This window comes from Oreochromis niloticus, linkage group LG22 (assembly GCF_001858045.2).
Source record: "Oreochromis niloticus isolate F11D_XX linkage group LG22, O_niloticus_UMD_NMBU, whole genome shotgun sequence".
NCBI classification, from domain to species: domain Eukaryota; kingdom Metazoa; phylum Chordata; class Actinopteri; order Cichliformes; family Cichlidae; genus Oreochromis; species Oreochromis niloticus.
This window is the reverse complement of record NC_031985.2, coordinates 10,844,274-10,916,362: the sequence shown is the minus strand read 5'-3', so window position 1 is coordinate 10,916,362 and position 72,089 is coordinate 10,844,274. Positions and strand designations below refer to the sequence as shown.

General features: G+C 41.8%; 1 protein-coding gene and 2 long non-coding RNA genes across 3 annotated transcripts; 2 read left to right on the top strand and 1 right to left on the bottom strand.

Annotated features, from left to right (window-relative positions):
• The first annotated feature begins 27,771 nt into the window (after nucleotides 1–27,771).
• On the top strand, nucleotides 27,772–28,888 carry LOC112843495 (uncharacterized). Its single transcript, XR_003215869.1, has 3 exons — nucleotides 27,772–27,981; nucleotides 28,065–28,195; nucleotides 28,681–28,888. It is a non-coding gene; the product is annotated as an uncharacterized LOC112843495 (long non-coding RNA).
• An 8,444-nt stretch (nucleotides 28,889–37,332) lies between these two features.
• Nucleotides 37,333–39,341, top strand: LOC112843493 (uncharacterized). Its single transcript, XM_025902245.1, has 2 exons — nucleotides 37,333–38,357; nucleotides 38,447–39,341. Exons 1-2 carry the CDS (start codon nucleotides 37,629–37,631, stop codon nucleotides 38,993–38,995), a joined length of 1,278 nt encoding a protein of 425 aa, XP_025758030.1. The 5' UTR covers nucleotides 37,333–37,628; the 3' UTR covers nucleotides 38,996–39,341.
• A 14,462-nt stretch (nucleotides 39,342–53,803) lies between these two features.
• On the bottom strand, nucleotides 53,804–60,593 carry LOC109196507 (uncharacterized). The gene is made up of 5 exons (XR_002057953.2): nucleotides 60,436–60,593; nucleotides 59,935–60,045; nucleotides 54,770–58,048; nucleotides 54,606–54,694; nucleotides 53,804–54,529 (listed from the first exon to the last, which is right to left on the bottom strand). It is a non-coding gene; the product is annotated as an uncharacterized LOC109196507 (long non-coding RNA).
• Between the last annotated feature and the right edge of the window lie 11,496 nt (nucleotides 60,594–72,089).

Sequence of the window (72,089 nt, the reverse complement as noted above, 5' to 3'; positions counted from 1 at the left end):
AGTGATTTGAAGTTGTTTTCCAGCCATAAGACCTGGGCACCTTAAACCATGAACTTCTCTGTATACTAAAGTATTCAAGAGTCAAATGTAACGCAGACAGAACAATGATCCCAGGCACAGCAGCAAATCTGCAAAACAAGGAAAAGGAAAATAATCAACATGTTGCAATGGCCCAGTCAAACTCCACACTTCAGCTTGTGGTACTGTGGTGAGAGATTAGTGAGCAGAGTGAGATTGATCGTCAGACTACTGCTTCTACTACTGCTAATATACGAATACGACTAATAATAATGAGAAGTTATTGCTTCTAAAGGTGATAATCTTTGCTGCGAATCTTCTAATCTGTTAATCTGGAACAGTATAGTTTGACATATTCAAGTCATCAGCACTTTTTTACTTCCAGATGTTTGTTTTTTTGTTATTTTCTGAATGAGTGTGAATTAAGGTGACCATATTTTGATTTCCAAAAAAGAGGACACTTAGCTCAGTCATGAAGAACTTGCTTAAAGAAACATATTTAACATATTTAAACGATGCCTTCTCTGTGCGGTTAATGAATTTAGAAATAAAATATGTCATATAGACTGTTACGGATTCAAATATTGAGGAAGAGTACAAAACAATGATAGTCCAGAAGGGTTGGGTCAAAACAATGATTTTATTTGAACACACGCGCGGGGAGATAATTACTGCACATCAGCATGGATCTCCACCCAAAATACACTTCAGATTGCTTTTATAATATCAGGGTATTATAACGCCCACTCTTGCATTTACAAGCTCATAATTTGCATCTCAAGAACATTATTTGCCTCTTTTACAGACAATGATCAATTATAAGAGATAAATGCAGACACAGAAGTTCCCCTTTCTGGCATCTTCTTCCAAATAAGGCGATGGTCTCAGGCCTTTGGGGTCCCCATGGACTGGTCCTCCCCTTCTGTCACCTGTTGTCAAGTAAACTCTAGTGCCGCATGTTGCTGAATACATTCAGGCCTCTGCTCAGGCCTGTTTCTAGGTTATATGTGATACATATGTGTTTTGTAAGCATGTGTGCGATCTTTCTCCAGCTCCCAGCCACTTATCCAATGGATCATCCGGACCTCACGCCGAACGAAGCTTTTGATCTTTAATTACCTGGGCGAGCTTCAACTCGTTTATAAGCAAAGAAATGCAATGTGTGTATAAAGATATAAAATATAACAATGATTATAACTGCACCTGTAATAAAGGTTAATATGGTGTCAGTATGTTTGAATGTCTCAATGCCGTCTTAAAGCTATATGTGATATGATTAGTGCAATATTAAAGCTGCAGATTAAATTGTAACAGTAAAACAATTTCTTTTCTTCCACAAGGCTTTTACAAGTCAAGAAGTGCAAAAAAAAAATAACTTAATTCAATTCAATTCAATTCAATTTCAATTTTATTTATATAGCGCCAAATCACAACAAAAGTCGCCTCAAGGCGCTTTATATTGTACAGTAGATAGCACAATAATAAATACAGAGAAAAACCCAACAATCATATGACCCCCTATGAGCAAGCACTTTGGCGACAGTGGGAAGGAAAAACTCCCTTTTAACAGGAAGAAACCTCCGGCAGAACCAGGCTCAGGGAGGGGCGGGGCCATCTGCTGCGACCGGTTGGGGTGAAGAAGGAAAACAGGATAAAGACATGCTGTGGAAGAGAGACAGAGATTAATAACAGATATGATTCGATGCAGAGAGGTCTATTAACACATAGTGAGTGAGAAAGGTGACTGGAAAGGAAAAACTCAATGCATCATGGGAATCCCCGGCAGCCTACGTCTATTGCAGCATAACTAAGGGAGGATTCAGGGTCACCTGGTCCAGCCCTAACTATATGCTTTAGCAAAAAGGAAAGTTTTAAGCCTAATCTTAAAAGTAGAGATAGTGTCTGTCTCCCGAATCCAAACTGGAAGCTGGTTCCACAGAAGAGGGGCCTGAAAACTGAAGGCTCTGGAATTAAATAATGGTACAGAAATAATGCCTCATCTGCATAAGAAAAATTACCAGTACTGGGTCGGTATGAGGGCTGGACTGGGACAAAAAAATCGGCCTTTGAATGAAAACAAACGCTGCTGTGACAGTGATGTACACTGTCTTGTTGGTATATGTATGATTTCTATACATTTTACATCAGATGAAAACTTTGGTTGTAAGATTCAGGAAATTATTTATTAAAAACGAGACATTTTAAATGAGAATAAGAAAGAAAAGTATTTCTTTGAGCCCCCCTTTCAAAGCTTTCCTAGATCCGCCCCTGCACAGTTACCAGCTGTCAGCCACTTAGAAAAGGATCCTGGTGTTATTTGTCTCTCAGAAACAGTTCATAACTTCCCTTCAACTCATTCACCTAAAAGGTAAACCTGTTTCTCCATCACCTGTTCATCTGTATCTGAATATGATTTTCCAGAGTCTAAAGCCAATGAGAAGATTTTTGTTACCAGAACCTCTTGTTTCAGTTCACCTGTAGTCTTGATTTTTTTCACATATGAGCAGGCTTTGGTAGCATGCAGGTAAAGAATATGTGCATATAACCAGAGAACAAAGTAACTTTTTTAATCCTAAAATCATTGGCTATTGCCCTGAATGCGTATTGCTACCACTTCTAAAGTTTTTATAATAAGACTGTATAGGTAAATGAAGCTTTTAAATATTTGATTTTTTTAATTGAATATAATTTGTATATATGCTAATATTAAAATTTAATAAAGTTAATGTTAAAAATAATACGCTAGCCAGGCATTCTTCTTCCACTGACGGCTGCAGGTGTGTTGCGTGAGATTCATGAATAAGAATGTTTGAGTCACTGTTTAATTATGATTTTTAACTTAGCTTACAAATAAAATAACATAATAAATGACAATAAAATAATATTAATTACGGCAAAAATCATGTGCTAAAAACACATTCATGAGTGGTCGTGCTATTCATCCAGTTAATGAATTTGGTCACAGCTTTTATTAACCTTAATAAATATAATTTTGACTTAGAGCAACAGTAGAGTGCTAGAACCAAGGATTTGATGCTGATTGTCATAGCAAAGCAGGTGATAGTATAGCTCACTGGCCTTTGTTAACAGCTGATTTTCTGTTACTAATTATTTTTCTTTTAATTAAAATGCTGGACAAATTTGTCCTGAAGCCTAAATTTTAAAATGAAAGGATTTCATATGATGCAGATGAATTAAAAAGTCATAAGTTAAGTTTTTCTTCACAATTTTATAATAAACATTTTGATTGCTAATTAATTTACAGTAGATCAGACACTTATTTAATTAAAGCTACATGAATAAAATTACAAACTCACAGAGATAAGTTACCATGAGAGCCGATACCAGGAGAACACAGACAACCAGCACGGCCACTCTGAGCTTTAACACATTGTTTGATTTTGCGTGTTGAGAATCAAGAGCTTGACCTGATTTAGAGGAGACAGAAAGTGAACACACAAGTACATAAACATTTAATAAATAGTTCTAACTCGAGTGCATCTGAGGACAGATGTAAAGATATGTGTTTGTCTTGTTTAAAATGAAAGAAAAAATTAAAACAGGTAAGAATCACAGCTGGATTAGACCAACGAGAAACATGACAAACTGCACATTACATAACAATAAGGCTGACTTCTTCAAATTACCTTTTTAATATATTTATATTTTAAAATTCTAAGTAAAAGGTTAAGATATTTCAATTAAAAGAGTACTGTTTCATTTCAGTGCACGTTACGTTCTATGACAGTGTTGTTCACAAAAATGTGTAAAAAGTTTTTCTCCTCCCTGTTGATTTACCACCACATTACTGTTCTTACCTTCTATGTATTTCTGTGGACGGCTCATCATGCTGAGGCTTCAGCTGACTTCAGAGTTAGTCCAACTGTGTCTTATTATTTTAATCAATTCCTTCAATATTTACTGAAAATTCTGCATCAAGATTCACCTCTGCGACCCTCACCTCAGGCTTTTCAAAGAAAAATGAAGCACAACACCTTTCACAGCTCTGTTAAAAAAAAAACCTTCCTGATGACTTTAAAGGATGGGGAGGAGGGTCTATCTACAGCGCAGCTCATCTATTTCAAGACAAAATCAAAGAGATACTAGAGCAGAAAAAATATTACCGCCAGAGAAGCTTCTCAAACAGCAGTTAAAAAAAACAAACCTGTTCAACACAAATGTTTGAAAACTCATTTCAAACATTTGCTTAGCTACATGCATGACAAATTCTATTATTAACACATCAATAATTTCCATCTTTTATGGAAAATGGGAAATGTTTCTATAAAAACAGAAAAAAAGACAAAACAAAGCTGTTGGTCAGTCCTAACTAACTCTCTACAATCACTCTTTGTTCTCATCATTTTTGTTACCTGTGATCTCATCATTAATCATCATGCTAATTAATTTCATTTCAGCTGAAAATATATAAAGTGGAACAGGAGAGTAGTTACTGTATGTTTAACAATAAGAGTACATTTTATGGCTGTTTTTGAAAACATGTTTCTGTCTTGCTTAGCATTTGCTAAATATCTAATTTATTCCTAACACACTGTATCTTTGTGCAGCTACAAGAATGTCAAATGTTTTTGTCAATTACAGTTTCTCTCACTGTTTTCTCACAGCAGTGTCTCACAACGCCGAATGGGAGAAGCAGAGCCACAGGAAACAAGACATTTTGTAGTGACTACACATTAAAATATCACCTATAATTGATAACAGTTGGTTCCTTCTTTTCTTCTAACTTTTTTCTTTCGTGGTTTAAGTGTTATCATACATACTGATGTGTCAAGTTTTATGCACAGATATTGTTTTATTCCTGCTTTGATTTAGCACCACACTGATATATCATACCTTATATGTAGCTCTGGGGATGGTTCATCATCTTTTTGTGGTATTTATAGCAGTTTCATAAAACTTCATGAAAGACAGATGAGCATTAAGACTCACTTTAAATGTTTCCCAGCTTGTCTCTTTAGGATTTTCAGAAAAACATTTGTAAATTATTTTGTTCACTGTTTTCTAGTGAAAGAATTTCCCGTTAGACTTTATAAAGTGGGGATTAGACATTATCTGCACCCCGTGCTTTAAACTTTAAAACTATGAAACTTTTTACACTAGCAGTCAAACGTTTGAACACATTTTCTCATTTAATGGTGTTTCTTTATTTTTATGATTATTTACATTGTAGATTCTCACTGAAAGCATCAAACTATGAATGAACACATGGAATTATGTAGTAAACAAAGTGCGAAGTAACTCAAAATGTTTTATATTTTAGATTCTTCAATATAGCCACCCTTTGATTACTGCTTTGCACACTCTTGGTGGAGTCACTGGAAAACAGTCTTGAAGGAGTTCCCAGAGATGCTGAGCACCTGTTGGCCCTTTTCCCTTCACTCTGCGGTCCATCTCATCCCAAATCATCTCAGTTGGGTTTAGGTCAGGCGACTGTGGAGGCCAGGCCATCTGGTCCAGTACTCCATCACCCTCCTTTTTGGTCAAATAGCCCTTACACAGCCTGGACATGTGTTTGGGGTCGTTGTCCTGTTGAAAAACTAAATGATGGTCCAACTAAACGCAAACCAGGTGGGATTGCATGTTGCTGCAGGATGGTGTGGTACCAGCGTACCCAGTGTCACCAGCAATGTACCCCCACACCATCACACCATGCATGTAAAGACCATCCGCTCATCTTTTCTGCGCTGCACAAAGACTCGGCGGGTGGAACCAAAGATCTCAAATTCTTACTCAGACCAAAGCACAGATTCCACTGGTCTAATGTCCATTCCTTGTGTTTCTTGACCCATACAAATCTCTTCTACTTGTTGCTTTTTCTTAGTCGTAGTTTCTTAGCAGCTGTTTGACCATAAAGGCCTGATTCACACAGTCTGCTCTAAACAGTTGATGTGGAGATGTGTCTGCTACTGGAACTCTGTGTGGCATTTATCAGGGCTCTAATCTGAGGTGCTGTTAACTTGGGATTGGTGACTCAGATGAATTTGTCCTCAGCAGCAGAGATGACTCTTGGTCTTCCTTTCCTGGGTCGGCCCTCATGTGAGATGGTTTCATTGTAGCGCTTGATGGTTTTTGTGACTGCACTTGGGGACACATTCAAAGTTTTAGCAATTTTCCGGACTAACTGACCTTCAGTTCATAAAGTAATGATGGACTGTTGTTTCTCTTTACATAGCTTATTGGTTCTTGCCATAATTTAAATTCTAACAGTTGTCAAATAGGGCTGTCAGCTGTGTACCAAGCTGACTTCTGCACAACACAACTGATGGTCCCGACTCCTATAAGAAGACATTACACAAATGAACCCTGACAAGGCACACCTGTGAAGTGAAAACCATTTCAAGTGACTACATCATGAAGCTCACTGAGAGAAGGCCAAGGGTTTGCAGCGCTGTCAACAAAGCAAAGGGTGTCTACATTCAGGATTCTGAAATATGAACCATATTTAGAGTTCTGTAGCAAAGAGAAAAGTTGATAATTCTGTATATCTTGCTTCATATATTTGATGTCTTTAGTATGCATTGAAAAGGGATATTTTACTGTTATTTTATCATTACATCAGAATCATATAATAAGTATTGCATTAAAAGCATTTATTGAAGCTATTGACATTACATTAACGTTTGTATTACAGTGATTGTTATAACCTCATGTTAATCTTCTATTTACAGGTGTTGGTAAAATCATATAATCTTTCATTGCAGGTGTAACCATGATCATCTTTATACATATTGCCGCTTGGTGCTTATTATGGAGTTGTGCTCATGTCAGTAAGGGTTAAAAGCTACAGTCAGCAGGATGTCTGGCTGATCTATTGAGGGAAGTGACGTAGAGCGTAGAAGGCCGCACATGCTTACAAGACACTTACATCATGTTATTTTATAATCTTTTATTTAGATATATCTTTTGTTAACCTTTAAGTAGTGTGTATTGGCAATAATTACTCATTAGTTCATTTATGTATCATCATTAATTGTTACTTCATTAGAGAATTTCTTTAGGCTGTCGGCCTTAGGTTACAACTTGTATTACAGGTATTGTCAGGATTCCATATTAACATTTTCTATTACAGGTGCAGTGATAATTCTTTTCATATACATGCATTGTATTTTTGTGCTTGCTAAAGCGGGGGCTCGGTCAACTGGTGGAGGGTCGGAAACTTTGTTCAGTCCTTGCGCCGAACAATCTATTGTGTTAAGGATATTGAGCTATAGAAAGAACAGGCTTACAAAACACAGATATCATGTTATTCATCATTATCCTTTATTCATTTATATTCTTTTATTAAGCTTTGAGTAGTGGCATTTGATTAGAACATTTATTCAACAGACTACATGTATGGTTTCAGTTAGGTTATTGCACACATGCAGAGTTGGCCTCTGTCCTTATAGACAGAGTGAATGCTGAGGTTGAGGCACACACGCACACACACAAGCAGTAGTTAAACTCATGTGTAGGGGAGAGTTCAAATATTTAAATAGTTTGCAAGGCCTTGTAGCTGTTTGATTATGCTTGCAGGAGAGACTGTTTGTTCCAGGGCATAAGCAGAGTTAGAAGATTACTGGGAAGGATCTGGCCTCGGGAAGAAGATGTTCTTTCAATGTGATAAAAGTTGTCAACATTGATTGTATTGTACCTACTTTACGCATGAGGGGGCGTTCCAATACCCTGATTTCCATAAAAACTATTGTTGTGTGGTTTTCGGTGAGAGATATGGTGCTGTCTGCGTACAGTGTCCCATCTCCCACACGTGTGCATTAAAATTATCGTTTGACTTGACCCGGCCGGACCAGTGTTGTTATTTTGGTTTTCCTCCATGTATCCATCCCCAATATTTTGAACTCGTGACAGTATCTACAATATAGAAAGTAGTAAAAAACAAAGGAAAAAACATTAAATGAGAAGGCGTGTCCAAACTTTTGACTGCTGGTGTAGTTTCAGTATCATCAAGGTCACTTAAGTTCTGCTGGTCCAGCAGTAGTTGGTCTGATTTAATGCAGGAATCATTTCAGATCTTGATTTGCTTAAATAACTTGCTCATCTGTGCGGTTTATCTATTTATAGGGTTTTTATTATTGTGCATTTGTGTCTTAAAAACATTTGATAGATTTATATTTTTTATCATTTTCAACATACTACAGAATTAATTTCAAGAGACTCAAAGCAGGTAAAAAAGTACCACGTTGTTTATTACAGTTTCTCAAACTGCACATCTACAGCTCAAAGCAATATCCATTCATTTTCTGCAGTTGTTTTTTCTTGTTATTTTATTACATTTTTTTAATTAAACAGTTTTTGGATGGAAGCTTGATAGTTTGAGGTGTTAGCTGTCAGGGTGAGCTGTGTGGTAAGACCCAAAACACAGGACTCAGAGACAGAATAATTAGGGCAGCTTCATTGGCTGTGGAAAAAAAACCCAAACAAAAAAATAACAACAAAAAAACAAAAAACAATTTTTATTTATTTATTTTATTTAATTTTTTAAGTGGCAGGTAATTTCAAATGGAATATTTCTATCAGCCCAACACACAAAATGTTTGTCACGCAGTGTGTTGCTAGCTAAAGGTTGAGTTGCTGTATTTCACAATGAGAAAATAAAGAGCCAACTTCACTCAGATATCAAGAAAGATAAGAAAGACAGGACAGGAGAGGAAGAAGAGAGGTTGGATTTAAAGGTAAGGATTGCTCAGTGGGGTTTGATAAAGTGCAGATTTAAAACTTGTAAGTCCTCATGTGTTGAAATTAGATATTGGGTCTCTACATGTGACATTATGTTTTTTCAGATTATGAAACATGCTGCAAATCAGACTGAGGTAGACTAACTGTTATTTAAAGGTCTCATGAAAATCCTCTGCAGGTTAGTGCAGGATACACAGGTTAGTTTGCTGTACTATGACGGATTTAAAGTAACGAACAGTGTGCGAGTTGTACAGTGGCTATGGTTTCATTTTCAGAGTTAATCTCTACTACGATTGATTCAATTCAATTCAATTCAATTTTATTTATATAGCGCCAAATCACAACAAAAGTCGCCTCAAGGCGCTTCATAGGTACAGAGAAAAACCCAACAATCATATGACCCCCTATGAGCAAGCACTTTGGCGACAGTGGGAAGGAAAAACTCCCTTTTAACAGGAAGAAACCTCCGGCAGAACCAGGCTCAGGGAGGGGCGGCCATCTTCTCTTACCGGTTGGGGTAAGAGAAGGAAAACAGGATAAAGACTAGGGATGGGTACCGGTATCCGGTGCCATTATGGCACCGGTTCTGACATAAACGGTAGTAACCAGACCGAAAAGCAGCGCACATTTCGGTGGTGCTTTTTTTCCTGAGATGTCATACACTTTGGATTCTACCCAATCATTTTACCTTTGCAAGCGTAGTAGGCGGGCCCAGGTACGTACGTTCTTTTAGAGCAGACCTACAGATTAAAAATGCCAAAGGCGAAGTGGTCAAAAGTCTGGCTGTACTTCATAGCAAAATATGCAAACTCAGCAGCCTGCAACAAATGCTTTAAGGTGATACTGTGACACTGTGCAAAGGAGGTAACTCCTCGAATCTGATGAAACACCTGGCGACGTATAGCATTTTGTTAAAAGCCGAGAAATGCACTGTATTTGATAGCTTGCTGCGAGACCTCACACCGTGCACATCTACTGCGGGTGTGGTGCCTGTTATCGGACCCAGAGTTAGCAACATCCCCCAAGAACCCGAAGAGTAGAGTCCTGGCCCCTAGCCCGGCCAGTGTAGCAGAAATGATGACGGATGATGATGGCAGCAGCAGCCGTTCTTCTCTGCGTGAGTAGCTTAATGTTGTTCGTGTGTAATTTACGTTGAGTAGGCTAACACGTTATTAAATTAATGCATGTAAGGTGAACTAGCAAACACCGTCGTAGTTACATGCGGCTGTCTTCTTGTTTGATGGCAGATACTCCCTTCACCCTGGCCAAAAAGGCTAAAATGACCAAAGAAAAAGTGGGAAACAGCTAAACATGAGAGGTTTTTGGACAAAGTTGGTGTTTTTTCCATTGATTAAGCACTGCTTCCAGCCAAGAGTGATGCCATATATGCCCTGTAGCTGCAGAAAAGGCTAACATTGTTATCTTTTTTCAAAAAAACAGCTAAACATGAGAGGTTTTTGGACAAAGTGTGTGTTCTCCATTCTTTAAGCACCGGTTCGAGCACCGTTTAAGCACCGGCACCGTTTCAAAAGTACCGGTTTGGTACTGGTATCGGATAAAACCTAAACGATACCCATCCCTAATAAAGACATGCTGTGGAAGAGAGACAGAGATTAATAACAGATATGATTCAATGCAGAGAGGTCTATTAACACATACTGAGTGAGAAAGGTGACTGGAAAGGAAAAACTCAATGCATCATGGGAATCCCCGGCAGCCTACGTCTATTGCAGCATAACTAAGGGAGGATTCAGGGTCACCTGGTCCAGCCCTAACTATATGCTTTAGCAAAAAGGAAAGTTTTAAGCCTAATCTTGAAAGTAGAGATAGTGTCTGTCTCCTGAATAAATGGTAAAATGGTAAATGGCCTGTATTTTTATAGCGCTTTACTAGTCCCTAAGGACCCCAAAGCGCTTTACACATCCAGTCATCCACCCATTCATGCACACATTCACACACTGGTGATGGCAAGCTACATTGTAGCCACAGCCACCCTGGGGCACACTGACAGAGGCGTGGAACCAGCTTCCAAACTGGAAGCTGGTTCCACAGAAGAGGGGCCTGAAAACTGAAGGCTCTCCCTCCCATTCTACTTTTAAATACTCTAGGAACAACAGGTAAGCCTGCAGTGTGAGAGCGAAGTGCTCTAATAGGGTGATATGGTACTACAAGGTCCTTAAGATAAGATGGGGCCTGATTATTTAAGATCTTGTAAGTGAGGAGCAGGATTTTGAATTCAGTTCTGGATTTAAAAGGAAGCCAATGAAGGGAAGCCAAAACAGGAGAAATCTGCTCTCTCTTTCTAGTCCCTGTCAGGACTCTTGCTGCAGCATTTTGGATCAGCTGAAGGCTTTTCAGCGAGTTTTTAGGACATCCTGATAATAATGAATTACAGTAGTCCAGCCTGGAAGTAATAAATGCATGAACTAGTTTTTCAGCGTCACTCTGAGACAGGATATTTCTAACTTTAGAGATGTTGCGCAAATGGAAGAAAGCAGTCTTACATATTTGTTTAATATGTGCATTGAAGGACATGTCCTGGTCAAAAATGACTCCAAGGTTCCTCACAGTGTTACTGGAGGCCAAGGTAATGCCATCCAGAGTAAGAATCTGGTTAGATACCATATTTCTAAGATTTTCAGGGCCGAGTACAATAACCTCAGTTTTATCTGAATTAAGAAGCAGAAAGTTAGCGGCCATCCAGGTCTTTATGTCTTTAAGATATTCCTGCAGTTTAACTAATTGGTGTGTGTTACCTGGCTTCATGGATAGATAGAGTTGCGTGTCATCTGCGTAGCAGTGAAAATTTATGCTATGTCTTCTAATGATGCTGCCTAGGGGAAGCATGTATAAAGTAAACAGAATTGGTCCTAGCACTGAACCCTGGGGAACACCATAATTGACCTTAGTGTGTGAAGAGGACTCTCCATTTACATGTACAGCTTGGAGTCTATTAGATAGATATGATACAAACCACTGCAGTGCAGTACCTGTAATACCTACAGCATGTTCTAATCGCTCTAATAGGATATTATGGTCAACAGTATCGAACGCTGCACTGAGGTCTAGCAGGACAAGCACAGAGATGAGTCCACTGTCAGAGGCCATAAGAAGATCATTTGTAACCTTCACTAAAGCTGTTTCTGTGCTGTGATGAGCTCTGAAACCTGACTGAAACTCTTCAAATAAGCCATTCCTCTGCAGATGATCAGTTAGCTGTTTGACAACTACTCTTTCAAGGATTTTTGATATGAAAGGAAGGTTGGAGATTGGCCTATAATTAGCTAAGACTGCTGGGTCTAGAGATGGCTTTTTGGTTGGCTGAAGAGTTGGGAGTTCGCCTTGTAATCGGAAGGTTGCCGGTTCGAGCCCCGGCTTGGACAGTCTCGGTCGTTGTGTCCTTGGGCAAGACACTTCACCCGTTGCCTACTGGTGGTGGTCAGAGGGCCCGGTGGCGCCAGTGTCCGGCAGCCTCGCCTCTGTCAGTGCGCCCCAGGGTGGCTGTGGCTACAATGTAGCTTACCATCACCAGTGTGTGAATGTCTGTGTGGATGACTGGATGTGTAAAGCGCTTTGGGGCCCTTAGGGACTAGTAAAGCGCTATACAAATACAGGCAATTTACCATAATATTACATCTGTGGGATGATTATTGGTAATTTTTTCTCTAATGATAAGAATTTTATTTGTGAAGAAGTTCATGAAGTCATTACTAGTTAACGTTAAAGGGATTGTTGGCTCAGTAGAGCTCTGACTTTTTGTCAGCCTGGCTACAGTGCTGAAGAGAAACCTGGGGTTGTTCTTATTTTCTTCAATCAGTGATGAATAGTAAGATGTTCTGGCTTTGCGGAGGGCTTTCTTATAAAGCAGCAAACTATTTCTCCAGGCTAAATGATGATCCTCTAAATTTGTGACACACCATTTCCTCTCCAGTTTACGAGTTATCTGCTTTAGGCTAAGTGTTTGAGAATTATACCACGGAGTCAGGTACTTCTGATTTGAGGCCTTAGTTTTCACAGGAGCTACAGTATCCAGAGTCGTACGTAGTGAGGAGGTAAAATTTTTAACAAGATAATCGACCTCTGTTGGAGTAGCGTTCAGATAGCTGCTCTGCTCTATGTTGGTACAGGCCATTGAAAATGATAACAGTGGGTGGATTATATTCTTAAACTTAGTTACAGCACTTTCAGAAAGACATCTACTGTGATAAAGTCTACTCTCCACTGCTGTGTAATCAATTATTGTAAATGTAAATGTTATCAGGAAATGATCAGACAGCAGAGGGTTTTCAGGAAACACTGTTAAATGTTCAGTTTCTATGCCATATGTTAAAACAAGATCTAGAGTGTGATTAAAGTGGTGGGTGGGTTCTTTTACATTTTGAGAGAAGCCAATTGAGTCTAATAACAGATTAAATGCCATGTTGAGGCTGTCATTTTTAGCATCTACATGGATGTTAAAATCATCCACAATAATTATTTTATCTGAGCTGAGCACTAAATCAGATAAAAAGTCTGAGAAATCAGAGAGAAACTCTGTGTAAGGCCCAGGTGGACGATAGATGATAACAAGTAAGACTGGTTTCTGAGTTTTACAGCTGGGGTGAACAAGGCTAAGCATCAGGCTTTCAAATGAATTAAAAGTCTGTCTTGGTCTTTCGTTAATTAATAGGCTGGTGTGAAAAATTGCTGCCACACCGCCCCCTCGGCCTGTGCTTCGAGATTTCTGGTAGTTAGAATGACTCGGGGGTGTTGATTCATTTAAACTAACATACTCATCCGGCTGCAACCAGGTTTCTGTAAGGCACAGTAAATCGATTTGTTGATCAATTATTAAGTCATGTACTAACAGAGACTTGGAGGAGAGAGACCTAATATTTAATAATCCACATTTCACTGTTTTACTCTTTGGTTCAGATGTGGATACTGTATTGTTCTTTCTTTGTGATTTTTTATGTTTAAGTTGTTTATTGCTGGGTTTTGGTTTTGTTTTTTGTCTGTTTGGGAGCTGACACAGTCTCAATGGAGATGGGTTTTTGGGAGGGTAGCAGGAGGAGAGAAGCTGCAGAGAGGCGTGTAAGACTGCAACTCTGCTTCCTGGTCCCAACTCTGGATAGTCATATTTTGGGGGGTTTAATAAATTTGTCCATATTTCTAGAAATGAGAGCTGCTCCATCCAAAGTGGGATGGATGCCGTCTCTCCTAACAAGACCAGGTTTCCTCCAGAAGGTTTGCCAATTACCTATGAAGCCCACATCGTTTCTGGGACACCACTCAGACAGCCAGCAATTTAAGGAGAACATGCGGCTAAACATGTCACTCCTGGTCTGATTGGGGAGGGGACCAGAGAAAACTACAAAGTCCGACATTGTTTTGGCAAAGTTACACACCGATTCAATATTGATTTTAGTGACCTCTGATTGGCGTAACCGGGTGTCATTACTGCCGACGTGAATTATGATTTTACTGAATTTACGTTTACCCTTAGCCAGCAGTTTTAAATTTCCCTCAATGTCGCCTGCTCTGGCCCCTGGAAGACATTTGACTATGGTTGCCGGTGTCTCTAGCTTCACATGTCTGAGAACAGAATCACCAATTACCAGTGTTTGACCCTCGGTGGGTGTGTCGCCGAGTGGGGAAAAACGGTTAGACACATGAACAGGTTGGTGGTGTACCTGGGGCTTCTGTTTAGGACTATGCTTCCTCCTCACCGTCACCCAGCCGCCCTCTTTCCCCAGCTGCTTGGGGTCTGCCGGGGAACAGCTAGCGGGGCCTATGCTATCTTCGGCTGCACCAGCTACAGGGGCCTGGCTAGCTACGGGTGAATGAAGGGTGCGAAGCCGAGTCTCCAATTCAGTAATCCTGGCCTCCAGAGCTGCAAATATGTTACATTTGTTACAGGTATCATTACTGCTAAAGGAGGTCACATTCATGATGTAACCTAACATGAATTTTAGCTGTTGATGCTGAGATTTATTGACTGAATTTCATCTTCCTACCAACTTTATACAGCCTAGAAAATAAGACAGCATAAACAGTGTACTGTCAGTGTAGAGAATGGAAATCAGCCAGGACAACTCATGACACATCTGGTTACAATTTGGCGAATTCTGTTGTGTACATACACAAAGAGCAGCTGATCACAGCCTGTACAACAAGGAAACCTACTGGAGCTCTCAATAGAAATTGTTATTTGTGATTCTTTTACCCACACCGAGCCATTACAACTAATTTTAGGGCTCCCCCACTTGCTGAGACTGTACACATTTTCCTGTTTAGAGGCAAAAACACCATCTACAATGTAGGCAATAGAAAATAAATATAGTGTTTATTTTCCTTCTTTTTCTTTAGATTTAATCTGAGTATAATTAGAATAAATGAAGGTTAGACTAAAGTTTGCATTCATATCTACTGATATTATTTTATCATTATGTTAATATAGCACAAAGTTCAGTTAGTTTGGACAAAAATAGAAACGTCCTCCAAAGAGCTAATTTTTACTTTGAGTACATTTTAGAGCTTGTAATTTTCCTTGAGTAAAGAAATTGAATCATTACTTCAACTTTTACTGGAGTATTTAACAGCAGTATTTGTACTTTTACTTAAGTACAGAATGTCTATACTTTTGCCAACTTTGCTTTTGTTACACAAAAACAACCAAAACTTTATTTCTGGTTGCTGTATGTAGTCTTGTAGATTGTCTTCACATTGAAATGAAAAAACTTCACAAAGTTTTTTCATTTGTCACAGTTCAAACAGTCAGCCATAGGTTGTGACCTAGGACAAGCTGATGGCATAAGATGTAAGTACAACTCCTCCGGTTTCATATGCAAAAAAAATTATTGCGCTAGCTTATGTGGTTCCGGTTCTATGGGGATTTTAAAAAAGTTACGCAAAACGGAGCGTGCCCGCTCTGACCGACTTTAAAGGGTTAATGACAGACCATATCTCAAACAGCCCAATGAACCGAGGGGCTAGTTTCTTTGGTTCAGTTCGTAGAGGTACGTACTTGTGTACGTGATTCGCAACCTGGGGCGAATCGCGGAGCTGGCGATGCAGCTCCAGGCTTGGTTGACACCGCTGCTGCCAACCACACCGGTGGAACCTGGCGGTGGGGAAGCGGTTGAGAAGCTGTGTGGAGCACCTCGGCAGCTGGAGGTGGTGGACGAGGCGCACGGGGGTCCGCGTCTGCCGGAGGAGGGGGAACAGCCGGGTGAAAGGCTGCTCCTGCTGGGAGTTGTGGAGGAGCCTCTCCAACCGGAGGAGGCGGACGAGGCGCGCAAGGGTCTACGCCGGCCGGAGGAAGAGGGGCAGCTGTGCGAAGGGCTGCTCCAGTCGGGAGCGGTGGAGGAGCCGCTCCAGCTAGTGGTGGACGAGGTGCGAGAGGGTCCGTGCCCGCTGGAGGTGGAGGAGCCACTCCAGGCGGAAATGGAGGAGGTGCACGAGGATCTGCTCCAGCTGGGAGCCGTGGAGGAGCCGCTCCAGCTGGGAGCAGTGAAAGAACTGTGTGGGGAGATGGAGGTCCCCGTGCCAGGGGAGCCTGCTCAATCTAGGTCCGAGATTGAGGCGCGAGATGCTCCGGAGTGACGGATGCCGGCCCAGCCGCCCGTAAGCAGGGGGTCATGACCGTGCCTGCAGGGTCGTGCTGGCTCACCAGGTGGCCGTGGGCGGCCTCTGGAAGGGACACGGCCCTGTTGCCGAGGTTGGAAGCCGGTTGGGGGAATAGGTTCGGCCAGATGGCTCCCTGGCCTCAATCGGGCGATGGGGGTGTGTGGTGAGGCGTGATCAGCGGTGCCATGCGGACATACCTGCACGGTATCCGCAATCACGTCCGCCGTGTTAAAAACACGGGGAAGCAGAGGTTGTTGGGTATTGTGGTGTGTTGCATGTGCGGCTGGCAGCTTGTGAGCTACAGTCGCGGTAAATAAAATGGCTTAAAACAACACTCGCTGGACCCGCCGTGTCTCTATCACACCACATTGGGCTTCTCCTTTTCTGAAGCCTCATGATGTGGTGGGAACTGGTGTGAAAGAGCGTCTGGCTTTGTATTCCAAGATCCGGGTCTGTAGGTGATAGTTAAGTTGAATTTGGTGAAATAGGGCCCACCTGACTTGATGGGCATTCGGGCGCTTGGCAGCTTGTGGGCAAGTCAGGTTCTTATGATCCATCCAGATGAGCATGGGGTGCTCATTTCCCTCCAACCAATGCCTCCACTCTTCTAGAGCCAACTTGACATGATCGCCCATGTCATAGTTTTGCTCTGACGAAGAGAGATGTTGAGAGATAAAAGCACATGGATGCAATTTACCTTTGGTGCATTCTGAGAGGACAGCCTCCACGCCAGAATCAGAGGCGTCCACTTCCACCACAAATGGTTTGCTGAGGTCTTGCTGGACCAGGATGGTGGAGGAGAAAAGCTGCTTGAGTTGATCAAAAGTGTGTTGCGTGGACGGTGACCACTGAAAAACAACTTTAGGTAAGGTGAGTTGATTTAGGGGCCCAATGACCTTGCTGAAGTCCCTAATAAACCATTTATAAAAATTGGCAAACCTGAGAAACCTTTGTAAGTCTTTCCGAGTCTGGGGCTCAGGCCACTCCACCACGGCCCTAAACTTGGCCGGGTCTGCCCGGAGCTGCCCCTTCTCCACAATGAAGCCCAGGAAAGAAACTGTTTGCATGTGGAAATCACACTTCTCACCTTTGACAAATACGCAGTTTTCCAGAAAGCGCTGTAAGACGAGACGGATGTGGTTCACATGGTCAGAGTGAGTCTTGGAAAAGATGAGAATGCCATCCAGATAGAGAAAAACGAAATGGTTAAAGTCCCTCAGAACATCATTCACCAGAGCTTTGAAAACAGCAGGTGCATTGGTCAAACCAAATGGCATGACAAGATACTCGAAGTGACCTAGGTGAGTGTTGAAGGCAGTCTTCCATTCGTCACTTTTTAGGATTCTGACCAAGTGGTGGAGGTCCAGTTTAGTGAAACTGGGGGCTCTAACATCCCGATGTTGTTATTGTTTAGACAGTTGTAGGGCCATGGGAAGTTAACAAAAATACTGTTCTTGTATATTTTTAATGTGTCTTATTTAATATTTATTAGGTAAATTTTCACAGTATTTGAACCTTGTGTTCAGTGGTGAGCCATCAATCTACAACTATCTGCCCTTTCTGCGGATTCTGTCAGTTCTTCTCAAAGGAGTCAAAATGTTATATCTCACAGGAACATTATCTGAAAAAGATTTTTCAAACATTGTTGAACATTTCATTAAAATCCCAAAAGGTTGATTCTGTTCATCTGGATGTAGTTTTCATTGCAAGAATTTGATTAAAATGTTTTCTTGGAAAATAAAATGCCAGTGTTATGGGTATGTTTGCTAGGAGAGTGCTAGGTGACATTCAGGGAATGTTCTGTGACTGTTTGCTGAATGTTCAATCCAACCCCTACCTGCAAAAAAAAAAAGTATTCGCATAGCTTGTTTGTCTATTAATCTCTGTTAGTAGTACACCCATATGTGCTCCAGCCTAACACAACAAAAAGGAGGACAGCACCACCTTGTGGCACTATTCTGCAACTGTAATTCACAAGGAGGCACTACGTCTTCTGTGATGTTATGTCAAAAACTGCATGTTCAACTGTTTAATACCACTTTTTAGGGCAGGATGAGATGGTGGGTCACTGTGGTGTTCAGTCTGGGCTCAGTCCAACACGAGAGAGAGAGGAGAAAGCACATTTTTTTAATATCACGGATCTCAAACTCCATTTCTTGAGGGCCGGTGTCCTGCACCTTTTCTTTGTGTCCCTGCTGACACTCCCAGCAGGACACGCACCACTGGCAGACATCTGTTCAAATGCCCGGGCAATAAAATCAAAGCATTATTTGCTCCTGTCACAGTACTAGGTCTGTGACCCAGTATTTGTGTTTCATTCTTTGTGATTATATTATTTGATGATTGTTGATTCATGGTTTAGGTTCTCTTGTTTTCTGTGTGTGTTATATTCTTGGTACCTTGGATTTAGGTTTCTGTTACTTTGCCTTCCCCATGTCCCATCTCTAGTTACTCTTGTCTCCATGTTCCTTCTGCCTCCCCAGTCACTCATGTCTTTTGTCACTCCTGTCACTGTGCCACTGTGTTCTCTTTGTTCAGTGTCAAATCTGCGTCTCTGTCTTATACTTCCTGTTTTACTTTGATGGTCCCTTGTCTCATGTCAGTGTTGCTAGTTTTGCTTCCCCTTGGTGTTGTCATGTTTGATTACTCCCAGCTGTCATCTCCTCCTGTGTCTCATTCCCTTGTTATCCATCAGTGTATTTAAGCCATGTGTTTTCCTTGCTCTTTGTCGTGTTGTACCCTCATTGTGCTGTGTGTTTTTCCTCCGTGTTTCTTAGTTTCTGGTTCTTGAGTCCAGTTTTGTTCCTAGTTTCATTTTCAGATTTGGTTTGTTTTTGTGAAGTGTATTTTGTAAAAGGTTTGTTCAGCATTAAAGCTGCTGTTTTTAGTTTTCATTCTGTGTCTGTGACTCCTGCAATTGGGTCCTATCCTGCCTGCCACACAGCACACCATGACAGCTCCAGTCTTTATTTTTGTGAAATATTTGGACTGAACCCTTCAGACCACTCTCTTTCTTTGTCCCTTCAGTCTATTACAGTTTGTAAAGCTTTTTAAAAAACAGGCTATTTTTCAGTATTTTTAATCATCTTATTGTAATCAGTAAATTAAAGCCCCTTTTTAAACATTTATTGTTGTAACAGACCTGGAGCTTTGAGCATTTCTCTCAGTGGCCTATTGTTGACAGCAATGTGCTGTCCAACTTGTACCAAACTATCGTAGTTTTGTTTAAATCAGGTGATTTTTAGAGACCATGTGATGAGTTTTATGTTTCAGCTCTTCATCTCTAGGTTTCTTTTGTTGCTTGTTGATGGATACCAAAATTATCTGGTTGAGGTGCAACTTGCTAAGGAACATTTAGCCGAATATTAGTGGAGATGTGTGTGTATATTTGAGTCTGAATGCATACTTTGATGTAGATTAGAGAAAATCCACCCAGTTCTTCATTTTAAAGTCATTAAAGATGGATGCTGTACAATCGTTCCATGTTGGAAAAAGAACAGTTTGAAGAAATAATTAAAAGCCCCCAAATTAACATGATATTCATGCCAGTGATGAGTGTATGTAAACTTGACCACAAATTCTAAAAAGAAGTCTTGGCATGGTGAGCTGTTGTCTATCTTCAGTCTTTTCAAAAATAACTAATTGTGAGAACTTCCTGTTTCAAAGTTTTGGAAAAATGCTGAAGGGCGAATAGGAGATTTCTTTTCTGCTGCATGCTTTAACATTTGTTTTATTGTAACTGGATTCACATAAAACTTATTCTGAGTAACATTGAAGTCTCTTTATGTAGTTTAATTTAATTTTCTTACAGGCAAAATTTTCAGATATCGACCTGCAGCACCCATCTGCCTCATCAGTGTTTGTTTTGACTCCAGGCTCATTTGTCTTTAGATGTAGTACTTTTCTTTAATATAGATACACAAAACATATTTAGTTTCAAAAGACTGTGCAGCAGACAGTTCAATAACACATTATCCAGGAAATTATTTCTGTAAAAAAGACAAACAATGAATTTCCCTGGTCGCATTACACTTTTAGCACATAATACATGAATAAGAAAATCAAGCACAAAATAATCATTCACATTTATTTCTTTATAAACAGTGTCTATAATTTTTTTTCTTTAAACATTTCTGAATGGAAGCTTTAAATGTTTGCAGCATTAGCTTTGGAAAAATTGTCTCAATGTGTCCTTTACTTCACTGTTTTTTTTTTTTATGCTGAACTGAATTTTAGACACACACAGCCACAGCTGTTTTCTCACAAATACTTCTAAGAGTTCCATTGCAGGAATAATCAAACCAGAACATTTGCTCCATCGTCACACAGTCCTCTCCATCAGGATCTTGGTCGGGCAAATCATTTGGCTCGGTAAAGTACCAAAATGTCAACCTATGGGATGAAGAACAGAAAGGGCATTAACTGTAAAAGTTAAAGTTGAACTTTGATTTTGAAAATGGACAAAGTCAGAATTTGTTCAATTTTTTTTTTGGCCACGACTGCATGTCATAAAATCTGTTTCCTTTTTTCCACGGTTTGTGTTTTGTCCTGGTCCTGTTGTTTCTTCTCTCTCTTTGCTTTCTCCTTGCGTCCTCACTGTCACTGAGTCCCGTTAATAGATGATTGCCTGATTGTTCTTAGTGTGTTTTGATGCATGTGTGTATATATATATATATATATATGTATATATATATATATATATATGTATGTATGTATATATATGTATATATATATGTATGTATGTATGTATGTATGTATATATATATATATATATGTATATATATGTACTGAATCAAACCTTTCATTCAGTGGTGAGCCGTCCACCCACAGCCATCTGCCCTCTTCTGCTGAGTCTGTCAGTCCGATCCAGAAATAGCTCTCATATTCAATTTTTGTCTGGAAGAATCTCTAAACAGGAACATTTGATCAAATTTTTTTGTGAAACTTTCTGTTCTGGAATGATGAAACAAGAGGGTGAGAACATAAACCTGCAGCAGTGTTTCATACCTGCTCCTCACTGCTGTCTATCTTAACCAGGTCTCCCCCTTTAGTCCTACATTCAGTTCTGCTCTCATTCCAGGAGGAGGAATTGGTGGAGAAGTAATAGCACTTTCCTCCATGTTGCTCCCAGCCATCTTCACATTTATAACATGAATCATCTTTGAAGAGATTACATCAAACACTTCAGTCAGGTGGAAGAAATCCCTGTTCATAACTGAGCTGCAGTTACAATCTAACGTACTGTTTGTGTCAGTCTGTGAACGTTTCTTTAACCCGAGGATAAAAAATATATCAAAGAAAAAATAGAAAACTTACTCATAGTTATATCAGGAAGTTGTGGGGTTGTAGTCGGTATCGTGCTGTGTGATTGTTTTACTGTTATAGAGAAGAGATGAAGTTTTTTTAAATATTTGCAAAATTTTCAGCACGATCATCTATTTTTGATTTGGCAGCAGCAGGATGCTCCTTTGATCCTGTTTCCTTAATCAGAGGATAAAAAACACGTCAAAGACAAAATATAAAACTTACTCATGTTTATTTCAGGAGGTTGTGGGCTTGTGGTTTGTATTGGGCTGCACGGTTGTGTTACTGTTATAAAAAAAAAATGATTTTCATAGATTTTTCAGGCAGGAGGATGGTCCTTGGGTCATGCATGTTTATGCAATTGTTTTCTGCAGATACAAATGTGTTTAAAATTCATAACGTACTAATTTTTACTTCAGGCTCCGGGCATGTGGGCTGCACTGTACTACATGGTTTGATTTCAGGAGGTCTCTCTAAAAAAACAAAAAACAAATTAAAAAACAGGCTTAAAAAGAATAATTATTCATCAGGACCAGTTAAGAGAATGAAGATAACTTAAATATTAAAATGTTGGATAAAAATGCTAAGCAACATTTAATAATATAAATAATAATGTGTGTTATGTGATTAAATTCCAGAGGTCACAAACAAAAGTTTAGTACAAAATTACAGTGTAGTCTCATGTTCTTACCTGTGAAATCAGCTTTTACAGTTCCCTGCTTCATCTCAAGGTTTCTGAGCATGTCCCTGGTTTTCAAAAGCTCCAACACTTATTAAAACAATAAAAATAAGAAAAGACAAAAATCAATTAGTAATATTTTTGTTTCACTTTATCTCTTTATCTACATTTGATTTTGCAGATTCCACAGCCAATGAGACGGCTGTTGTTACCGGAACCTCTTATTTCAGTTCACCTGTAGTGCTGATTTATTCACATTTGAGCAGGCTTTGGTAGCATGCAGGTAAAGAATATGTGCATATAACCAGAGAGCAAAGTAACTTTTTTAATCTTAAAATCTTTGGCTACTTAAATATTTAATTTTTAATTGAATATAATTTTATATATATATGCTGGCCTTAACATTTGATAAAGTTAATGTGTTAAAAATAAGGAGCTAGCCAGGCATTCTTCTTTCATCGACGGCTACGGGTGTGTTGCCCAAGATTCATGAGGAAGAATGTCTGAGTCACAGTTTAATTATGATTTTTAACTTAGCGTACAAATAAAAATAATAACATATTAATTATGACAAAAATCATGTGCTAAAAAGCAGCATAGTTCCTCCACAGAGTAAAACACATTCATACGTGGTTGTGCTATCCATCCAATTTATGATTTAGGTCACAACTCAAAAGTTTTTCCTTCACAATTTTATAGTAAATATTCTGATTGTTAATAAATTTATGGTAAATCAGACACTTATTTAAGTAAAGCTACATGAATAAAACTACAAACTCACAGAGATAAGTTACCACAAGAGCCGATACCAGGAGAACACAGACAACCAGCACGGCCACTCTGAGCTTTAACGCATTTTTTGATTTTGCGTGTTGAGAGTGAAGAGCTTCACCTGATTTAGAGGAGACAGAAAGTGAACACACAAGTACATAAACATTTAATAAATAGTTCTAACTCTAGTGCATCTGAGGACAGATGCAAAGATATTACACTGCTTAATGTCATTTCAGTGTTTGTCTAGTACAAAAGTTTAAAATAGGTGAGAACCACAGCTGGATTAGACCAACGGGAAACATGAAACACTGCATATTACAGAACAACATGGTTGCCTTTCTTATTTTTTTCTTCATAAATGAGGTTTTTCATATTTTCGTATGATAAAACCCAGAAAACAGGCTTAAGATATTTTACCCAAAAGAATATTGTTTAATTTCAGAACACGTTACGTTGTATGAAAACAGCATTGTTCACAAAAAGTGTGTATTTTCTCCTCCCTGTTGATTTACCACCACATTAATGTTCTTACCTTCTATGTATTTCTGTGGACGGTTCATCATGCTGAGGCTTCAAGCTCCTGACTTCAGAGTTAGTCCAACTGTGTCTGAATCACAATAAAAAAACAACAAACTAATTATTTTAATCAATTCCTTCAATATTTACTGAAAATTTAGCATCAAGATTCACCTCTGCGACCCTCACCTCAGGCTTTTCAAAGAGAAGTGAAGCACAACACCTTTCACAGCTCTCTGTTAAAAAAAAACAAACTTCCTGATGACTTTAAAGGATGAGGAGGAGGGTCTATCTACAGCACAGCTCATCTATTTCAAGACAAATTCAAATAGATACTAGAGCAGAACAAATTATTTCGGCAACGAAGCTTTTCAAACAGCAGTTAAAAAACCTGTTCAACACTAATGAGCTGTATGAAAACTAATTTCAGTTTGTTAAGCTACAAGTATGACAAATATTATCATTAAAACATCAATATTTGTGTTTATTTACCTTAAACACAACAATAAAATATAACAAAGTGGAACAGAAGACCAGTTACTGTATATTTAACAATAAGAATAAATGTTATGTTAGGAACTTTTATGCCTTTCTGGCTTAGTTTGTTGGATATTAGTGTAATATAACATGCTAAACATTTTCTTGTGCATGAATCAAGTTGTGTTTTGATTTTTGGCAGAAATTTTGAATTTTAGTTTTTCACAATAAACTTTCAAATGTTTATGAAAACACATTTCTGTCTTGCTTGTTTACTATTTACTACTTTACTACTTCACAGTGTAGCTTTATGCAGCTACAAGGACATTAAATGTGTTTGACAATTATTAAGATTTCTCTCACTGCACTTTATCTACACTCCACATTTCAATAACAATTTCATTTGTCTTTCATTTAAAATTATAAAACTAATTATTTTCAGTATCATCAAGGTCAGCTAAGCTCTGGTGGTCCATTTTAGTTAATATGATTTAAAACAACAAAATATGATTTAGTAATAATGGCACTTTACTCTAAGTTTTGTTCCCAACTTTCTTTAAAAACGTAATAAATGTTTTGGGAAAAAAAAAAAAAAACGGAATAAGAAAAGCTGGGTAATAATGGTTGTGTGCCTACATATCAAATTGCACTGATGGTCTAAGTTTAATCCAGTTTTATAGTATAGTATAGGAGTATCCCATTCTTCTGTGATATTGCAGTTTTACACCAAACTTCAAGGTTTGTGACTTTTTCTGTGGTATTTTTGAGCTCAAAGAACTGTTTAAGAAATTTAATGCAAATCTATAGCATTTTAGATTCACTAAACTTTAAAAAAAAAAAATACATCAGATTAAAAATTAGCAATTCAACCACATTCTTTAGTACATGTCTAGCATCTGTTTTAATTCTGCTTTTACAACTCACTAGCATAGGCACAAAACATTTTGTGAATTACATTTTTACAAAGCATTTTAGTAACATATATTCAACAAACAAAAGTGTTGTATTAAGAAAATCCCTTCTTCAACTCTCTGGAGTATCATTTAAAGTTACAATAATGGATTACACAGAGGTGGGAAAACATTTAAACATTACAGTAGATGCGTTTCTGAAAGTCCTGCAAATAAGTTTATGGTTATACATCCTCCACGGGAGGACTTCTTCAGTGCCATGTTGCTACACAGAACAGAGCAGCTACCTGAAGTCTGCTCCTACAGATTTGATTAGCTTGTTAATAGTGTTACATCCTCACTATGCACATCTTTGGATACTGTGGCTCCTCTGAAAATGAGAGCCTGAAAACCAGAAGTACTTGACTTCCTGATATAACTCTCAAACATGCAACTTAAAGCAGATAACTTGTAAACTAGGGAGGAAATGGCATCTCACTAATGTAAAAGATCTTCATTTAGCCTGGAAATTTTGTTTGCTGCCCTATTAAAAACCACAGCGCTGTAGTCAGACTGACAAAGAGTCAGAGCTTTGTTTTGCCAAGCATTCTTTTAACCTTCAATAGTAATGCCTTCATAAATTTCTTCATAAATAAAAATAAAAATTTCATTACAGCCATCAACAACCATCTCACAGACGTATCATTATATACAACTACTTTAGACTCCTTCTCTCTGATTGATCTTTCTGAGTTAATTTCAGTAATCCCTTTCTCCAAACTATCAATGTGTCTTTTAGATCCCATTCCTACAAGACTGCTCAAAAATGTACTACCATTAATTAAAGCTTCAAACAGAGATATGATCTATCTCTGTTAATGACCTATGTACCACAGTTGCAGTAATTAAACCATTCATTTAAAAGCAGTTACCAAACCCAGCTATCTTAGCTAATTATAGACCAAGCCCCACCCTTCCTTTTATTTTAAAAGTTCTTGAAAGAGTATTTGTAAAAAAAAAGCTATCTGATCTTCTACAGAAGAATGCTTTGTTTGAAGAGACCATAGTGCAGTGTTTGAGACAATAATATTTTATTACAGCGATTAGAAAATGCCATAGGTACCAACGTTACTGCGCTACAGTAGTTTCAATCAAATCTATCTAATATCCTCTAAGTTAGTCATGTACATGGGAAGTCTTCTTTACACACAAAGGTTAATAATGGAGTTCCACAGGGTTCTGTGCTACGACCAATTCTGTTTACATTATACTTGCTTCCCTCAGGCAGTATCATTCAAATGCATAGCATACATTTTTATTGTTATGCAGATGATACCCAACTTTATCTCTCTATGAAGACAGATAACACACACCAATTACTTAAACTGCAGGAATGTCTTAACAACATAGAGGCCTAGATGATTTCTAATTTCCTGCTTCTAAGTTCATATAAAAATGAGGTTAATCTGGAATGTATTACCTTGGCCTCCAGCAACACTGTGAAGACTCCTTCAATGTGCATGTTAAACAAATATTTAGGATTGCTTTCTGGCACTTGCACAATATTTATTTTACATTTGTAGCATCCTGTCTCAGAGTGACACTGAAAAACTACTTCATGCATTTATTACTCATAAGATTGGCTATTGTAATTCAGTATTATCAGGCTGTCCTAAAACCTCCCTGAAAAGCCTTCAGTTGATCCAAAATGCTGCAGCAAGAATACAGGCAAGGGCTAGAAATAGAGAGCATATTTCTCCCATACTGGCTTCTCTTCATTGGCTCCCCGTTAAATCCAGAATCAAATTTAAAGATTTTCTCCTAACATACAATGTCTCCAATGGTCAGGCCACTCCTATTTTTTTTTTTAAAAAAAGTACATTGTACCATACCAACCCAATAGAAAACTTCACTCTCAGACTGCCGGCTTACTTGTGGTTCCTAGGGTTTTTAAAAGTAGAATGGAAGGCAGATCCCTCAGCGTTCAAGCCTCTTATATGTAGAACCAGCTCCCAGTTTGGGAGACAGACACCCTCTCAGGGGTTAGGCTTAGACAGGTTAGGCTTAAATCTTTTCTTTTTGATAAAGCTTGCAGATAAGGCTGGATCAGGTGACCTTGAACCCTCCCATAGTTATGCTGCTATAACCCTAGACTGCTGGGGGCTTTCAATGATTCACAGTGTTTCTTCTTCACTCACCTCTTTTCAGTCTTTGTTTATATGCCACTCTGCACTAAATTATTAGTTATTATTAATTCATGGCCCTCTTCCACAGTGTGTCTTTGTATTATTGTAGGCTCCTTACCCTATTATATAAAGTTCCTTCAGGTATATAAATAAACAATTAATAAATAAGATTTATAACATATTATAAACATTAAAAAATACAAATGAATTGACTTGAATAGGACAATAGGCCAATATCGTAACTACTGATAAACAAAGAACCCTAGAAGCAGGGGCTTGACATTGGTTGCCATGCCGATTCATGTGGCCTGTGTCTTAGATCTTTTTAAAAAACTTTATCTTAATTTAGATTCTGGATGCATTGGTCTTGTAGGTTATCTTCACTTTTGGAGTTGAAGTTTTTTTTTATTTGTCACAGCTGAATTAAAACACATTGAAGTCATTTTTCCTTCTTCAATTGATCGTAAATTAGATAGCTGTGAGCTGCATTAACCAAACAGGAAGCATGGCACAATGTGTATCAGACAACATGGTTGACTGCGGTAACCTCACAGTTATCACATCATCTAAGGGTAAGCCCCTCCTTTTCTTGTTTGTTTCTTCTTTATGGGTTTAATGTTACCAAATACACTGTTATAGTAAAACTCTAAATGTGGTCTCAAGTTTTGTTTTAATTTATGTGCCGAAAATATTGGTTTATTCCTACATACATTATACATGAATCCTGGTGTCAGGTGTCCGCCTAGGTAAGAGATGCACATGGACCTGGTCATCCACTTGATGTTTCCCAGTGCTCTGTGGTCCAGTTTTGATGCTCACTGTCATGGTCCGGGTGAGTGGCTGTGTTTTTCCACAGAGCATGTTTCAAGCTCTCTTTGTGATTTACCCTGCTAACCTTGTTTTCTTCTGCCACAGTTCCTGGACTCACTTTGACTTAAGCTTGAAGCTTAAGCTTCTCTCTTGGACTCAGGATACCTTACCCCCATCTTGGATATCACTCTGTGCCCTCCTCCCACCTCACACCATCAGGAACCTTCAAATCTCAGGTAAGCCATTCCACACCGTTCAGCTCACTCTGGATTCACGTCAACCATCCCTCATCACTTACTGCATCCACCTGCAAGTAAGAAAAGTTATACAATATACTCACCATCTACAGAGCTCCTCTCTACTACCTCCATAACTCAGATGCCCTCTCTCCTCAATGTGACTGCTTAACTGCCACGTTCCAGTCTGTATCTCTGGGCCAATTCCCCCCCTTAATCCACATCCACCAAGCCACGATAACTAGGCCTCACCAGGTCAAGTTTGTTGCCTGTGTTTTGTTGCCTTTGTCCTTATCACACTTTGAAATTTTGAGTTTCACAAGTTAACATTGTAAAATGTTCCACTGTCTCTGCTCTGGGTTCCTGCACTTGAGTCCAGTTTTTGTACCGATCTTTCGCTTCTGTGAAACACAGAAGTTAACAGAACTCACTTATGTGACAAACCACCGACACTTCCCCGACATCTCTCTCCCCCTCTTTTGCAGTGACTTTGAGCACCACCCGAACCACAATCTGCACCCCAGATTCCCCTTTAGCTCCCGGTTCATGTCCACCACTCCTAGAGTCTGATATCCACCATAGCTCACAGCTCATGTTTGGTATTCTAAGCATTAAATCATTGTATGTAAATAAAGCATTGTTGTCATATTTAAATCAGTGCCTCCGACTGTATCCGTGTTTGGGTTCACTCTCTCGGCCTGGCCACCCCGCTGTACCATTCACATGCCCATTGGTGGCGCTTTAAGCAGTGGATAGGGATTAACACGGGTACCCTGACTGGTCTGCAGCTATGCAGACCCATATCCAAGAAACCTTGTTATCAGAACCAGCATGCATTTTTTGGCAGGTTGTTTTATTGGATCACCCACATGGGCCAGCTTTCCCTCCCCATGTACACTGGTGAACCCATTGGTGAACATTGGCTACCCATGACACAGTTCCTGGTTCACCTTGGACCACTTATTATAACTAATAACTAGTACAGACTGGAAACACCCCTCAAGAGGTGGAGATGGTCTGACCCAGTTGTCTAGCCAAAACTTAGACCTTGTCAAACTTACTCAAATGCTTATGGTTGCCTATTTGTCTTGCTTCCTGCTTCTGTTGTTCAATTTCTGTCTAATATATCCCACCCTGGGTGCTCCAGGCAGGAGGTGAATTTCGCAATCATAAGGATGATGCTATAGGCCACGGCACTCCTTAGGAATGAGAGAAAGATTAGGTAAGCAACATTCAGCAGATTTAGAGACTGAGTTGGCAGGGAAGATTGTAAACAGTTTGACAGGCAAAACAAACTTATACTTTTAGTTCTTTCTTCCGACCAGCTTATATGTGGTTTGTCTTTCTAGCAAGGGATATGCTAAGATGAGTGGTTAATGGTTTGGTGGAGAGTCACAGTTGCTGATCTAGGTTTGTACTACACCAGAGTCAACAAGGAGCTCTTTTTGAAGGAGATAGTTGTAGGTAACGATAAGCAGGGCTTGACACTGATTGACATTATTAGTTATATTTGTCTTGTAGGCTGTCTTAACCGTTTGAGTTAAAGTTTTGCATTTGTCACAGTTGTGAGCCATACCTTTGGGTACACAATAATTTTACAGCCTTACTGTAAACATTCTCCTCCTCCTTTAATTTATGGTAAATTAGATAGCTGTGGAAGCCGTAGCAACATCAACCAAACAGGAAATGGAACACACTGTGTATCAGACAACAACATGGTTGAAGAAACCACACGTTAAATTATCACATAGTCTAAGAGTTAACGCCTCCTTTTCTTGTTTGTTTCTTCTTTGTTGTACTAAATATTACCAAATACACTAAAAGGTTAAAAGATTCAATGTGGTCTAAGTTTTGTTTTAACTTGGCTGCAGATAATATTGTTTCTGCAAAAACTTTTGTTATTCAGATTTGACAGCATCTCCCTTTTTTCGCCACACAAATGTTTGTAATGTCTGTGTAGCTCTGTGAACCGCTCATCATGCAGAAGCTTCAACATCCTGACCTCAGTTAGTCCCGCTGTTGCTGCATCACAAAAACACTTTCTTCAAAAATTCTTTATTATTTATTAACATCTAATGCTTTGACAATCAGCAGAAAAACATCTATTCTTACTGTATATCTATATATATATATATATATATATATATATATATATTCACAAAAAAAATCATCTGTCAGTCCATATGTTTTTGTAATTATCACAGGATATAAACATTTTAAGTGGAAGCTGGAACTAAGAACTAAAGTCTGAAAATACTAAAGAAACACTTGAATATAAATTGAACTAACAGGTTCACTCTCTGTTCAAATAAAGGATAAACAAAATATATGTATACAGTCTTTCAGTAAGATGAATTCAGAACTTGGAAATGTAACACACAAAACAGAATAAACAAGTGCGAATAATAATAATTGTTGTGTGCCACCAGATTCAATTACACCGCTGGTCCAAGTTTAATCCAATTGTGCAACATAAGAGTTTCCCAGTCTTACTGGCTATTTACAATTTTGCACCTCACTTCAATCTTTTTATCTGTTTCTGTGATTTTCATAAGCTCAACCATGTGAAATTGAAATCCAGACAAATTAGTAACTTTTAGTAACTGTTTATAAATTTGGAGTTTACCCAGGGACAATTTTTTTGTACTTTTTTAGTTTCTATTTTCATTCTGCCTGTAGTGCTAATTTTATTCACCAATAACATTTGCGCAGGTTGTGTTTGCATTCAGGAAAATGTTACAAAGTATAATATTTGAAAAAACGGCATCTTAAAACCAGCCGCTATCCTCTGACATTTTGTGAATTCAGTCAGTTTTGATTGAATTCACTATATCCAACAAACAATTTGCTTTATAAAAAAAAAGTAAATAATTTTACCTTCAACTTTTTCAGACATGTGTACCATCAACTCCAGTAAATTGAAAGTATAAAACTATAATAATAACAACAGGGCAAACCTTTAATTATAAATTAGGTCTTAACTAATGAGACTAACAACACTACAAGGAGGGGCTTGGCAAATATTGCCATGTAAACTCAGATAATAGTAGATATATATTTTTATCTTAATTTAGATGCTGGATACATCTGTCTTGGAGCTTGTTTTTTTCTCTCTTTGGAAATAAAGTTGTGCCAACTGAATTAAAACAACGAAGTCATAAGCTGGCCATGATGTTTGTGCACACAGTATTTCACAACTTTTCCGTAAACATTCACTTCCTCTTATTTATGGAAAATCAGATAGCTGTGACAAACACAGCTGCATGAACCAAACAGGAAACAGAGCACACTGTGTACCAGACAACAACATGGGTGACTGAGGAAACCACAAGTGAAATTATCACATAATCTAAGAATTAGCCCCTCCTTTCCTTGTTTGCTTTTTCTTTGCTGTACTAAATGTTCGAATACACTGAACGCGATCTCAAGTTTTGCTTTAATTTGTGTGCAGATAATATGTTATCCCTGCATACCAGCAAAAAGCAATACCCTGCAGCATTGTCCAGATTAGTGGTTGTTTGATGATCAGTCCATTTTGACTAAAGTGCCGTCTTCTTCAGCTGTCAGTTGATTTTTCACCACATGAATTTTATTACCTCCTGTGTAGCTCATCTTGGATGGCTCATCATGCCAGGCTTTGACATCCTGATATCAGAACTGGACAAAAAACCTTTATTCTGTAGAATTCATGTTTTACTCAAGCTTTGACAAACCATAGAAAAAAAAATCACTTTGGATTATTGCAGATAATTCTTTTGGTACACAGATGAGCCTTAAGACTGACTTTAAATATATGTTAGTTTTAATATAAGGTTCTTTATGTAAAATAGCTTTCTAATAAATGTTAAACATGAAGATTTGACTTGAAGAACACTTTTAGTTTCCTTTCATTTGAAACTGTGAAACTATAACTACAACATCATGAAGGTCACTGAAGATATGCTGGTCGACTTTTAGTCCAGAGCCAAATTTGGAAAAATCAACTTTCTGCACCTCTCTGTTCCATTTCTGTGTTTTTTGTCATTTTGAAATGTTAAGTGAACACTTGCTCCTTAAAACACATATTTTATAAATGTATTTTCCATGGATTGTGCAGTAGGAAAAAAAGTATAAGATTCAAGATCCTTTATTTGTCACATGCGTAGTTATACAAGTACAACATGCAGTGAAATGTGTCCAATAAAAGGCCGCGGGTCGGACTCGAACCAGCCGCTCTCAGCTATGCGCCATACGATTGCATGCTCATCCATCTGAGCTAAACTTGGACTCAGTTTGAGAAATAAACAGTTTCTCAAACTATATAATAAAATATTTGAACTGCCAACTGTGGTAGAATCAAATATAAATAGTAGACAGCAGAAATAAGTAGCAATAATAAGAGACACACACATTAGAGAATGAGTTGCAAAGGGCTCATGAGTAAAGACTTGGTCTGAATAGAGTCCGTGTGTGAGTGGTCTGGGTTATGAGGGTCACAGACTTGCTCCTGTAACCCTTATCTCATCCTTTACTCAAACCATGGCTCAGATTAATGAGGGTGGTGGGCAGGGTGGTGTATGGGAAAATAGTGTTTGTTGACAGTCTGAATGGCACAGGGAAAGAAGCTGTTTGTGAGTCTGGAGGTGTAGGACCTGATTTACCTGAGGCACCGACCACAGGGCTGCGGGTCAAACAGGTGGTGGGCAGATTGCAAGGAGTCACCTGTGATGGCTGGCAGTAGGAGAGCATGCGCTCCACTGAGGAGCAGTTGAAGGCCAGCAGCTTCTGGTCCAGGTTATTCTTCCTCAGGACATGGAGGAATCCAGCCGCTGCTGAGCCTTCTTTAAGCAACTGGCTATATGGCCTATAACAAGAGGTGAAATTGCTGAATTTTGAATGGAATTTTTCAAATAAACCATTGATCTACAGTTGATTAGTTACACGTTTTTACAACTTCTCCATCCACCCATCCGCCTGTCCGTCCGTCTGTCCGTCTGTCTGTCCGCCCACCCGCTTGCCTGCTTATTTGAGGCCAGGTCGTGGGGGCAGCAACCAATGCAGAGAAACCCACATCTCCCTCTCCCCAGCCACCACTTCCAGGTTATCCAGGGGAACACAGAAGCTTTCTCAGGTTAGCCAACAGATATAATCTCCCCAGTGTGTCCTGGGTCTAATCACTGGCCTCCTCCAGGTAGGACATGCCCAGAATACCTCACCCAAGGGGTGTCCTGATCAGATGCCTGAAACACCTCAACTGTCTCCTTTTAACGAGAAGGAGTAGCGGCTCTACTCTGAGCCCGTCTCGAATGGCTGATCTCCTCACCCTGTCTGTGAGGGAGAGGCCAGCCACCCTTCAGAGAAAGCTGATTTCTGCTGCTTATATCCACAATCTCATTCTTTCAGTCACTATCCAGAACTCGTGACTGTAGGTCAGCAGTGTCAGTGTCAGCATCACAGCAGCTGTGACCACTCCCACTCCAAACTTCCCTCACTTGTGAACAAGATCCCAAGAAACTCCTCCACTTGGGGCAGCAACTTCTTCCTGACCCAGAGTGGATGCTCCACCCTTTTTCAGCGGAGGGCCATTCCTTCAGACCTACATGTCCAGACAACCCAGAATCCTGGAGCCCCCTCGACAGGATACCCTGAGGGATGTGGTTCAATGCCTTGTTCAAGTCCACAAACTGTATTTTGTGGACTTGAACAAAGCATTGAACCCTGTTCGGCAAACTCCCACACACTCTCACCCATGCTCGCCCAGAGTTTGCGACCTGGAAGAAAACCCCATTGTTCCTCTTAGATCTGAGGTTCAACTAATGAACAAACTCTTTCCAGTACCTGTGAGTAGACATCCTTGGGAGGCTCAGGAGTGTGATCCCTATAGATGGAGCACACCCCTTTCCTAAAGATGGGAACTAATACCCCAATTTGCCAGTCCAGTGGCACCACCTGAGATCTTTATGCGATATTGCAGAAGCATGTCAACCAAGACTGCTCTACAACATCTAGATTACAGGTGTTGAACTCCAGGCCTCGAGGGCTGGTGTCCTGCAGGTTTTAGATGTGTCCTTGATCCAATGTAGCTGATTTAAATGGCTAAATTACCTCCTCATCATGTCTTAAAGTTCTCCAGAATCCTGGTAATGAACTAATCATTTGAATCAGGTGTGTTGAAACAGGGTGATATCTAAAACCTGCAGGACACCGGCCCTCAAGGCCAGGAGTTTGACACCCCTGATCTAGATCATTTCAGGAACTTCGGGGCTGTAGTTCACAGGTGTCGAACTCCAGGCCTCGAGGGCCGGTGTCCTGCATGTTTTAGATGTGTCCTTGATCCAACACAGCTGATTTAAATGGCTAAATGAGCTCCTCAACATCTGTTGAAGTTCTCCAGAGGCCTGGTAATGAACTAATCATTTGATTCAGGTGTGTTCACCCAGATTGAAATCTAAAACCTGCAGGATACCGGCCCTCGAGGCCTGGAGTTTGACACCCCTGCTGTAGCTCATCCCCTCCATGGGGCCTGCCACAAAGGAGTTGTTTAACACTAGAAGTCCCAGGCTTTTCTAACCCTCTGTCAGCCAAGTGGAAGCTAACTTGGCTAGTTTGTTAGCATCAATTCATATGTAAATTGGGTCGTTACCTGAGAATTGTGGAGTGGAGTGGGGGAGTGTGAATCATTCCTGAGCCAACTGCCTCTTTGTTTGTGTGTGGGGAGGGGGAACTGCTAAAAGCTGTGAACTTCATTTTGTGTTCGTCTTGATGCATTCTCAATCATCCAGGAAAATAAATCTCCAAAAGATTTATTGATAAAAACAGTACAAAAAAAACAAAACAAAACAAAATTTCTACAAAAACAACCATTTGTACACATATTTACAGATAATAATAAAAAGTGAGTGAGTACATTTCAATCACTCACAATCCTGGCACTGCCATGGTATCTGTAGTCTGCATTTACCACATGTGTATCTGTAGCAGTGAACACATCGCACAGTGGCATGATTGTTCTTGCATTTGTGTTTCACCTGACACGTGGCTCTTTTTCCAGGGCTAGGTGTGGAGGGTTGTGTCTGAAGCGACTGTTCTTTTCTTGCCTTCTTCCCAGCCATATGAGAGTTAGCCAACTCTCTTGCAAGCTCCACCAGGAAGTCCACCCGTCTTTCCTGCGTCCCGGTGCATGCTTGATACAGCACATGTGCATTCAGTGCTGCCATGTCAATCATGTTATAGAACACGGCAACTGGCCAGCGCCGTGTTCCTCTGCGGACCGTGTACTCCCGCACCATCTGGTCCATCACATCCACGCCACACTTTGTGGTGTTGTAAAGGGTGACAGTGTTTGGCTTCCTTTTGGTGGTGTTATCAGTCTGAACCACGCTGTGCATGCTGCTAAGAATATAGACTGTCTTCTTCCGTTTGGCCGCATACGCCGTCAGCGTGGCAGCAGAGGTTGAAAACACCTAAGAAATAAGATAAATTGTTATTTCCATAGCACTTTTACACACAATGAAACACATAAACATAGAACCACAAAAGACCCGCAGCCTACCTGAGTGGTGAATTCATTGCGATCTGTGTATCTAGCGGATTGAGGAATTTCCCGGCGAATCTTGTTGACTGTGCCGAGGATGGTGGTTTTCCGTCTAAGAAGTTTTTGCGCAAGTGAAAGCGATGTGAAGAAATTGTCCGTGGTAACATTTCTGCCCTTGTCTAGGAATGGTTCCATCAGCCTCATCACTACATTTTCAGACAGTCTCTCCCCACTGGGACGATTGGGGTCCTTGCCAAGATATGGGAGGACATTGCAAATGTACTTGGATTTTAGGTCGCAGGCCACCCAAAACTTGATCCCAAACTTGTCAGGTTTACTTGCAATATACTGCAGGAAACAGCACCGAGTCTTTGATGGGAAGAGCTGTTCATCAACGGTGATATGTAGACCAGGGTTGTAGCACGTGATGCAGTTGGTGACAAATGATCCCCACACACTGGAAATTGCAGCGAACTTATCAGTCTTTGCTCGATCACTGCGGGTGGACCTGTCATCAAAGCGTAGGTGTTGCATGATGTCTTGGAAGCGGTTACGTGGCATAGTTCCAATGATCTGTGGGTTTCCCAGGTTTGCTGACCAGCAGTCACGTAGTGATGGAACCCTAGCAACCCCCCGCAAGATGACAATTGAAATAAATGCCATTAGTTCAGGGAGGTCCATGAACCAATGAACATCCTCCGTTTGCTGTGCATGTTGAATAGTCCATTCTTGAATGCTATGAAGCATGTCAAGAGTGATGAAACACAGGAAGCTCTGAAGGCGACTCAAGATACTTTTCCTGGCCTTAGCTGTTGGCTCTCCATCTGCAGCGTACGCCTCTATTGGGGTGAAAGGGAGACAGGTCCCCACCTGTTCTTCACGCCACACTGTGCCATCTTTCGCTGTCTCAGTCCCCAAACAAGCTCTCTTTTTAGGTTGAGAAGCAGTCTCCTCATCTGCAGTGTGAACAAATTCAAATTGTGAGCAATGGGAAGGTCAAACGAAATTGCAAATGCATGCATAGATACTAATTATAATTCCAGTATCTCCTCCTCTCTATCGGAATAATGTCCGAAATATCTTACTTACTACATCCACTTACTTGTTTGAAATGAAATAGGAAATGCTATGACATGAAATATCTTCCTAAATAAAAAGATACAACTAGAGTTAGGGTTAGTAGCTAACCCTAATCCTGCCCTGCTTTTTTAGTATTTTTCACTTACTTGTTTGAAATGAAATAGGAAATGATATGCAGCCCATTGTTCATTCAGTATTGCTGGTTTCAGTCATTATGCCAAAGTACTGTTTATAAGACTGGGGAAGCCTGCAGTCAGCTTCATTGCCCTGAAGAATTCTGTGGTGTACGAACCTCCTCTCCAAGGAAAGAAAATGCAGAGAAGACTCACCACTCAGCAGGCCTTGGAAATGATCTTGAGTGAAGTCAACCCTTGTGACTCGGATGGAGAAGACCTAGAACTTCAGCCGGATTCAGACTCAGAGGTGTCTGATCAGTCTTCAGGTTAGGTTTCATTTCATAGCATTTCCTATTTCATTTCAAACAAGTAAGTGGATGTAGTAAGTAAGATATTTCGGACATTATTCCGATAGAGAGGAGGAGATACTGGAATTATAATTAGTATCTATGCATGCATTTGCAATTTCGTTTGACCTTCCCATTGCTCACAATTTGAATTTGTTCACACTGCAGATGAGGAGACTGCTTCTCAACCTAAAAAGAGAGCTTGTTTGGGGACTGAGACAGCGAAAGATGGCACAGTGTGGCGTGAAGAACAGGTGGGGACCTGTCTCCCTTTCACCCCAATAGAGGCGTACGCTGCAGATGGAGAGCCAACAGCTAAGGCCAGGAAAAGTATCTTGAGTCGCCTTCAGAGCTTCCTGTGTTTCATCACTCTTGACATGCTTCATAGCATTCAAGAATGGACTATTCAACATGCACAGCAAACGGAGGATGTTCATTGGTTCATGGACCTCCCTGAACTAATGGCATTTATTTCAATTGTCATCTTGCGGGGGGTTGCTAGGGTTCCATCACTACGTGACTGCTGGTCAGCAAACCTGGGAAACCCACAGATCATTGGAACTATGCCACGTAACCGCTTCCAAGACATCATGCAACACCTACGCTTTGATGACAGGTCCACCCGCAGTGATCGAGCAAAGACTGATAAGTTCGCTGCAATTTCCAGTGTGTGGGGATCATTTGTCACCAACTGCATCACGTGCTACAACCCTGGTCTACATATCACCGTTGATGAACAGCTCTTCCCATCAAAGACTCGGTGCTGTTTCCTGCAGTATATTGCAAGTAAACCTGACAAGTTTGGGATCAAGTTTTGGGTGGCCTGCGACCTAAAATCCAAGTACATTTGCAATGTCCTCCCATATCTTGGCAAGGACCCCAATCGTCCCAGTGGGGAGAGACTGTCTGAAAATGTAGTGATGAGGCTGATGGAACCATTCCTAGACAAGGGCAGAAATGTTACCACGGACAATTTCTTCACATCGCTTTCACTTGCGCAAAAACTTCTTAGACGGAAAACCACCATCCTCGGCACAGTCAACAAGATTCGCCGGGAAATTCCTCAATCCGCTAGATACACAGATCGCAATGAATTCACCACTCAGGTAGGCTGCGGGTCTTTTGTGGTTCTATGTTTATGTGTTTCATTGTGTGTAAAAGTGCTATGGAAATAACAATTTATCTTATTTCTTAGGTGTTTTCAACCTCTGCTGCCACGCTGACGGCGTATGCGGCCAAACGGAAGAAGACAGTCTATATTCTTAGCAGCATGCACAGCGTGGTTCAGACTGATAACACCACCAAAAGGAAGCCAAACACTGTCACCCTTTACAACACCACAAAGTGTGGCGTGGATGTGATGGACCAGATGGTGCGGGAGTACACGGTCCGCAGAGGAACACGGCGCTGGCCAGTTGCCGTGTTCTATAACATGATTGACATGGCAGCACTGAATGCACATGTGCTGTATCAAGCATGCACCGGGACGCAGGAAAGACGGGTGGACTTCCTGGTGGAGCTTGCAAGAGAGTTGGCTAACTCTCATATGGCTGGGAAGAAGGCAAGAAAAGAACAGTCGCTTCAGACACAACCCTCCACACCTAGCCCTGGAAAAAGAGCCACGTGTCAGGTGAAACACAAATGCAAGAACAATCATGCCACTGTGCGATGTGTTCACTGCTACAGATACACATGTGGTAAATGCAGACTACAGATACCATGGCAGTGCCAGGATTGTGAGTGATTGAAATGTACTCACTCACTTTTTATTGTTATTTGTAAATATGTGTACAAATGGTTGTTTTTTTATTTTTGTTTTTTTGTACTGTTTTATCAATAAATCTCAGCAACAAAGGAAATACACCCATGTGTGTTGATTTCTCCCTAAGGCAAACTGAAACACAAGTTTCCTTGTGGCTCAGGAAACTAACCACTCCAAGTGGTTCAGCATGGCCCCACCTTATTTACATAACAAAAGCAGCTGTTCACAGGTGATTAAGGATATTAGCTAAAAGCCTACCAGCCATTTGGCTCGACGGTGGGTTTTATAGGTAGAAAAGCCAAATGGCTCTTCTCTGGGACTTCTAGTGTTAACTTCTTCAGTAACCTTGCCCCTAGTGATGGGCGAGTTATCCCCCTCTTCCCCAGACTCTGCTTCCTCTAGCAAAGGCATGCCATTGGGATTAAGGAAGTCCACAAAGTATTCCTTCCACCTCCAGATTATGTCTTCAATAGAAGTCAAAACTTCCCCACCTGCAGTACACACCGTGTGAGTAGAGCACTACTTTCCCCTCCTGAGTTGAATGAGTAATAATGAAGTCTGTTTATGTAGTTTAAGTTTCTTACAGGCAAAAGTTTCAGACGTCGACATGCAGCACATAATATTTATTCACATTTATTTTATTATACACGATACAGATTTTTTTTTTTCATTGAGTATTTCTGAAAGGCAGCTTTAAATGTTTGTGGTATTAGCTTTACATACTCTACTCAAGTTGTTTACAGTTTTTTCTGAATGCTTAAACCCTAACTGTGATTCTTATAGCACAATTTCTAAAACTATTAATACTTATAGCAAAACCACTCACTGAGTTTGCAAAACTAAAAGCACAAACACTGCTTTGCACTCAGTTTGCCATTTTGTAACACGCACCTTGCAAAATTGTAGGTACAATCCACTGCACAGCACTCTTTTTGCAGAACTGTAAACACAACTCACTGCTTTACACTCAATTTCCAAATGATCAACACACTCCTAGCAAAACTATACACATTTATGGCTATTATTTACACTATTTTGCCAACTGTCTGGCACACTGTCACATGTGAAAACTGTGTTAGATAATTAGTTCACTTTGCAATCAGCCTAAGCACTATAAATAACCTACAGGTAAGCTGTCCGTGTGGAGTACAATGGAGGGAGCAGGAAGAGTGAGAATTAGAGGAGGCCGAGGAAGAGGATGTGGAGGTGAAGAAGTAGGATGAAGAGGACGACAAGGACAAGGAGGTGAAGTTAGAGGAAGAGGACAAGGAGGAGCAAGAGGAGGATGAGGAGGGAGAAGAGGAAGGGTAAGAAGAGTAAGAAATAGAATTTCTGATGACATCAGAGCTACAATAGTGGACCATGTAATCAACCATGGAATGACCCTGAGGGAAGCTGGGCAACGGGTTCAGCCTAACTTGAGCCGCTACACTGTAGCAGGCATCATAAGGACATTTCGAAATGAGAATCGTTAGTACAGTCACTCTGCACTAAGATTTGTAGCACTGCCATATGCTAATGAGGAACACAACAATACCATAGATGTAAAAATACTGAAATTGTTACTTTACAGAATTGCTAGATGACCAGATGCTGGGGGCAGAGGAAGAATGTTCACTGCAGACCAAGAAACCCATATAGTCAAAACGGTGATTGCAAATAATTCCTTAAGGCTATGCGAAATTCAGCAGCGCATAATTGAGGATGACACCACCTTCCAAAACATACAAAATGTGAACATTTCTGTATTTGGTCGTGTACTTGCCCGCAACAGAATCCGAATGAAACAAATCTACAGAGTACCTTTTGAAAGAAACAGTGAACGTGTAAAACAGCTGTGATATGACTATGTGCAGGTAAGCTATAGTATCATTGGTACTGAATCTGGAAGTGCATACTGTAGTGCTGTGCATGTGCCTGCTGTGCTGAATTTGTTTTGCCTTGTCTAGAGAGTGATGGAGCTAGAGGCAGATGGGTCATGAGCAGTTTTTTGTGGATGAGGCTGGTTTTCACCTCACTAAGACAAGGAGACGTGGCAGGAACATTATTGGACACCGTGCCATAATCAATGTCCCAGGACAACGTGGTGGTAACATAACTATGTGTGCAGCTATAAGTCAAAATGGTGTTGTTCCCCATCATGCAACCCTGGGCCCATATAACACTGCACACATTATTACATACCTGGACATCTTACATGACATGCTCACTAATGTTCAGAGACCAGAGCAGACCAGATATGTTATCATATGGGACAATGTTAGTTTCCATAAGGCTGCTTTGGTCCGCAACTGGTTTACAGATCACCCACTCTTCACTGTACTCAACCTCCCCCCATGCTCTCCATTCTTGAGTCCAATTGAAGAGTTCTTCTCTGCCTGGCGCTGGAAGGTCTAAGACCATCATCCCCATCAACGCATAACCCTTTTACAGGCAATGGAGGAGGCATGTGGGGATATTGACCAGGCATCATGTCAGGCCTGGATACGCCATTCCAGAAGAAATTTTCTCCGGTGCCTTGGACTAGAGGACATTGCATGTGATGTAGACGAAATTTTGTGGCCAGACCCAGAGAGACGACACGATGTAGACTGATCTTTTTTTTTTTTCCTCAGTGAAATTAATATTTTGTTTGGACTTGGAAATAAACACTTGTGTTTGTTTTGATGTTTGTGAATAAACACCAGTACTTGAAGTTTGGATTCTTCTATGTTTACGGACCTATGACAAAAGTATGACCTCAAACTGACATAGCCTACCTTGTGCACAGAGAAAGCAAAAGCCAGATGTGTTTTTTATTCATACCATCAGTGTGTAGTTGCTGCATTGTGTGCTTATTAATGTGATGGCTTGTGTTAACTGTTTATACAAAAATACCATTTTTATGAAGGTTTGGAGAGTTAAGCAGGTTTATTAGCTTTTGCAAAAAAACTACAATGTTTTACTGATTTGGTGAAGTGTTTTCTTATTTGTGTGTAGAGCTTTGCGAAAATAGCCAGTAGTTACAAAAAATGTGCTTAAGCCATCAGAAAAAACTGTAACATGTAAATTACAAATAAAAATAACAAGTTAAATATATGAACATAAATTACTATAAAAACAATTTAATGTAAAGTAAAACGTTTTGCATTTATGACAGGTTTTATTAACCTTAATAAATACAAATTTGACTGTATATGTTGTTTAAGACAGAGCGCTAGAAGCAAGGACTTGATACTTATTGTCACAGGAAATTAGGTGATAGTATAGCTCACTGGACATTATTAACAGCTAAATTACTGTTAAAAATGTTTTTATTTTAATTCAAATACAGGAAAAATTTGTCCTGAAGCCTTTTAGAATTTTAAAATAAAAGTATGATGTAGATTAATTTAAAAAAAAAAAATAACATTGTGATTTATTAATCATAAATCACAATGTTATTGTAAAGAATCTGATTCTCATTTAAATTTATGATAAACCAGACACATGAAAAGTTACATAATGCTACATGAATAGAACTACAAACTCACATTGATAAGTTACCACGAGAGCCGCAACCAGCAGAACACAGACAACCAGCACGGCCACTCTGAGGTTTTGCATGTTGAGAGTCAAGAGCTTGACCTGATTTAGAGGAGACAGAAAGTGAACACACAAGTACTTAAACATTTAAAACACAGTTCACAGGACTGATGTAAAGATATTTCGGTCCTTAATAGCATCCCAGTCTTTGTCTGGTATAAAACTTAAAAAGAGGTGAGAATCACAGCTGGATCAGTGCAACGGGAACCTTGATATAGTGGAGATGTCATCTGAATTTCAGGAGCGGGACCACTCCTCCTTCACGCCCCTTCCGACCTCAGACTATAAATGCCCCCTTCTCCAATACCCGTTGTTCTCATTTCCATGCCCCACCCTTCCTCCCCTTTCTTTCCCTCTCTTCTCCTCTTCTCTCCTCCTCCCTGCCTTCATTCACCTCTCATTAGCCATGGGGTTCTGCCCGGCCCGCGAGCCGTCGCCAGTCCCCTTCGAGGCCTTCCCCAAACCGCAGCACCAGTTCATACTCCCTCATCCCTCTCCGCTCATCGTCCAGAGGATGTGGTCCCAGCTAGTGAAATGTATATTAGACATCAACACAGCTGACTTTATTTTTTTCATAAATTGATAAAACCCTGAATACAGGCTTAAGATATTTTAGCTACATAGGGATCATTTTCCACTACATATTACGTTGTATGAAAACAGCATTGTTCATAAAAAGTGTATTTTTCTCCTCCCTGTTGATTTACCACCACATTAATGTTCTTACCTTCTATGTATTTCTGTGGACGGCTCATCATGCTGAGGCGTCAAGCTCCTGACTTCAGAGTTAGTCCAACTATGTCTGAATCACAAAAACAAAATAGCAAACTGGTGCTAATATGGAATCAGTTCTTTCTATATTTAAAAGAAAGATTAGCATCAAGATTCACCTCTGCGACCCTCACCTCAGGCTTTTCAAAGAGAAGTGAAGCACAACACCTTTCACAGCTCTCTGTTAAAAAAGCAACTTCCTGGCAGGTGGCTTCATGCCCTCCTGGGTTTTAAATGCACCTTAGAACACACATACATCAACACTACATATGAGCGGGTGGAGGGAGGTTTGGAGTCTTCACACACCCCCGTTCTCTGCAGCCTGCTGGAGCGGGGGGGCTAGGAGGAGGAGTTGGCCGTCCGACTGGGGTCTGGAATGTGGGGCCTCCCTGCTGCTGCGGAGTCGGGGCGGTCTGCTTCTCCCCACCGCAGGGAAAAGGGTAACACCACCTGGGTCTGGGTGCAGTTTCCCCCTCCAGGGGCAAGGGTACCTAGACCCGGGGCTTAGAGTACGCTTGGGGAGAGTGATTGTGTGTACAGCGTCTCTTTATGTCTGTCTCCGCGTTGGTTGAGTGTGGAGTAATTGCCTATGAGAGCATGAGGGTGGGAATAGATGTTTGTATCTGTGTGTGCCTGTATGTCTGTGTCTATATGTCAGGTTGGGTATCAGACGCCACCTCTCTGGGGACATCTCAGGCCCTCCAAGGTTTGGAGGCCTATCTCCCCCCACCACTTCCCCTGCCGGTGGTGGACGCCCTCAGACATGGGTGCGTTGGTGGTTCTCTGTGTCCGGGGGTGGGCGCCCAGGTACACACCGGCTCACTCCTTGGCGGCTGCTTATCAGGGCCTGGAGCCTGGGGCTCGCTCGGGCCACTTCGGAGGCGGGGTGCCCTCGGCCTCTCGGCCCGGGGCTCGGTCACTCAGGCACAGCTGGCTGCCGGCGGAGCTCACGGGCACGTCACTGCAACCCCCCTGGCTTCTGCTCCGCGGCTGCTGAGTGACCCCTCATCTGGGACTCTCCTCAGCTCTTTCTGGATAGTGACGCGGCTGCCCCTCTGTTGGTCTTCCTTGGTCTCTTGTGTTCTGGGGGCCTCTGGATGTCTGGAGTTTTGATCTCCTCCATACCTGCTTCATGCCCTGGAGGACGGGGCAGTGGCCCCCCACACCCTCTAGCAGATCATTACATGAAGGAACCTTTTAAAAACAAGCGCGTTCATGCTCACAGGTGTACACACAGGTGATCACACACAAACTACACCCTTTTTGGCTCTTACCTCAAAGCACACTGTGCGCTGTCGATCTTACGTGCTGCACAATAATGTTTAATATTTAGTATTTACTGTCATATTCCCATAGATCATTGTGATGTTGTTTATTACTCTCGTTTTCTTCTGCTTGCTTTCTCTTTTTCTCAACAGGTGATCCAGATGATCGATATATGTATTTTTTTGTCTGCTTATTCTGTTGGTTTTTGGTTTTTTGCCCTTTTTCCCCGTCCCTCTTCCCCGCTGTTTTTCTTTCCCTCTTTCTTTCTCCCCTTTCTTTCCCCCAGTTAAGTCTGTCCCGTATTCAGCAAGTGAAAATAAAATAAACAATAAAAGGTGAATCAAATGGACCATTACGGCAAGGCTGGGATGGTCAATTTGGTAAAGTAAATCCGTTGGGCATCTTTCTTCGCCTTTAGACAATAATTCTGATGGCAAAAGAACCAAACGGGACAGGTTAATAAAAAAAAAAAAAAAAAAAAAAAAAAAAAAAAAAAAAAAAAAGCAACTTCCTGATGACTTTAAAGGTGACGGAGGAGGGTCTACCTACTGCTTAGTTCAACTATTTTGAAACAAATAAATAATAAGTTTTTGTACATTTATTAATACAGCAAGTTTGTATTAAACTTGCAAACAACCAAAACAACACATTTTCAACACTTGTTTAGGTACAAATATGAAAAGATGTCGTTATCTATGATCCTATTATTATTTATTTTTTTTGTAGTTATTTTTAGTTTCTATGCCTGATGTTACATTAGTGTATTATGTATGTATGGGGTTCCGGGTCGCTGCTCGACCGGCCAGTCAGCTGAGCAGTTTTGCGTTCTTTTTCTAACTTTAATGCTCTTTTCGTTGTTGTATTTCGCCATCTAATCGGTATATTTGTATTCTTTTCTTTTTCCTCATTTTTGTGATTTTTTGGATGTGTTTTCGACACTCGACATGACCCCAAGGCTCACCTACATCAGGGACTCCCTCATCCACCTGCAGCCACATCTGCAGCCCGGCCTCCGGCTTTTCCGCTCCGCTTCCACGGACTACTTTCCCGAGGAAATACTCCGTGGACACGGAAATTGAAAAACTCACAATAACAAGGTAACCAGGAGGGGATTAAAGAAGAATGGGGTGAGAGCCAGACTAAAGAGGGAGACACACAAACAACGAGCGCTCCCATCCATTATCCTTGCTAATGTGCGGTCTCTCTGCTCCAAGCTGGATGAGCTGCAAGCCTGCGTCAACCACCTGCACGAGTACAGAACTGCCTCCGTTCTGGCATTCACGGAATCGTGGTTAAACAACAGCGACGACAGCACGCTGCACATTGATGGCTTTTCACCACCTCTTCATCTGGACAGAGACCGCGAACGCACCAGGAAGCAACATGGCGGCGGCGTGTGTCTGTATGTAAACAACAGCTGGTGCTCTACAGTCACTGTGAGGGAGAAGCTGTGCACTACAGACATCGAGCTTCTGGCTGTTTCCCTGCGCCCCTACTACCTCCCCAGAGAATTCTCACAGCTTTCATCATCTTGGTTTACATCCACCCCAGAGCTGATGCAGCTAAAGCCACAGAGTACATCACCAACACTGTACAAACTGGAACAATTATCACCAAACTCTCCCAAGTTCATCCTGGGTGATTTCAACCACTGTTCCCCTGACAAGTCGCTTAAAGGATACCAACAGTATGTTTCATGCAGCACACGTCAGGGGAAGACTCTGGATAAATGCTATGGCTCTGTACCAGATGCATTTAAAGCCCTACCCCTCCCCCCTCTCGGCTCAGCAGACCACCACACCATCCTGCTGGCCCCTGCTTACACCCCAGTCATCAAGAGGATTAGAAAGGTCTCCAAAAACATCAAGCAGTGGACAGAGGAAAGTATCCTCACCCTACAAGGATGTTTCGAAGCCACTGACTGGGACAGCCTTCTTTCTCCCTCTGATGACATTGACGAACAAGTCAACACGGTGACATCATACATCTCCTTCTGTGTTGACAACATTATCCCCTCAAAAACAGTCTCCATCTACCTCAACAACAAACCTTGGATCACCAAGGAACTCAAGGAAATCCTTAATGAAAAAAAGAGGATTTTCTTCACCGGCTCTGCACTGGACAAAAAGGAGGTCAACAGGGAGGTGAAGAGGGCCATAAAAACTGCTAAACTGGAGTATAAAAACACAGCTGAAAACAATTCACCAAAGGGGACCTCCACTCAGCCTGGCAGGGCCTCAAAACCATGGTCTCTGTGAATACTGTGGTCACCACCCCCAGAACCATCCAGGTGGAGGGCAGCAACCCCTCCTCCCTCCCTGACGACCTCAACGCTTTCTACACCAGGTTTGAGACAGACAACATGGCCCAGCTTGAGGAGTCCAGATCCTCACTCAAACCTGGCAGCTCTGCACTCACCTTCAGGTCTGAGGACGTGGTGAGAGCCCTCAGGAGGACCAGGGAGAGGAGCTCACCCGGCCCTGACAACATCAGCAGTCGAGTTCTGAGGCACAGTGCAGGGCAACTAGGAAGTGTGTTCCGGACTCTATTTCAACACTCAGTTGACAGTCACACCGTCCCCCAGCTGTGGAAACACTCCACAGTCATCCCCATCCCCAAAAGAAACAACCCAAAGTCTTTGAATGATCTTCGTCCTGTTGCCCTCACCTCCTGGTGATGAAGGCCATGGAGAAGATCATAAAACAGCACATTGTAAGAGCAACTGACCCCCTGATGGGCCCACTCCAGTTTGCTTACCGTGCACGCAGAGGTGTTGATGATGCCAAAATCTTCATCTTGGACTCCATCCACAAACATCTGGAGCTCCCTGACTCCTCCGCCAGACTTCTGTTTGCTGATTTCTCATCAGCATTCAACACTCTGCAGCCTCATATCCTGGCCACTAAACTTTGCACCCGATTTCACCTGGATGATCAGCTAATCCTGTGGATATTGGACTTTTTGACCAACAGGACTCAGAAAGTTTGGGTCAACAAGTCTCTTTCCGGTCTCCGTTCCACCTCCACTGGCTCCCCCCAGGGCTGTGTGCTCTCCCCCCTGCTCTTCATCCTCTACACCGATGACTGCAGATCCACACAGCCCAACTGTCACCTGGTTAAATATGCTGACGACGCAGTTCTCCTGTCACTGCTGTCAGGCCCCTCACAACACCACGGGCCCACTCTTTAGGAGTTTGTAGAGTGGTGTGACAGCTCCAAACTTGAATTGAACGTGAGCAAAACCAAAGAGATGGTGGTGACCTTCTCCAGTAGGCAGAGGGATTAGGGATGCACCGATACCGATACTGGTATCGGGTATCGGTGCCGATACTGTAAAATGTGTGCGTACTCGTACTCGTAAAAGTTAACCGATACCATGAACCGATACTCATAATTCCCATGGACTTAAACGCCACGGTAACATAAGGTGTTCACAGTTGATGTTATGTGATGTAACTCTACCCTGAATATAATTTGCCCTGTAATATGTCGCAAGGTAAATACAGGTAATTAGAGCAATCAAACTGTTACGTTAATCGTAAAAGTATTATTTTATGGTATGTAACTCTGAAGGGAGTTAAAATATTTTTCAGAGTTCTAATTTTCTGGAGGCCTGTGAAGGTAGCATAAAACGGGACCTTGCATGGGGAGATGCACGAGGTTAGCTGAACCAAAGTGAGAGACTCGGCTAGTTTTACTGAGGTTAACCAGCACAAAAGAGTGTGTGGCTAGAAAGCTGACCGTGTGAGAGCTTCACAACAGAGTGTGGGTGAAGTGACTTTTTGTTTCAATGGTCGCACCACCGTGCTGTGTTTCCAGCTACGACCGCCGAGGCTACAGGCTAGCCCGGACTGCTTGGCTGCGCCTCGGAGGCAGCCGCTATGGACTGTCGGAGAGCTGGACAGTGACTCGCTAACGCGCTGTAGCAGAGACAGCATCGGGTCCGCAGGGAGTGGATTTAGTGTGGGACTGGTGAACGGCGACCTACCGATCAGCTGAACTGTAAGTCAGACTTTTGTGCTCTTACTGGGGAGAAGAGGATTTTTCTCCATCGTCCGGCGTGAGCAACAAACAGGCCTGCAACAAGTGTGAATGTGAGTGTGTGTGGGGCCCATGTGTGAATATTGTATGTTTAGTGGATTTATATAACGTGTTTTGGAGTGTATATTAGTGAGTCACTTACCAAAAGGTGATAACATAAGTTGGGTTGTTTAATATAATTTGAAAGGGAATTATGTCATTTATACAGTGTATTTCATTTGGTTAAGGAATTGGAATATCATTTGAGTTTAAAAAAGGGATGTGTTGTACAGTATTTGTCTCTGCCCTTACGTTCAGTAAACGTTTCGTTTGTGTTAAAGAGTTGTGTGGGGTCGTTTCTTTACTACTGGTTAAGTTTAACTTGTGTGTGGTAGAAGTATCGGTTTTTGTACTCGGTATCGGCAAGTACTCAGATCCAAGTATCGGTATCGGATCGGTTTGAAAAAATTGGTATCGTTGCATCCCTAAGAGGGATCTGGCTGCTTCAGTCACCACCACCATCTACGGGAAGCCAGTGGAGGTAGTTGAGGAGTATAAATACCTGGGAACCATCTTTGACAACCTCCTGAAATTCTCTGCCAACACAGAGGAGATTCTCAGGAGGTGCCACCAACGACTATTCCTCCTTAGGAAACTCAACTCCTTTGGAGTCAGCACACCCATCATGATGACTTTCTACTATGCCTACCTGGAAAGCATCATGACCTTCTCCATCACCTGCTGGTTCCACTCCCTCAGCCTTCAGAACAGGAACAGACTGCAGCACACTGCATCAGTGTGTTCTAAAAATCATTGGCCTGCCTGTCAGAACTCTGGCACAGGTTTTCAGCCAACAGGCCCTTAGACAGGCAGCCAAAATCATCAATGACTCCTCTCACATTCTTCACCCCCTCTGGGCGAAGCCTCCGCTGCATTTCCTGCAGGACTGAGAGGAGTAGAGCCACCTTTGTCCCCAAAGCCACTCTGCTTTTTAACTCCAGCCGATAAGAACATTTCCCACACCCATAAACATAAACTACACGCTTCCTACACTACTGACACTTTATTCACTTTTAGTCACTTGCAGTTATTTATTCACCTTCAGTCACTTTAATTTTAAAACTGTGTAATTTTAAAACTATATATACTGTATATTCTGTGTATTTATTATTTCACTCCTATTGCCTGTTCTTATTGTCCTTATCTTCAACGTATGCTGCTCGGTTGTTTGTTAATTGCCCCTTGGGGATACATAAAGTCTTCTGATTCTGATTCTGATTCTGATTATAACATGCTAAAGATTTTCTCTTGCATGAGTCAAGTTTTATTTTGCTGCACAGATTTGTAATTTTAGTTTTTTAGAATAAACTACCAAATATTTTTTAAAACATGTTTCACTCTTGCTTGTTTAACACTATACAAACATTTCAGTAAGGACGGATCATTCGAAAGAATAAACATGATTTATTGATGAACAAAATATAGATAAATGTTTGGCGGTTTGCCCGTCTCAGCAGAACGGAACCCCAGCTGTGAAAGGGATTACAGCAGGACCCGAGCCTAGACGCTGATGGTGATGATGAAGGTGGCTTGAGAGATGAGAGGTGGAGATGGGGAGGAGCTGGGTCGCACAAAAGCATCTGCAAAGGAGAAAGACAGATGCGCAGTGAGATATAAAGTATGTGGCATGAATGCTGATTGGCCTGGAAAAGGCCGGGAGAAGGTGATTGGACTAGACCAGTGATGACACAAACAGCTTGACAGTGTGGGAAAGTGGAAGTGATAAAGCTTATGTTTAGCTGGCATAATCAAATTAAAATCTATTTTATTGCATTCGTGTTGACTTGGTAAAGTAAAACTGTGAATATGTTTGCTTTAAAGGCCAGTTTACAAGCAGCGGAATAAATTTTTGTTTGTATCTTTTCACATTGGAGTCACATTGGATTTTGATTTCTTTAACTGATTTGATTCTGATTCAATTTTTAATCAGACAGTCAGAAATATAGTACATATCCATATTTTTATATAAAAACAAAGCTGACACTTGTGAGACTTCATCAGAGGTGTGAGCATCACAGCAGAAGCCTTTGTGTCAAAGTAACTGAGGAGAAAACAGAAAAACATGAAGGAGATTTCCCTGGCCTGGCTTTTTATAGCAGATAAAATATTACTTAAAAATATTCAGCAGTTGTTAAAAAACCGAAGAAAATCATGAAACAACATATGAACATTACCTGATGCTGCTGAGAGCAAATTTACAGATGTTTTGTTGGAGACCCAGCTAAGTGTTTTGCAATTTGGCATAGTTTGTAAAAGTTTTCTTCATACTGAACAGCAGAAATTAGGCTTTCTTGTCAGAGGTCAATTTTGGAAAAAAACAAAACAAAACAGCAGCCTACAGCGCTGTAAACAAAGACTGGTGTGCAATAAGCAAGTGAATAATGCAGAAAACAGAGATTTGAGATGGGAAACTGCTCTTGAAGTACACTGAGAGAGAGAGAGAGAGAGGGCTGTACAGGAAGTGTCATTTTATTGTGGCGAAAACAATAAAATCACAAAACAGCCAAAGTAAGAAGTGTAGTTTTCATCCTCTTTTGCTGCTGGTTCAGTGAATTCTGGTTGGAGACTGACGAAACCTGCAGCTTCAGAATCTGTGAGATGACGGTTTCCAACACCCAACAGCATGTATATGTACGTGTCGTCGGGTGAACGGAGGGATGTGTTTGTGTCTGTGTTCACATCTTTGTGGAGAATCTGTTTACTTGCTCTCATTTGCTGTTTTAGCTGTTTGGTGGTTGTTGAAATGGTTTTGTGAGCTTTAACCTGAGATTCTAGGGTTTCTGGCAAAATACATTTATATTTAAAAATCGATTCAGGATTTAATCAATCAATATCACGTTATTTAAGCTAAAATTGATTTTAATCGGAAAATTGATTTTTTAAACTCACCCTTAGGCACACCCCCTAGGGTTGTTGAGAATGACTTCCAGACAGATGGACAAACCGATGGTGACTAACCAACCGGACAAAGAACACGACTACAGTGATAGATGTAGCTATACCAAGTGATAGCAACATCAGGTAAAAGGAGCACAAGAGCTCAAGAAGTACCAAGGGCTGAGAGAAGAGCTTGAACTGTGTTTCTCTGTCCAGAAGAGCACAGTCCAAGGAGTCTCTCCCAGGCCTCTGGTAGAAGACCTGAGCTTGAAGGATAAAAGACCGCCTGCAGGGTGAGAGGGGATTTTAAAAAAAGTAAAATGAAAAAAATTAAAGCTGTAAACAGCGATGAGAGGGCCCCTGCACTACCAGATGCGCTGTGGTCATTCTGTGCTGTGGTCCACTTGACTTGCAGCTTGGGTGTGCTGTGGGTCAGCAGAGTGAACACCTCTTATGCCCACTAGGTGGTGATGGAGAACACCCACTAACTGTGTGCCCCGATGTATATCATGCCTCAAACCACCAGCTGAGCCAATTTTACACAGGTATCTGTACTGCTACTTATGAATGCCTGGTCTTTTGCCACCTCTGCATTTGCCAATGTTATGGGAATGTTCCCGACTAGCGGAGAGTGCAAAGGAACATTAGCAACATAGCTTGCTAACCCATTCATCTCTTTTAGTAGTACAACCTTATGCTCCAGCTTAACACAACAAAAAGGAAGGGGGCACCATCTTGTGGCAGTATTATGCAATTGTGCTTTAATTCACAAAGAGGCAGACAATTTCTTCTTCTATGACATTATGTCAAAAACAGCACGTTAAACAGTTTAATACCACTTCTTAGGGGAGAAAGTAATAGTGGGTCAATGTAGTGTCCAGTCTGGCCTCAGTCTAACATAAAAAGAAGAGAGCAAACTTTTCTTTTCTACAGACTGTGATCATGACCTCTTGTCAATTATATTGAAAGAGTTGAAGCCATTGAAATAATAAACACAACTATGTTGCTAAACTAATGTATTTTAATAAAGATGTCATTTAATGTCCCTTCTCTGAACAGCAGCGTATACACCCACAGTAAATGAACAATGATGAGCCTGATTCCCTGAATGTGTACTTGATTTTGTTAGATGTTATGAGAGTGTTTTTCTTACTCATGCAAATAATTCTGTCATCATCCACTTTAGTTATCTTCTGTGGGCTTTCAGGTCCTTTGGCGTTGCTGAACTGACAAGTTCATTCAACTTATCAGGCATGCTTTAGCTGCTCCTTGTGTACCTTGCTTCCCTGAGTACTAATATCATCTCTCCTTGTTTTCCCAGTGTGGATCCCTCCTTTGGCCACAAGAAATGGATCCCTGTTCATCATTACCTCACCTGCTGCTGCAAGAGCTAGTTGCTTTTCTTGGGGTGGCTGTGGCTCAGGAGGTAGAGCAGCTCACCTACTATTTGGAAGGCTGGTGAGAACCAATGGTGATTTTCAGGTCTAGGGGAGGCACAGGCTTTTTTTTCCCCCCCATACTGTTTCTATGTAAGTGCTGTCTAACACTCACATGGATACACTGGAATAAGTATCTTGCCCAAATATATTTGGCTTGTAGACAGGGATCAGCTCACCAACCTTCCCAGTAGTAGGTGGCTGTGGCTCAGGAGGTAGAGCAGCTCACCTACTAAAACTGTTCACCATCTATGGAGCATGACTTAGCTTTTTCTTAACTTTTCAAACTGTATCAGTGTTTATGAACAATGACCTGTATCTACCTTTCAGCATTGTTGGTGGCTTTCCAGATGTACACAGTCAAGACAAGCTGGATGGTCGCTCTCCTCTTTAGTCCAAAGGATGTGGGGTTCATGTTTTCCAAAAATAACTTTAGATTTCAATTTGTCTGATTATAGAACAGTTTTCCACTTTGCCTCAGTCAACTTTAAATGGCTTTGACCCAAAGAAGATGGTGGTGTTTCTGGATTATGGTGCCATATGGCATCATCTCTACACGACAGAGCTTTGACCTGCATTTGCGGATAGCACAGTTAGCGGTTTTTGCATACAGTGATTTCTGGAAGGGTTCCTGAGTCCATGTGTGACCAAGTGGTCGGCGGGGTTCTAAAAGAAATAATAAAAATGACAACGCCACCTGGGGGGAAAATTCTAGCCCCCAGGAAATATCAACTATAAAAATAAAATATAACTAAAACCACGCTCGCACAGGTTCAGGGATGCACACTGAGGCCAACTCAAATATAAACACAATTTTATTTATTAATGTAAAATGAAAAACAAAACAACAGCGCACTGAATATCTAAAACGGTGTCCCAAATTACAATAAAAATAAATACAACTGGGACTTACCAGCAGCGGTGGACCAAAAGAACCACACAAAAAAACCTACTATAGTCTATTCACCTGGTGCTGTACAACAAAAGAAGTGTGGAAAACGACCCACCACCTGAGGTCCCACGGCCGCTGGTAAATCCTCAGTTCGCTGAAATAAAAGCACGAGATAAACACATTAAAAAGGATAAAAACATGGGACATAAACAGGCTCTCAACCTACGAAACAAAAGAAAGAACCAATTAAAAGAAAACAAAAGTCGGTGATACAACACAACCAGTTATACACCACAGAGCACTGATTAAAAATACTTTCGCTCGGCGAACCAGCCCACAGCTGGTGCTGGGTCCGATTGTCCTTGGTCTGCTCGGTCTCACACAACTTCCCACAGCTGGGAGAAAGGGGAAAGGCAGTACCAGTTCGTATAACCGGGCCAATATACGGCCGAGAATCGCCCCGGCCAGCCACGAAAGCTGGAGCGAACAATAGTCCAAAAGGGCGTGGGAAAGCAAGCTACAAGGGAAAACTGGGCCGCCGCAGATTAACTGTAATATAACAAAGTCAACAAGACAAGACAGCAGCAGAGCAGGCGGTTGGTCCCCGAGAGGACACGGCAGCAGTCAAACCCTACAAATAAAAAGGCAAAACTAACCTTAATCTTCTTTAATTTACAAAACTAGCAGCTATAAAATAAGCTGCTTACCCCAGAACTTGGAGGCGCTGTACTGCACGGCGGATGCACTCACGCGTCTCCTCACCACGGCTGGAGCAAAGGAAAGAAAAACAGCCGCGCTGTAGCGGGCCGCAGAAATATAACTACTAATTGCCGACGTTAGGGAGAAATCAGAAATCGAAGGGGGGACCTACCTGCAGCAATCACACGACCTGATCGCCTCAGTAATTTAACCAACAAGCCAGCGTCTACCGCTGTATCGCACCAGAAGCTCGGGAGGAAATAATCCAACGAGAAAACCCGGCTTCCCTTTATACAGGTAAACGCCGCCTTGTAATCAATATACAGGTGGGCTCCTAGTTGACGTAAACGCGCAGCGGGAGCAAGCACAGGAGAGAGAGAGAGAAAGAGAGGGAAAGCAGTAACGCAAGTGGGGGCGAAAGAGAAAGGAAAAACGAGTAGCCCCTCCGGCTACACATGCATGGATTTTCAGGTTTGCCACTTGTGGACAGAGTTTGCTCAAGATTGTCTGAATCTTTTGATTTATGTACTGTAGATAAGATATTGAAAATCTTCTCAATTTTGCATTGAGGAACTCTGAAATTGTTCAATTTGTAGACGGGTCATTAATGTGACATGGCAATTTCACTGTCCTACCAGATAAAATGAAGCTTATACGTAAGTTCAGTAAGGAAGATCTGTAGTCACACATCGATCTGCTTCCTGGATGTTTTGGATGCTTTGCATCACCTTCACTTTCCCATGCGGTCAAGCTCACATCACAGGTCTAGTCCAGTCATCTTTCTGCCTGCCTTCTTCAGGCCAATCAGCCTCCACTTGGCATGCTTCAAATCTCACTGCTCATCTGTCATTCTCCCTTGCAGACGCCTCCCTGCAACCCACCTCCTCCTCTCTCATGTTACTCAGGCTCCATCCAAACCTCCATCTTCATCTCCATCACTAGCGTCTAGACTGTGGGAAGTACTTCCCTAATTCTTATCACCACTGGGATTCGATTTTACTGTCATGGCCCATCTGAATCTAATCACCAAATAGCTTAATTAATTTCTGTATATCAATAAGAGAGACAGAGTATTTTGAAGTCTTGTCTCTCCTCTTTCACTACCAGCTGTCAATCTCACTCACACTGCATCCTGTAGTCATGTAGTCACAACTGCTCTCCAAAGTTTTCTTTTTACCATTACATTGTTGTCTGCTTATGACAACAATGAACTTGAGTGACATCCCATTTTCATCTGAAAGGTGTTTTATTGAGTTCAGGTCAAGACTCTGTGCAGACAGTCAAGTTCTTCCACACCAAACTCACTTATAAATGTCTATATGGACCTTGCTTTGTGCACTGGTGCGCAGTCATGTTGGAGCAGGAAGGGGCCAGCCACAAACTCTTCCCACAAAGAGCATTAAATTGTACAAACTATCTTGGTATGCTGAAGCGTTAAGAGTTCCTTTCACTAGAACTAAGGGCCTGAGCCCAGCTCCTGAAAAACAACCCCATTAATGTATAAACTGTAGCTGCTGCCTCTGTCCTCTAGATGGAGCTTTAATAACTGAATCAAGACCATCTGCTGGATTAAAATAGGAGGCTCGAGGCGGAGATGAGGTGCAGACTAACCAGGCTTTTATTCACCAACATTAACAGAAAGCAAAACATAAGAAAAAATAAAACAATACAGCACAGTGATGTAGCAGGGAAGTTATCCAAAGCGTAAGTCAACATCTGAATGTCTCAAAAATAAAATAACATGTAAGTTGCTTTGGCACTTTGCTAATGTGGCTGAATTAAAAGAACTCTGCAGAGAAGAATAGATCAAAGTTCCTCCAGTGATGATAAAATATAATTTGAGTACACCATAAGGGGTAATCTGATTACTTGTGTAATCTGATTTCACCTATAAAGGTTATCTGATTACTTAAACTTGTCGAGGAGATTCATGCCAACACACGTTTCCCACATTAACCTGCTCTGCGTTTTATCCTCTGTGCTGGACAGGCTGGTTATTCTACAACAGGCTATTGCAGATGTGCATTGCTGCCATCTACTCTTTATTTTTACTTAGCTCAGTTTGCATTAGTGATGATGCTTATACATACATTCAGTAAGGAAGCTCTGTATTCACTCATCTGCCTGCGTTCCTGGGTGCTTTTGTGCTGTTAGTCTATTCTTTACATCACTTCCACTTTCCCATGTTGTAACTTAATTCTGTCATCTTCACTCTGATCCACTCTGATTTTATTACCCACCGTAAGCCTGCCTTCATCTCATCTCCAAGTTATCCTGGCCAAAATAAGTTCCTCATCCAAGTATTAACCTGCTTCATCTCTGCCACCACCAGCATCTAGACTCCAAAGGGCCCTTGCCTACTTCCTGCCACTGTTAGACTCTACTCTGCTATGCAGCTCCATCTGAATAGTTTATTGCTCAAACTCAGTACTTCAATAAATCATGTTCAATTCCTTAAAATGGTCTTTATTGAAATGTCTGCTGTTCTCATTTTGTCATCTTTTAGTGTTATTATAAATGTGGATTGGGTAACGGTAACTGTGTAGGAAACTGCACTGTTGCATGATGCATGCAACCAAAAAAAAGTCGTTTGTAAAGATGAGCCCGGAGTGTGCAATGGCAGGTTTGGTGTGAAATGGTCAGGTCCATCTATAAGGGCAAGGAGTGTTTCATGTATGTAAATAAGTCATCCCCTTTATTTCATTACAGTTTTCAGATTGTTAAAATATTGTTTTCTTTAATTGTCACAAAATAATGTGTGCCCCAGTCTCCAGTGAAATGTAGTACTGGAAGAATGGTTATTCCTCCGTTCTACCACAAGAGGGAGTATGCCCTGAAATGAGCAGTCTACAAGGGCTAAACACAGTGGGCCACTCATTGTAATGTAGTGGGCCTAGCAAGAGTTAAGAGACTGGTTACAAAACGTGTAATACAGTATTATGTATGGTAATCCTCATTATGTTTGTAATCATCTTTTAATCTTGATTTCATTTATTCTACTGTAAGATGTATTTGTTGAGTTTGAAATATTTCAGTCCACTGTGACGATGGACTGTGTCTGTATATTTGCAGATTGTACACCAAAGGCTGACACATTAAGCCACAAAGGTTTTATTTAAGTGTGCAACACTTCTCCTCCCCTTGTATGGTAGACAGCTGTGTGGTGCAGACTTATAAGTGGCTGTCAGTGGTGGAGAACTCATGCATTTCTCTAGATTAGGCAGATATTTGACCATAATACACAGTGCCCAGCTTTGTGAAAAACCAACACAGCATATCAGCACAAAGACCTCATACCAGCTGTCATTCCAGTAGTGGATGTTAGTGATTTGAAGTTGTTTTCCAGCCATAAGACCTGGGCACCTTAAACCATGAACTTCTCTGTATACTAAAGTATTCAAGAGTCAAATGTAACGCAGAGAGAACAATGATCCCAGGCACAGCAGCAAATCTGCAAAACAAGGAAAAGGAAAATAATCAACATGTTGCAATGGCCCAGTCAAACTCCACACTTCAGCTTGTGGTACTGTGGTGAGAGATTAGTGAGCAGAGTGAGATTGATCGTCAGACTACTGCTTCTACTACTGCTAATATACTAATACGACTAATAATAATGAGAAGTTATTGCTTCTAAAGGTGATAATCTTTGCTGCGAATCTTCTAATCTGTTAATCTGGAACAGTATAGTTTGACATATTCAAGTCATCAGCACTTTTTTACTTCCAGATATTGATTTTTTTGTTATTTTCTGAATGAGTGTGAATTAGGGTGACCGTATATTGATTTCCAAAAAAGAGGACACTTAGCTCAGTCATGAAGAACTTGCTTAAAGAAACATATTTAACATATTTAAACGATGCCTTCTCTGTGCGGTTAATGAATTATGAAATAAAATATGTCATATAGGCTTTTACAAGTCAACAAGTGCAAAAAAAAATAACTTAAAAACCTCTGGAATTAAATAATGGTACAGAAATAATGCCTCATCTGCATAAGAAAAATTACCAGTACTGGGTCGGTATGAGGGCTGGACTGGGACAAAAAATCGGCCTTTGAATGAAAACAAACGCTGCTGTGACAGTGATGTACACTGTCTTGTTGGTATATGTATGATTTCTATACATTTTACATCAGATGAAAACTTTGGTTGTAAGATTCAGGAAATTATTTATTAAAAACGAGACATTTTAAATGAGAATAAGAAAGAAAAGTATTTCTTTGAGCCCCCCTTTCCCTGTTAATGCCCTACCTGGGCCCCCTGGCAAAGCTTTCCTAGACTCGCCCCTGCACAGTTACCAGCTGTCAGCCACTTAGAAAAGGATCCTGGTGTTATTTGTCTCTCAGAAACAGTTCATAACTTCCCTTCAACTCATTCATGTCACCTAAAAGGTAAACCTGTTTCTCCATCACCTGTTCATCTGTATCTGAATATGATTTTCCAGAGTCTAAAACCAATGAGAAGATTTTTGTTACCAGAACCTCTTGTTTCAGTACACCTGTAGTCTTGATTTTTTTCACATATGAGCAGGCTTTGGTAGCATGCAGGTAAAGAATATGTGCATATAACCAGAGAACAAAGTAACTTTTTTAATCCTAAAATCATTGGCTATTGCCCTGAATGCGTATTGCAACCACTTCTAAAGTTTTTATAATAAAACTGTATAGGTAAATGAAGCTTTTAAATATTTGATTTTTTAATTGAATATAATTTGTATATATGCTAATATTAAAATTTAATAAAGTTAATGTTAAAAATAAGACGCTAGCCAGGCATTCTTCTTCCACTGACGGCTGCGGGTGTGTTGCGTGAGATTCATGAATAAGAATGTTTGAGTCACTGTTTAATTATGAGTTTTAACTTAGCTTACAAATAAAATAACATAATAAATGACAATAAAATAATATTAATTACGGCAAAAATCATGTGCTAAAAACACATTCATGAGTGGTTGTGCTATCCATCCAATTAATGAATTTGGTCACAGCTTTTATTAACCTTAATAAATCAAATTTTGACTTAGAGCAACAGTAGAGTGCTAGAACCAAGGATTTGATGCTGATTGTCATAGCAAAGCAGGTGATAGTATAGCTCACTGGCCTTTGTTAACAGCTGATTTTCTGTTACTAATTATTTCTCTTTTAATTAAAATGCTGGACAAATTTGTCCTGAAGCCTGAATTTTAAAATGAAAGGATTTCATATGATGCAGATGAATTAAAAAGTCATAAGTTAAGTTTTTCTTCACAATTTTATAATAAACATTTTGATTGCTAATTAATTTACGGTAGATCAGACACTTATTTAATTAAAGCTACATGAATAAAACTATAAACTCACAGAGATAAGTTACCACGAGAGCCGATACCAGGAGAACACAGACAACCAGCACGGCCACTCTGAGCTTTAACGCATTGTTTGATTTTGCGTGTTGAGAATCAAGAGCTTCACCTGATTTAGAGGAGACAGAAAGTGAACACACAAGTACATAAACATTTAATAAATAGTTCTAACTCAAGTGCATCTGAGGACAGATGTAAAGATATGTGTTTGTCTTGTTTAAAATGAAAGAAAACATTAAAACAGGTAAGAATCACAGCTGGATTAGACCAACGTCAAACATGACAAAGTGCATATTACATAACAATAAGGCTGACTTCTTCAAATGACCTTTTTAATATATTTATTTTTTAAAATTCTAAGTAAAAGGTTAAGATAATTCAATTAAAAGAGTACCGTTTCATTTCAGTACACGTTACGTTCTATGACAGCGTTGTTCACAAAAATGTGTAAAAAGTTTTTCTCCTCCCTGTTGATTTACCACCACATTACTTTTCTTACCTTCTATGTATTTCTGTGGACGGCTCATCATGCTGAGGCTTCAGCTGACTTCAGAGTTAGTCCAACTGTGTCTTATTATTTTAATCAATTCCTTCAATATTTACTGAAAATTCTGCATCAAGATTCACCTCTGCGACCCTCACCTCAGGCTTTTCAAAGAAAAATGAAGCACAACACCTTTCACAGCTCTGTTAAAAAAAAACTTCCTGATGACTTTAAAGGATGGGGAGGAGGGTCTATCTACAGCGCAGCTCATCTATTTCAAGACAAAATCAAAGAGATACTAGAGCAGAACAAATATTACCGCCAGAGAAGCTTCTCAAACAGCAGTTAAAAAAAACCCCAAACCTGTTCAACACAAATGTTTGAAAACTCATTTCAAACATTTGCTTAGCTACATGCATGACAAATTCTATTATTAACATATCAATAATTTCCATCTTTTATGGAAAATGGGAAATGTTTCTATAAAAACAGAAAAAAAGACAAAACAAAGCTGTTGGTCAGTCCTAACTAACTCTCTACAATCACTGTTTGTTCTCATCATTTTTGTTACCTGTGATCTCATCATTAATCATCATGCTAATTAATTTCATTTCAGCTGAAAATATATAAAGTGGAACAGGAGAGTAGTTACTGTATGTTTAACAATAAGAGTACATTTTATGGCTGTTTTTGAAAACATGTTTCTGTCTTGCTTAGCATTTGCTAAATATCTAATATATTCCTAACACAGTGCAGCTTTGTGCAGCTACAAGAATGTCAAATGTTTTTGTCAATTACAGTTTCTCTTGTGGTGGACCACTAGAGGGCTCCACTCACACCCAGTGTTGAGGAAGTGTGTTCTTCTGTTTTGTGGCGCGATATGTGCAGTTGATGTTGGAGACAAATAAAGAAGGAGTGTGAACTGAGAGCTCTGTGTCGTGATGCTTACCTCCACATTGGTGACCCCTGACTCGAGCATGCAACGGGCCGCAGATAACGCAGACTCCGCTTTGGAGGCATCGGCGGCCGCCGGACCTCCGCCTCCTGTTGCAGCTACGTTCGCTGTGGCGCTGAAACTGCCGGACTTTTGGCTCCATGACCCCCCGTCATGGTTCGTGCACGTGGAGGCTCAGTTCGCCCTTCGCGGCATCTCGGCTGACGACACGAAGTATCACCATGTGGTGGCCTCACTCGACCCGCTGGCCACCCGCCGCGCGATGCCGCTCCTCCGGGACCCACCCGCCCAAGGGAAATACGCCGCCCTTAAAGAGCTGCTTCTTCGGCGCTATGCCCTCTCCGACGCTGAACGAGCCGAAAAGCTCCTCAACCTGTCAGGCTTGGGTGGCGGTACCGCGCTCGAGCTCATGGAGAACATGCTGTCGTTGCTCGGGCCGGATGACGGGGGATTCCTCTTCGCCCACCTCTTCCTTCGCCAGCTACCGGCCGCCGTGAGAGCCGTCCTCGCAAACTCCCCGCTTCTGCCTGCGAAGGATTATCGCTCCCTGGCTGAAGAAGCGGATCGCATTCTCCTGGCTAGCCGCACTTTCAACGTTCACGCCGTGGCTACGGACTCGCCGGCGACGCCTTCCACGCCACCACCTGCCTCCCCCGGAGCATCCGCCCCCTTGCTGACGGCAGGGATTGCTACACGCCGGCACGGCGGCAAGAACATCTGTTTCTACCATCAGCGATTTGGCGACAGAGCGCGTCGCTGCCTGCCGCCTTGCGCTTTCACGGCCCAGGGAAATGGACCCGCCAGCGCGCCGTAGCAGCCGCGACCGCTGGCAATACAGAGAGGCTGCTCTTCATAGAGGACTCGCGCTCCGGGAGACGTTTTCTCGTGGACTCCGGCTCCCAGAAGAGCCTCCTTCCCCCTACCGCTGCCGACGGACTGGCAGCGAACTGTGGGCCGCAGCTCATGGCAGCTAATGGCTCTCCCATCAAAACGTTTGGGGAAAGGTTGGTGACTGTTTGTTTTCATGGCCGGGATTTCCAGTGGAACTTTGTTGTTGCCGCTAGCTCTGTACCTATTTTAGGTGCCGATTTTCTGTGCGCTCACGGACTGCTTGTCGATGTTGCTAACAGATGTTTAATTGATGCTCTTTCGTTTTCTTCGCTGCCATGTTTTACACGGGCCGCCGAACCCCTAATTCGGGCTAATGTAGTGACCTCCGGGGATGCTTTTCAGCGTTTGCTTTCAGAGTTTCCATCGCTGTCTGTCCCTGATTTCTCTGGCGCGGTAACGAAGCATGAGGTTGAGCATTATATTCCCACGGTCGGGCCCCGGTGTTCGCGCGCGCGCGCCGCCTCGACCCCGCGAAACTGTCCGTCGCTCGGGAAGAGTTTGCAGCCATGGAGCGCCTTGGCATTGTACAGCGTTCGAACAGTGCATGGGCCTCTCCGCTTCACATGGTGCCCAAGTCAGACGGTCGGTGGCGGCCGTGCGGAGATTTCCGCCGTTTAAATAATGCCACGGAGAATGACCGTTACCCCATCCCCCACATTCAGGATTTTTCTGCCAACCTCGCCGGAACGTCGATTTTCTCTAAAATTGACTTGGTGCGGGGGTTTCACCAGGTTCCCGTGCGCGCCGAAGACGTCCCTAAGACCGCTGTCATTACCCCTTCGGCTTGTTCGAGTTTTTGCGCATGCCGTTTGGCCTGAAAGGTGCCGCCCAGACCTTTCAGCGGCTGATGGACTCAGTTTTGCGTGGGCTGCCGTTCGTTTTTGTTTATCTGGACGATATATTGGTGGCCAGCTGCTCAGCGAGCCAGCACGAGTCCCATCTGCGCCAGGTTTTCCAGCGTTTGGCAGCGCACGGCCTGATCATCAACCCTTCCAAGTGCCAGTTTGGGTTGCCTGTTCTGGATTTCCTCGGGCACCGCATTTCCGCTGAAGGTGTGGTTCCGTTGCCCGACAGAGTCCAGGCCGTTTCAGCTTTTCCACGCCCCACGTCGGTTAAAGCGTTGCAGGAGTTCTTGGGGATGATAAATTTTTACAACCGCTTTCTCCCCAGAGCTGCCCACCTGCTGCAGCCACTCTATGCTGCCTTAAAAGGTAAAACAGCCAAAGATCCGGTTGACTGGCTGCCGGAACGCATCCATGCGTTTTCCGCAGCCAAGTCTGCGCTGGCTGACGCCGCCCTGCTGGCACACCCGCTCCCGTCGGCGGAGATCGCGTTGACCACCGACGCGTCCGACGTGGCAGTGGGTGGGGTGTTGGAACAGCGGGTTTCAGGTCTCTGGCAACCGCTCGCCTTTTTCAGTCGTACGCTCCGGGATGCCGAACGCAAGTACAGTGTTTTTGACAGGGAGTTGCTAGCCCTGCACCTCGCGACACGGCATTTTCGTTTTTTCCTCGAGGGTCGCAACTTTACTGCGTACGTTGACCACAAACCTTTGACGTTTGCGATGTCCAAGGTCTCTGACCCATGGAGCGCACGCCAGCAGCGCCAGTTGGCGGCCATTTCGGAGTTTACCACAGACATTCAGCACGTGGCTGGTAAGTCCAATCACGTCGCTGACTGTCTGTCACGTGTGTTGGTTTCTCCAGTGTATGTCGGCGTCGACTACGCTGCCATGGCCGCCGAGCAGCATGCTGACCCGGACATCCTGGCGCTTCAGTCGATGAAAACGGGCCTCGTGCTGGAGGACACCCCGGTGTGGGACGGCGGTCCGCGCCTTCTTTGCGACGTTTCTACCGGCCGCCCCCGCCCGGTGGTTCCCCTTTCGTGGCGTCGTCGTGTTTTTGACTCGGTGCATGCCCTCTCTCATCCCGGCGTCCGGGCCTCGGTCAAGCTGGTCAGCGCCAGGTTCGTTTGGCCGGGCCTTCGCAAGACGGTGAAAGAATGGGCGGCGGTTTGTGTCCCATGCCAACGCTCAAAAATCCACCGGCACACGCAGGCACCCCTCGAACCTTTCCGTATCGGCGTTTCGATCACGTTCATGTGGACCTGGTTGGTCCCTTGCCGCAGTCACAGGGTTTCACGCACCTTTTGACTGTGGTGGACCGCACAACCAGGTGGCCGGAGGTGGTGCCACTGGCGTCCACGACAGCGGCGACGGTGGCCAGAGCGTTTTTGTCGACGTGGGTTTCCCGTTTCGGTCCCCCTGCTGACATTACCTCGGACAGGGGCCCACAGTTTGTTTCTGAGCTTTGGTCTGCTATGGCTGACGGCCTGGGGGTCAAGGTCCACCGCACCACAGCATACCACCCGCAAGCTAACGGGATGTGCGAACGGTTTCACCGGTCTCTTAAGGCCGCGCTCCGGGCTTCCTTAACAGGTGGCGACTGGGTCGACCGTCTTCCGTGGGTTTTGCTGGGATTGCGTAGCGCGGTTAAAGAAGACCTCGGGGTTTCCCCGGCTGAACTGGTCCTCGGCCAGCCCCTCCGGGTCCCGGGGAATTCTTGCCTGAGAGCCCTCCCCCATGTTTTGATCCCTCTTTGTTGCCTTTTCGCCCCCCGAAAGGCTCGTTTCCTGTTCCTGGTCCCGTGCACCACTGCCTGCCTGACACTTTTGTTCCGAGTTCGTTGGACTCTGCTCGTTTCGTTTTCGTCAGGCACGATGCCCATAGGACTCCGCTGCGTCCCCCATATGACGGGCCGTACAGGGTTCTTAAACCAGGCAACAAACATTTCATTTTGGACTTTGGCGGTCGGCAGGAGGTTGTCTCTGTTGACAGACTTAAGCCTGCACATGTTATGCAAGAGGATCAGGTGGTCCCGGCCCAGGCCCCTCGTCGCGGCCGCCCACCTGCCACCGGGCTGATGGATTCTGTTTTTTCCCCCAGGAGTGATCCACAATCACCGGAGTCCAAGTCGTCTGCAGCTTTTTCTGACCGCCAGTGCCAGCCTCGCTTCCGGGCTGGGTTGCCCTCTGTCAGTTCCCCACCCCCCGGTTCAGCCGTTCCGGCCGTTTGCTTAGGCCCCGGGTCCTGGACTAGTTCTGCTGGGTGTTCGGGGGGGCATGTGTGGTGGACCACTAGAGGGCTCCACTCACACCCAGTGTTGAGGAAGTGTGTTCTTCTGTTTTGTGGCGCGATATGTGCAGTTGATGTTGGAGACAAATAAAGAAGGAGTGTGAACTGAGAGCTCTGTGTCGTGATGCTTACCTCCACACTCTCACTGTTTTCTCACAGCAGTGTCTCACAATGCTGAATGCGAGAAGCAGAGCCACAGGAAACAAGACATTTTGTAGTAAGTGACCACACATTAAAATATCACCTATAATTGATAACAGTTGGTTCCTTCTTTTCTTCTAACTTTTTTCTTTCTTGGTTTAAGTGTTATTATATACATTGATATGCGTCTCAAGTTTTATGCACAGATATTGTTTTATTCCTGCGTTGATTTAGCACCACACTGATATATCATACCTTATATGTAGCTCTGTGGATGGTTCATCATCTTTTTGTGGTATTTATAGCTATTTCATAAAACTTCATGAAAGACAGATGAGCATTAAGACTCACTTTAAATGTTTCCCAGCTCGTCTCTTTAGGAGTTTCAGAAAAACATTTGTAAATTATTTTGTTCACTGTTTTCTAGTGAAAGAATTCCCCATTAGACTTTATAAAGTGGGGATTAGAAATTATCTGCACCCTGTGCTTTAAACTTTAAAACTATGAAACTTTTTACACTAGCAGTCAAACGTTTGAACACATTTTCTCATTTAATGGTGTTTCTTTATTTTTATGATTATTTACATTGTAGATTCTCACTGAAAGCATCAAACTATGAATGAACACATGGAATTATGTAGTAAACAAAGTGCGAAGTAACTCAAAATGTTTTATATTTTAGATTCTTCAAAATAGCCACCCTTTGATTACTGCTTTGCACACTCTTGGCGGATTCACTGGAAAACAGTCTTGAAGGAGTTCCCAGAGATGCTGAGCACCTGTTGGCCCTTTTGCCTTCACTCTGCGGTCCATCTCATCCCAAATCATCTCAATTGGGTTTAGGTCAGGTGACTGTGGAGGCCAGGCCATCTGGTCCAGTACTCCATCACCCTCCTTTTTGGTCAAATAGCCCTTACACAGCCTGGACATGTGTTTGGGGTCGTTGTCCTGTTGAAAAACTAAATGATGGTCCAACTAAACGCAAACCAGGTGGGACTGCATGTTGCTGCAGGATGGTGTGGTACCCAGCGTACCCAGTGTCACCAGCAATGTACACCCACACCATCACACCATGCATGTAAAGACCATCCGTTCATCTTTTCTGCGCTGCACAAAGACTCGGCGGGTGGAACCAAAGATCTCAAATTCTTACTCAGACCAAAGGACAGATTCCACTGGTCTAATGTCCATTCCTTGTGTTTCTTGACCCATACAAATCTCTTCTACTTGTTGCTTTTTCTTAGTCATAGTTTCTTAGCAGCTGTTTGACCATAAAGGCCTGATTCACACAGTCTGCTCTAAACAGTTGATGTGGAGATGTGTCTGCTACTGGAACTCTGTGTGGCATTTATCTGGGCTCTAATCTGAGGTGCTGTTAACTTGGGATTGGTGACTCAGATGAATTTGTCCTCAGCAGCAGAGATGACTCTTGGTCTTCCTTTCCTGGGTCGGCCCTCATGTGAGATGGTTTCATTGTAGCGCTTGATGGTTTTTGTGACTGCACTTGGGGACACATTCAAAGTTTTAGCAATTTTCCGGACTAACTGACCTTCAGTTCATAAAGTAATGATGGACTGTTGTTTCTCTTTACATAGCTGATTGGTTCTTGCCATAATTTAAATTCTAACAGTTGTCAAATAGGGCTGTCAGCTGTGTACCAGCCTGACTTCTGCACAACACAACTGATGGTCCCAACTCCATTAAGAAGACACGAAATTGCACAAATGAACCCTGACAAGGCACACCTGTGAAGTGAAAACCATTTCAAGTGTCTACATCATGAAGCTCACTGAGAGAAGGCCAAGGGTTTGCAGCGCTGTCAACAAAGCAAAGGGTGTCTACATTCAGGATTCTGAAATATGAACCATATTTAGAGTTCTGTAGCAAAGAGAAAAGTTGATAATTCTGTATATCTTGCTTCATATATTTGATGTCTTTAGTATGTATCTACAATATAGAAAGTAGTAAAAAATAAAGGAAAAAACATTAAATGAGAAGGCGTGTCCAAACTTTTGACTGCTGGTGTAGTTTCAGTATCATCAAGGTCACTTAAGTTCTGCTGGTCCAGCAGTAGTTGGTCTGATTTAATGCAGGAATCATTTCAGATCTTGATTTGCTTAAATAACTTGCTCATCTGTGCGGTTTATCTATTTATAGGGTTTTTATTATTGTGCATTTGTGTCTTAAAAACATTTTATAGATTTATATTTTTTATCATTTTCAACATACTACAGAATTAATTTCAAGAGACTCAAAGCAGGTAAAAAAGTACCACGTTGTTTATTACAATTTCTCAAACTGCACATCTACAGCTCAAAGCAATATCCATTCATTTTCTGCAGTTGTTTTTTTCTTGTTATTTTATTACACTTTTTTAATTAAACAGTTTTTGGATGGAAGCTTGATAGTTTGAGGTGTTAGCTGTCAGGGTGAGCTGTGTGGTAAGACCCAAAACACAGGACTCAGAGACGGAATAATTAGGGCAGCTTCATTGGCTGTGGAAAAAAAAACCCAAACAAAAAAATAACAACAAAAAATCAAAAAAACAAAAAACAATTTTTATTTATTTATCTTATTTATTTTTTTAAGTGGCAGGTAATTTCAAATGGAATATTTCTATCAGCCTAACACACAAAATGTTTGTCACGCAGTGTGTTGCTAGCTAAAGGTTGAGTTGCTGTATTTCACAATGAGAAAATAAAGAGCCAACTTCACTCAGATATCAAGAAAGATAAGAAAGACAGGACAGGAGAGGAAGAAGAGAGGTTGGATTTAAAGGTAAGGATTGCTCAGCGGGGTTTGATAAAGTGCAGATTTAAAGCTTGTAAGTCCTCATGTGTTAAAATTAGATATTGGGTCTCTACATGTGACATTATGATTTTTCAGATTATGAAACATGCTGTAAATCAGACTGAGGTAGACTAACTGTTATTTAAAGGTCTCATGAAAATCCTCTGCAGGTTAGTGCAGGATACACAGGTTAGTTTGCTGTACTATGACGGATTTAAAGTAACGAACAGTGTGCGAGTTGTACAGTGGCTATGGTTTCATTTTCAGAGTTAATCTCTACTACGATTGATTCAATTCAATTCAATTCAATTTTATTTATATAGCGCCAAATCACAACAAAAGTCGCCTCAAGGCGCTTCATAGGTATAGAGAAAAACCCAACAATCATATGACCCCCTATGAGCAAGCACTTTGGCGACAGTGGGAAGGAAAAACTCCCTTTTAACAGGAAGAAACCTCCGGCAGAACCAGGCTCAGGGAGGGGCGGCCATCTTCTCTTACCGGTTGGGGCAAGAGAAGGAAAACAGGATAAAGACTAGGGATGGGTACCGGTATCCGGTGTCATTATGGCACCGGTTCTGACATAAACGGTAGTAACCAGACCGAAAAGCAGCGCACATTTCGGTGCTTTATTTCGGTGCTTCTTTTTTTCCTGAGATGTCATACACTTTGGATTCTAGCCAATCATTTTACCTTTGCAAGCGTAGTAGGCGGGCCCAGGTACGTAAGTTCTTTTAGAGCAAACCTACAGATTAAAAATGCCCAAGGCCAAGCGGTCAAAAGTCTGGCTGTACTTCATAGCAAAATATGCAAACTCAGCAGCCTGCAACAAGTGCTTTAAGGTGATACTGTGACACTGTGCAAAGGAGGTAACTCCTCGAATCTGATGAAACACCTAGTGACGTATAGCATTTTGTTAAAAGCCGAGAAATGCACCGTATTTGATAGCTTGCTGCTAGACCTCACACCGTGCACATCTACTGCGGGTGTGGTGCCTGTTATCGGACCCAGAGTTAGCAACATCCCCCAAGAACCCGAAGAGTAGAGTCCTGGCCCCTAGCCCTGCCAGTGTAGCAGAAATGATGATGGATGATGATGGCAGCAGCAGCCGTTCTTCTCTGCGTGAGTAGCTTCATGTTGTTCGTGTGTAATTTACGTTGAGTAGGCTAACCACGTTATTAAATTAATGCATGTAAGGTGAACTAGCAAACACCGTCGTAGTTACATGCGGCTGTCTTCTTGTTTGATGGCAGATACTCCCTTCACCCTGGCCAAAAAGGCTAAAATGACCAAAGAAAAAGTGGGAAACAGTTAAACATGAGAGGTTTTTGGACAAAGTTGGTGTTTTTTCCATTGATTAAGCACTGCTTCCAGCCAAGAGTGATACCATATATGCCCTGTAGCTGCAGAAAAGGCTAACATTGTTATCTTTTTTCAAAAAAACAGCTAAACATGAGAGGTTTTTGGACAAAGTGTGTGTTCTCCATTCTTTAAGCACCGGTTCGAGCACCGTTTAAGCACCGGCACCGTTTCAAAAGTACCGGTTTGGTACTGGTATCGGATAAAACCTAAACGATACCCATCCCTAATAAAGACATGCTGTGGAAGAAAGACAGAGGTTAATAACAGATATGATTCAATGCAGAGAGGTCTATTAACACATACTGAGTGAGAAAGGTGACTGGAAAGGAAAAACTCAATGCATCATGGGAATCCCCGGCAGCCTACGTCTATTGCAACATAACTAAGGGAGGATTCAGGGTCACCTGGTCCAGCCCTAAATATATGCTTTAGCAAAAAGGAAAGTTTTAAGCCTAATCTTGAAAGCAGAGATAGTGTCTGTCTCCTGAATAAATGGTAAATGGTAAATGGCCTGTATTTGTATAGCGCTTTACTAGTCCCTAAGGACCCCAAAGTGCTTTACACATCCAGTCATCCACCCATTCATGCACACATTCACACACTGGTGATGGCAAGCTACATTGTAGCCACAGCCACCCTGGGGGACACTGACAGAGGCATGGAACAAGCTGGTTCCACAGAAGAGGGGCCTGAAAACTGAAGGCTCTCCCTCCCATTCTACTTTTAAATACTCTAGGAACAACAAGTAGGCCTGCAGTGCAAGAGCGAAGTGCTCTAATAGGGTGATATGGTACTACAAGGTCATTAAGATAAGATGGGGCCTGATTATTTAAGACCTTGTATGTGAGGAGTAGGATTTTGAATTCAGTTCTGGATTTAAAAGGAAGCCAATGAAGGGAAGCCAAAACAGGAGAAATCTGCTCTCTCTTTCTAGTCCCTGTCAGTACTCTTGCTGCAGCATTTTGGATTAGCTGAAGGCTTTTCAGCGAGTTTTTAGGACATCCTGATAATAATGAATTACAGTAGTCCAGCCTGGAAGTAATAAATGCATGAACTAGTTTTTCAGTGTCACTAAGAGACAGGATATTTCTAACTTTAGAGATGTTGCGCAAATGGAAGAAAGCAGTCTTACATATTTGTTTAATATGTGCATTGAAGGACATGTCCTGGTCAAAAATGACTCCAAGGTTCCTCACAGCGATACTGGAGGCCAAGGTAATGCCATCCAGAGTAAGAATCTGGTTAGATACCATATTTCTAAGATTTTCAGGGCCGAGTACAATAACCTCAGTTTTATCTGAATTAAGAAGCAGAAAGTTAGCGGCCATCCAGGTCTTTATGTCTTTAAGACATTCCTGCAGTTTAACTAATTGGTGTGTGTTACCTGGCTTCATGGATAGATAGAGCTGCGTGTCATCTGCATAGCAGTGAAAATTTATGCTATGTCTTCTAATGATGCTGCCTAGGGGAAGCATGTATAATGTAAATAGAATTGGTCCTAGCACTGAACCCTGTGGAACACCATAATTGACCTTAGTGTGTGAAGAGGACTCTCCATTTACTTGAACAAATTGGAGTCTATTAGATAGATATGATACAAACCACTGCAGTGCAGTACCTGTAATACCTACAGCATGTTCTAATCGCTCTAATAGGATATTATGGTCAACAGTATCGAACGCAGCACTGAGGTCTAGCAGGACAAGCACAGAGATGAGTTCACTGTCAGAGGCCATAAGAAGATCATTTGTAACCTTCACTAAAGCTGTTTCTGTGCTGTGATGAGCTCTGAAACCTGACTGAAACTCTTCAAATAAGCCATTCCTCTGCAGATGATCAGTTAGCTGTTTGACAACTACTCTTTCAAGGATTTTTGATATGAAAGGAAGGTTGGAGATTGGCCTATAATTAGCTAAGACTGCTGGGTCTAGAGATGGCTTTTTGGTTGGCTGAAGAGTTGGGAGTTCGCCTTGTAATCGGAAGGTTGCCGGTTCGAGCCCCGGCTTGGACAGTCTCGGTCGTTGTGTCCTTGGGCAAGACACTTCACCCGTTGCCTACTGGTGGTGGTCAGAGGGCCCGGTGGCGCCAGTGTCCGGCAGCCTCGCCTCTGTCAGTGCGCCCCAGGGTGGCTGTGGCTACAATGTAGCTTACCATCACCAGTGTGTGAATGTCTGTGTGGATGACTGGATGTGTAAAGCGCTTTGGGGCCCTTAGGGACTAGTAAAGCGCTATACAAATACAGGCCATTTACCATAATATTACATCTGTGGGATGATTATTGGTAATTTTTTCTCTAATGATAAGAATTTTATTTGTGAAGAAGTTCATGAAGTCATTACTAGTTAACATTAAAGGGATGGTTGGCTCAAAAGAGCTCTGACTTTTTGTCAGCCTGGC

Excerpts from the sequence above, each read along its gene's own strand:
- LOC112843493 (XM_025902245.1), top strand. The coding sequence starts at position 37,629 with ATGCTTCATAGCATTCAAGAATGGACTATTCAACATGCACAGCAAACG. Across the intron at positions 38,358-38,446 it reads GCAATGAATTCACCACTCAG|GTGTTTTCAACCTCTGCTGC; the intron begins GTAGGCTGCGGG and ends CTTATTTCTTAG.